The sequence below is a fragment of the Oncorhynchus masou genome, chromosome 29 (assembly GCF_036934945.1).
Source record: "Oncorhynchus masou masou isolate Uvic2021 chromosome 29, UVic_Omas_1.1, whole genome shotgun sequence".
NCBI lineage: Eukaryota > Metazoa > Chordata > Actinopteri > Salmoniformes > Salmonidae > Oncorhynchus > Oncorhynchus masou.
Window position 1 is genome coordinate 69,612,382 of NC_088240.1, and position 62,457 is coordinate 69,674,838.

General features: G+C 42.9%; 2 protein-coding genes and 1 non-coding gene across 3 annotated transcripts; 2 read left to right on the plus strand and 1 right to left on the minus strand.

The window, feature by feature from the left end:
- The first annotated feature begins 8,643 nt into the window (after nt 1-8,643).
- Nucleotides 8,644-40,864, plus strand: LOC135520414 (Wilms tumor protein 1-interacting protein-like). Its single transcript, XM_064945969.1, is given in 9 exon segments — nt 8,644-10,003; nt 10,005-10,761; nt 18,842-18,943; nt 27,875-27,942; nt 30,224-30,286; nt 31,038-31,168; nt 34,454-34,505; nt 38,468-38,536; nt 39,570-40,864. Coding segments are annotated over 9 exon segments (2,040 nt in total). The 5' UTR covers nt 8,644-9,349; the 3' UTR covers nt 39,714-40,864.
- An 860-nt stretch (nt 40,865-41,724) lies between these two features.
- Nucleotides 41,725-41,797, minus strand: trnar-acg (transfer RNA arginine (anticodon ACG)). The gene has a single exon. It is a non-coding gene; the product is annotated as a tRNA-Arg (tRNA).
- Nucleotides 41,798-41,878: 81 nt separating this feature from the next.
- On the plus strand, nt 41,879-57,671 carry LOC135520415 (phosphatidylinositol-3-phosphatase SAC1-B). Its single transcript, XM_064945970.1, has 18 exons — nt 41,879-42,089; nt 42,659-42,756; nt 43,666-43,740; nt 43,899-44,026; nt 44,739-44,888; nt 47,919-47,978; nt 48,095-48,128; nt 48,794-48,895; nt 51,155-51,327; nt 51,488-51,636; nt 51,817-51,915; nt 52,055-52,193; nt 53,164-53,233; nt 53,409-53,481; nt 53,963-54,056; nt 54,174-54,266; nt 54,401-54,458; nt 54,722-57,671. The coding sequence occupies exons 1-18, from the start codon at nt 41,971-41,973 to the stop codon at nt 54,856-54,858; spliced, it is 1,851 nt and encodes a 616-aa protein (XP_064802042.1). The 5' UTR covers nt 41,879-41,970; the 3' UTR covers nt 54,859-57,671.
- Nucleotides 57,672-62,457: the final 4,786 nt, after the last annotated feature.

The window sequence follows — 62,457 nt, forward strand, 5'->3', positions numbered from 1 at the left end:
AGCAGGTGTATCTCACTGATCATCCCTAAAGCCAACACCTCATTTGGCTGACCTTTCCTTCCAGTTCTCTGCTGCCTGTGACTGGAACGAATTGCAAAAATAGCTGAAGTTGGAGACTTTTATCTCCCTCGCCAACTTTAATCATCTGCCATCTGAGCAGCTAACCGATAGCTGCGTCTGTACATAGTCCATCGGTATATAGCCCACCCAATCTACCTACCTCATCTCCATACCTTTTTTATTTATTTTTCTTTTCTGCTCTTTTGCACACCAGTATCTCTACCTGCACATGACCATCTGATCATTTGTCACTCCAGTGTTAATCTGCAAAATTGTAATTATTCGCCTACCTCCTCATCCCTTTTGCACACAATGTACATAGACTCTTTTTTTTTATTTTTTTCTACTGTGTTATTGACTTGTTAATTGTTTACTCCATGTGTAACTCTGTGTTGTTGTCTGTTCACACTGCTTTGCTTTAGCTTGACCATGTCGCAGTTGTAAATGAGAACTTGTTCTCAACTAGCCTACCTGGTTAAATAAAGGTGAAATAAATCAAAAGGACAGGGTGAGTCAGCCAGACCAGAGAACAGACTGAAAGGTGTTGATTCCAGTCTGAAAACTGTCGTTTGAGAACAAAGGAATTTGACTGGTGTCTGGAATCACAGCTGGTATTCTGGTCTGACTGATGTCATCAGTGTATTGGCCAATGGATACAGGTTGCGGCTGGGTTCGATTGATGAGGTCATAGGAATGGGACAGAGGTACATGAAGTGAAGAGGACACAAGATATTTGAATCCAGTCTCCCCTTACCACAGCCAATTCATTGCCGGTCATTAACATCATCTATCAGTGAGCCACCTCATGGCTTGTAAATGGGACTCTCCTTCCCTGTCGTGTATACCCCAGTGACTGAGCACAGAGTCCTCTGTCTAACATCTACTGACTAGACCCATTACTGGTTCTAAGTGAGTCACTCAGATCATGTTGCTGGCAGGACGTTTTATTCAAGTAGAAATTTAAAAGGTCCAACACAACATGGACAGCTCGCTTCAGTAGGATTAGACATGCATTCTGAGCAATCAGGAAGTTGTCATTTGATTACCGGACTCTATGTGATGTGCCAGTCTCAATATCAGTCTGTCAGTACCCATCTCTTGTTCCATCCTGACCTTCTATGGTCCTTTTATATGAATTGTATAGCCTTATGTCTGCTTTGATGTTACTCCTTTTGTCTCCTACTGTGGCTTCTACTGTGTGAATGTTCAAGGTGACATTGAATGTATGTAATTGATAAACAGACCTTATAATGTATGGTCTGAAACTCTGGGTTAGCTCAGAGAAGGAGAAGCCTGTCTGTCATTCCATTATGATGTTGTTTTAGATTTGACATGGTTGGACAGTGTGATGTGTGATCAGGTGGAACATTTAAATGACAGGGAATAAGGGAGACAGATTAATTTAGGGGAAGGAGGGAAGATGGTTGCTTTTAAAGAATGGCAGAGGCTGAGCGGTGTACTATAGGAAGCCTTTCTGCCTCAGTGACCTGACCTTTGACCCAGACCCCCTGGACATTCCATGTGTATCTCTGACCATCAGGTGGACAGGAAATTACTCACAGGAGAGACAGAATAACAGGACGTTAGAAAAATGGCCAGGAATTAAGGGATGAGCTAAGGACCAACAGTGCTTTTAGAAAACAATTCCCCCACAATCCTTGAAGTAGTTGCAGCTGATTTGACAGAATTGGCTTGGTGAAAGCGTTTTTCAATCGATTTTAAGTTGGATACTTATTAGCTGATAATGACTGGCTGAGACACCCTAATGGTGCAGTTTCGAGCAGTAATAAGCAGGTGTTATCCTAATGTTGCAGTAATGTAGTCAGGTTGATGCGAGGAAGAGCTGTCTGAACACTGGTCTGAACAGAACAAGAGACTTTGTTAATGCAGAAGCTGGCTTGAGCTTTGGTTCTCTCAAACATTGTTTTTTTCCCAGGGGGGTTGAAAACTCTCATTGTTTAGATTTGAAAATCCAACAGTTGTATTGAAAGGGGGGGCTCGTGGGCTGTGTGTTGCTGCCCATGTGGGTGTTTGAGTGAGAAACACAAAGGCGAGCCAATCAGTAAAAAAGCACAGCCCCCTTCATTATCGACTCATCTTGCCTACAACATCATGGATCCTTCCCAGACTGAAGTGAAGAAGACTTTGAGTTAGGTGTCAGCCAGACTAGCAGTTATAAGCAGTTATGACCTCTTGTTGAAAATGACTCAAGCTGAACTGAGTACTTGATTTATTTTTTAGTTGACAGACACCATAGCTGTGAGAATGTACAAACATGTTTTATTCTCATGGTGTTACAAGTGAAATAACAGAACCCAACCTGGCTAGTACTCTCTTTACTGGTGATGTCACCAGAGAGAACAAAATGGAGAGGAAGGAAAGCGAGATAGGGAAGGAGAGAAATATACATTCTAGCTACTCTCATTCAGTCCTATCAGTGTTTCTCTTTTGGCACATGTAGTGTGTTTTGTTTCACACTGCTGAGGCATGACTCAAGGCTGTGTGCGATATGAGGGAGATAGTTGTGACTCGTTATCAGCCACCTGATTCCCTCCCCTTTCTCTCTCAGCGTTGTTATTGCTCCTTTGCCGTTACATTCTCTCTCTGGATCCACAAGTGTTCTAGCCGGGAATCCACACTGAATATCACACAAATGTAGTGAAATGGACACACTTGCTAGCCAACTTCAGTAGCTTTCTCATGGTGTTTTGAGCTTCTTGCACACTGCTTTCGTGGAGGAGAGAGACACTAAGCAGGTTTCCATTGACCCAGGTTTATTCGACAAAAGCGTTGCAAAAAAAAAACACCAAAAAAATCATTGCGCCATCTAATGGAAACGGCAGATATATAAATAGTTAAAGATCGAAAACAGTTTTATACATTCGACGGGTGGATTTATTTTGTCTAACTTTTTAAAAACAAATTACGATGAAAACGCTGTTTTTAGAATACATGATGATTGACGAATAATTCTAAAGGTACGGGGGGGGCACATGATGTCAGGTAGCCTAACTATAAACTCCACTCCACATTCAATTGTAAATGCCTAGTCTACTGCTTGCTAAACACATTTGCTTTGCCTGACAAGGATTGTCCTGACTTTCAAGACTGCCCGCTTTGCTTTTCTGGTTGGCCGGAAAGTTTCACCATCCAATTATTTCAGATCTGCAAGTTTCACAATGGCACGGGCCATTGCGATATGTGAGCACATGAGACATTAGAATATGGCAAATATAGTCAATTATTGCATTCTATCCATGCTGAATTTCGCGGGCTACCTAGACATTAATAGGTGTCAGGACATATGAGGTGTGACAATTTATTAATGCGCAATTTGCCTAAATGGGCAATGGAAACACTTCAACCACTACATTTTTATTCAACAGTATAGGTTTTTGCTAGGTCTTTTTTTATAGGTATGACGTCATTACGCCCAGCTGTTTTTATCGACACACAAGATAGTTAAATGGAAAAGCACCATAGCAGGCAATTGTCGCATCTATTTTCTATGCAAACTTTCTAAATGTCGACAAAAACAATCTCTAGATAATTTAATGGAGACAGAGCTAGTGTATCAGAGGAAGGCTTGTGATAGTCATTAGTGATTTAAAAAAAAAGTCAGGTATTACTTTATACTCACATAAATACATTTCATTGCCCAGTTATCATACAGTATATTGACACAGTTCAGACCGAAATTCCCCTGAACACATATTTAATTGTGCTAGCAACAGCCCCCGAGACATTTGACACTTTCATCAGTGCAGCTGTTTCCATGGCTACTGTAAGTCATTAAATAGGCAACAATATTCCACTGTGACTCAACTACCAGAGGAAGACCACAATCCCAGCAGCAGGCCCTCTCCAGAGACTTACAAAAGGCCTACATTAACATAGTCTTTAATGGGTTTGAAAGTGTCCCTGCCCCAATCTTGACTTGGTGGAAACTAAAGGGTGGAGTATGTGTGAGCAAGGGTGGAGTATGATGGATAGTCACACAAGCATTCTCCATTTCACTAGGCTGATTCCAGCCTGCTTAATTGTTTGAAGGGGATAAAACATACTAGCCTGGTACAACCAGACTGATCTGGCAAACTGTATATATAAGCTCACAAAATCAGTGTGGTTGTACGAGGCTAAAAAATATACAGGAGCTGGCTAATTTTCTCAGAGACTGAACTAAATCGGGTAATTTTGTCATCCAAGGAGGTTTGTTTGTTGTATTTAATTGTTTTGATGGTAAAGCTAAAGCATTGGTATGTATGGTAAAGGACCACATTAAGCCACAGTTATTCTGTTGTTTACCTCTCCATAGCAACACATCACTTGGAGCAGGTTGTCTCAAGTTCTTTTACATTACAATTTCATGTTTTTAACTGTACATTGGTATTTCATATTTTTAAACGTACATACATTATGAAATTAGGTATCAGTTCTATTGCTAAGTTCACCTTTTCCAAATGAAAACGTAACATCTCTGTTGTTGCTTGTGGTGTGCATTCATGAAAGCCAAGGGAAGCCAGGTTTCCTAAAAAACAAAAGAGTCTCTCTGGGTTTCATAATTTTCCTTAAATTCGCAAGAGGCTGAATGTACTGTATCTCACCGGAGAAAGCATCCGAAACAGTCCCCCTTTGTCTCTGTATGTGTAACTCATCTATCTGATGCTGTCTGGTCAAAAATAGTATGACATAAAATAGAGCCAATCAGAGTTGAGCTGAACTGAGTGAGCTCATCTGTGAATGGTCCTGGAGCACCAAAGAAAAGTGTCAAGTGAAGCCAGTTTGCATTTGGTTTCACACCAATCACATCACATTGAGAACAAAATGTAATTGACAGAAACAACTTAAATTGTTGTATCTCGTTGTGTTGTTGTCCTGATGGCTAGCTAGCTACTGTAGATAAAATGGTCCCTTTCCTAAATTAGCCATGGATGGCGATAACGATTTGGACTTGAGGTTTTAATTATTTCTCCATACTGGCCAATGATTATAACGGTAATTCTAATCCAACCAAAAATTCATACATTGTGCCCCTGGCCTGAGAGGATGGAAGTTGAATATGTAGCTAGATGTAGTAGGCTAATGTTAACTAGCTGGCCCTTTTGTTCTCCATGAAAGGAAGTTAGGCTAGTGACCAAGCATTTTAGCCAGGTAGTCTAGGACAACAAAAACTAAAACCGTGTACTGTATGATGGAGTCATAGACCATTTTGTCAACATGAAAGAGAGGAGGATGGCATTTTTCTACATGTAGGGTGAGTAGACATGTTTTTTCTACTTGCATAAATGCACGCACGCACGCACGCGCACACACACACACACACACACACACACACACACACACACACACACACACAGAAATCAGAACCATGGGCAGCCAAATCATATTTACCTCACACTGATTGAACTAAATAGTTTTTGGTATCTTTTAGATGTCACTGTATTAGACTAAGCATAGTTGATTTGATGTTAAAATGGTGCTGGAAAAATGGAGGCAGCTACTGTTTTCTTTGCGACTTGCGGTAACTCTCTGGTGTTCTAAATCAATAGTTGTTTAGTGGTCCGAAAATGTGGGAAACATTAACTTGCTTGACCATGCTGTAGGTCATGTAACTGTTTGTATATATGTATATACTTTGTGGACTTCACCGGACAGATGTTGCTGTGATGACTTAAATGTAAATGTAATGAAACAAATGTGTTGTTGAATTGATTTTGCCATTGTGTCTTCTTATTTTCTCGTCCTTAGGCGTATATTTCACGGTGTCAAGGCATATGAACTAACAGTTTATAGAGCAAACAACCTATTATGGCTTTCCCAGTGATTTTACCCACGCACCGCTAATGGTTGTTGCCAGAAACTGTTCCATTTGCTGGGAAGGGAGAGCTCTGCCTTAATAAATATCCATATTCTAATTGTTAGAGCTGATTAATCCGAGCAGTAAAACAACATAATTTTCTCTAACAACATTTCCATCACAATCTTAATGAGCTCCAAGTCGTGCCTGCCTGTTGTTGGTGGGTATTTGCGTGAGAACGTTATAAACAAGTGTACTAAGCTCCTTTTTGAGGATGGCTGTTTGTGGTGACCGTTTCCTAATTGGTGTACAGATGGTTACTGACTGTGCCTTATAAACATTCTCTGTTGATTACATCACAGCCAACCACCCCTCTCACAGTCTCCATGCTTCTACAGTGGGGAGAACAAGTATTTGATACACTGACGATTTTGCAGGTTTTCCTACTTACAAAGCATGTAGAGGTCTGTAATTTTTATCATAGGTACACATCAACTGTGAGAGACGGAATCTAAAACAAAATTTCAGAAAATCACATTGTATGATTTTTAAGTAATTAATTTGCATTTTATTGCATGCAATAAGTATTTGATCACCTACCAACCAGTAAGAATTCCGGCTCTCACAGACCTGTTAGTTTTTCTTTAAGAAGCTCTCCTGTTCTCCACTCATTACCTGTATTAACTGCACCTGTTTGAACTCGTTACCTGTATAAAAGACACCTGTCCACACACTCAGTCAAACAGACTCCAACCTCTCCACAATGGCCAAGACCAGACAGCTGGGATAAAATTGTAGACCTGCACAAGGCTGGGATGGGCTACAGGACAATAGGCAAGCAGCTTGGTGAGAAGGCAACAACTGTTGGCACAATTATTAGAAAATGGAAGAAGTTCAAGACGACGGTCAATCACCCTCGGTATGGGGCTCCATGCAAGATCTCACCTCGTGGGGCATCAATGATCATGAGGAAGGTGAAGGATCAGCCCAGAACTACACAGCAGGACCTGGTCAATGACCTGAAGAGAGCTGGGATCACAGTCTCAAAGAAAACCATTAGTAACACACTACACCGTCATGGATTAAAATCCTGCAACGCACGCAAGGTCCCCCTGCTCAAGCCAGCGCATGTCCAGGCCCGTCTGAAGTTTGCCAATGTCCATCTGGATGATCCAGAGGAGGAATGGGAGAAGGTCATGTGGTCTGATGAGACAAAAATAGAGCTTTTTGGTTTAAACTCCACTCGCCGTGTTTGGAGGAAGAAGAAGAATGAATAAAACCCCAAGAACACCAACCCAACTGTGAAGCATGGAGGTGGAAACATCATTCTTTGGGGATGCTTTTCTGCAAAGGGGACAGAACGACTGCACCGTATTGAGGGGAGAATGGATGGGGCCATGTATCGCAAGATCTTGGCCAACAACCTTCTTCCATCAGTAAGAGCATTGAAGATGGGTCGTGGCTGGGTCTTCCAGCATGACAACGACCCGAAACACACAGCCTAAGGAGTGGCTCCGTAAGAAGCATCTCAAGGTCCTGGAGTGGCCTAGCCAGTCTCCAGACCTGAACCCAATAGAAAATCTTTGGAGGGAGCTGAAAGTCTGTGTTGCCCAGTGACAGCCCCAAAATCTGAAGGATCTGGAGAAGGTCTGTATGGAGTAGTGGGCCAACATCCCTGCCGCAGTGTGTGCAAACCTGGTCAAGAACTACAGCAAACATATGATCTCTGTAATTGCAAACAAAGGTTTCTATACCAAATATTAAGTTCTGCTTTTCTGGTGTATCAAATACTTATTGCATGCAATAAAATGCAAATGAATTACTTTAAAATCATACAATGTGATTTTCTGGATTTTTGTTTTAGATTCCGTCTCTCACAGTTGAAGTGTACCTATGATAAATATGACAGACCTCTACATGCTTTGTAAGTAGGAAAACCTGCAAAATCGGCAGTGTATCAAATACTTGTTCTCCCCACTGTATGTATACAGCTCGGCTCCACAGACATTGGGATTCATACACAGTACTTAAACTCCCCACCAAGGACACAGAAAAATACAGATGTATCCCAACTTGTCCGTTTGAGAAAGACTCCCTCCCTCCTTTTCCACACACACTTAGTAATGTTTACATATTTTGCATTACTCATCTCATATATATATATATATATATATATATATATATATATATATACATATATATATATATATATATACTGTATTTTATTATATTCTCCTGTATTTTAGTCTATGCCGCTCTGACATTGCTCATCCAAATATTAATATTTTTTTAATTCCATTCCTTTACTGTTGGAGCTAGAAATGCAAGCATTTCGCAACACCGGCAATAACATCTGTTAAAAACATGCATGTGAACATGTCGAAGCAGCCGATATGCATCTGTCAGCACATCATATGAACTTGAGACATCTGAAGGTATAAATCCACATTACCCATATGTGGCCAATTCTTTTTATAGGGACTATAATACTAATTTAGATTGCAAATCACACGTTGTAGCCCTACATGATTCCTTAGCTATTACACTGTGTTGATTCATAATTAACTTGAATTCAGTTGGTCCTGTACCAACAACTTAGCCAAGGAGATTGTGGGTATAAAGTAAAATTATCAATAAACAATGTGTGATAAAAAAGAACATAGCCTAAAGGTAAATGTTTGTTATGCTATGTGTCTTGAGTTATCTGGGGGTCCGGATATCATGAAAAAAATCTACCCCAGAATGAAGTGAACACTGCGCCTTTAAAATCAAACAGCGCACCCTAATCCCACGGTCGACTCCACACTGTCCACATTCGAATCAAGAGGTTTGCTTTAGTTCAGTGTTTTGCCTACCCACTTGTAATAACCGTTTAATTATAGGCGAGCTAAATTGGCGTTGTGAGAGGACCACAGTGGAATTTGTTCAGCAACTTGCAGGAAAAGTTTGGAACACATGCACTCGCTACAAAGTTGCAAACAACGTTTTTTGAATGGAGGTTTCGGCTGTGAGAGCCATAGTGAAGTTCGGAACGGGGCGCAGGCTGGGGTGGTAGGCTATCTGATCAGACAGTATCCTGTTGCGAGCAGAGTCAGCTGGCTCACCGAGGAGAGGACGGAGCTTATTCTCGCTATTATTCGGATCTTTGTCCATTCTGGAGTAGACCTAGGTATAATTGCTTCCGCGGGATAGCTGACACACTACGGGAGAAACTGTACTATAACTTCGGGTTGGGATCTCCACGTCAGAATACCGCGTGACAGTGCTCTCTCTCCGCTGACTGGACTGGGCAGTAGACTGCGGTAATATTTTACTTTGGGAGTAACGAGAGTTTGGATTTCATATTTTCGTTTCAATTGTTTACTGTGTTTAACGTTGTTTTTATCGGCTAGCCTACTTTTAAATAAATTGGACAGAACGTTTTTTGTGAAAGTTGTGGCTCGAACCTTAAATCAGATAATAGTTTATACACATTTTGTAATTCACTTCAAGATGGATAAATACGACGATTTGGATCTTGAGGCAAGTAAGTTTTTAGAAGACCTCAATATGTATGAGGCATCTAGGGACGGGCTGTTCCGAATGAAGAAGGATGCACGGAACAACTCCGACTTTGAAGAAACCAGGAGAGTTTTTGCCTCCAAAATGACAAAAATCCACATACAGAAACAGCAAGAGGAAATTGCCAAAAACAATTTGGTAGTGAGAATGAACGGGGGTCAAAACAGAGCGGCAGAGAGCACGTTTTACACCAAAGACAGGCCGCCTATCAATAGCTACAGACCGGCAGGGGAAGCTGCAGCCAAGCCTCCCATACTCTCTGGCCCTTTGCCAGGCACCGCAAGTGGCGCGAGTCAGTACGCGCCCTATGACGCTCTGAAACACCATTCACCCAGTCAACAGTCATACGGCTACGGAAACAATTACGATAACAAGGAGCGTTTTGAGCCGCATTCTTACCACCACGCCTTGAGTCCCACCAGCCCTGGGAACGCACACACACATGCTTCTGGTCATCCTGCCAGTCCCTGGGGCACTTTGGCCTCCTACTCCTCCAGGGGTGGCCAGGCCTCCTCAGGATCCTCCAGCCCTGCTGGATCATCAGGCCTTACGTGCAGCCCATCTCAGCAGCCCCCACACCACTCACCATCCCCCCTTCTCCGACAGCCTACAGTCTCCGAGCCCCACTAGACTGCACCAGAGCAAGGCTGCCACCCTACTGGTGCAGCAGAGACCCCCCTTGTTGTCTGATGCTGGGGCTGCAGCAGACTGGATGCGGAGCTTGGGGCACCCAGACCTGTTAGCACCGCTCCCTCTGAGTGCCTTCACTGGCGGAGCTGACCTGTACCAGCAGCTGTCTCCCCAACTTGCCACTGTTACACCGCCAACAGGCCCTTACTCAGCAGCATCCTCTATGAGCCCAAGATCAACAGCCAACCATGGCAATCTAGGCCAGAACGGGCTCTCTCAGAGTCCTGTGGTTCTCACCCCCAGCCCCACCCATGCTCAAGTGGCTGTCCCAGCCCCACCTGCACCCCCATCTGAGGCAGCCCAGCCCAAAGCCACAGCTGGAGCTTACTTCCCTGCCTCTGCCTCTCCCTCTGGAATCAGTGTCTCTAGAAGCTTTGGCCAGGGTCAAGGTGTAGGCCAGGCGCAGGGCAGGCAAGTGGCCATGGGGGTGGATGTGCCCTCTGGCCTAGACAGCCAGCTGTCCTCTGGTGGTGAGGCATGCCAACCCCAGCCCCAGTCTGAAGCCCCCAGCACCCCCAGAGCTCTCAAACTGTCCAGCCAGACTCTCCATGTCCAGCCGGAGCAGGGGCCGTCTGCCGCCGAGATCAAATTAGAAGCCCTGACCAAGCGTCTGGAGAAGGAGATGGACGCCCAGCCCAAGGCAGACTACTTCGGTAAGCTTAGGTTGACATTTTGATCGACCAGGTGTCTCTCTTTAATCAAATTCACTATATCTATGTGTTGGTCACTAAGTGTGAAAATGGCCCACTGTTCCAAACTTTTCACCTCCTTCATTTAACCTTATCTTTGTGTATGCGTGTGTATGTTTTGGTTTGCTCATGACAGATCAAGTGGAATAGTTGTGAAGGAGTCGGGCAGGAGGAGAAGAGAGCAAGAGGTAGGGCAGGAGGAGAAGAGAGAACGAGGTAGGGCAGGAAGAGAAGAGAGAAAGAGGTAGGGCAGGAGGAGAAGAGAGAAAGAGGTAGGTCAGGAGGAGAAGAGAGAAAGAGGTAGGTCAGGAGGAGAAGAGAGAAAGAGGTTGGGTAGGAGGAGAAGGGAGGAAGGAGGAGGAATTCAATTGGTCAGCAGAAACAGATTTGTAAAATGCCCAAGAGCATGGCTTTCTGCTCCTTTTTTTAAGCTAGTGCCACGCAGCACCCAGTTTGCGTGCTCTCTGAAAATTGTTATTTGGAAAAAACGGGAGAAAATAAGTGCTTGGCTGTCTTTCCCCCAGCTATACTGCTGTACCGTACCAGACCTGTACTCTGTGTGCTACAGTTATAAACTGCTGACAAGGTGTTTATTACTCTGCTCTGAGAGCCCAGTTCCAGGCTAGTCCTGGTGGAAAATGGAAAATATGTGTACAGTATACTATGTCCTGAAGGTAAGGCCCAGAGTTTTTCCTCCTCATCCAGATGTGTTCGGCATGTTGAGGCAAGGCCAGTCATCAAAACGGGACGTCCAGCAGAGAGAGAGAGAGAGAGAGAGAGAGAGAGAGAGAGAGAGAGAGAGAGAGAGAGAGAGAGAGAGAGAGAGAGAGAGAGAGAGAGAGAGAGAGAGAGAGAGAGAGAGAGAGAGAGAGAGAGAGAGAGAGAGAGAGAGAGAGAGAGAGAGAGAGAGAGAGAGAGAGAGAGAGAGAGAGAGAGAGAGAGAGAGAGAGAGAGAGAGAGAGAGAGAGAGAGAGAGAGAGAGAGAGAGAGAGAGAGAGAGAGAGAGAGAGAGAGAGACCTAGCGTGCACTTGTCCATCGGTCAGGTACGATGAACGTCAGTCAGGATTGTAATTCAAACCCCGTCCCAGACCCCCAGAGGTCCGCTCATTCAGTATGTACGGGAAGATGTTCTGGGGCATGTCGCTGTCATGCTGAACACACCCACACAGATTTATAAGTGCACATGTTAACATGTTATAGAGATTCCTGTGGGGGGCCGCAGTGGAAGATGGTAGAACCTTTGTGCATGACAATACTGTAACGCTGACATGCTCACAGCACACACACCCAGCACACACTAATTTTCTGCGTTATGCTGTCGTGCCATAAAATAGCCTGCGTGACGGCCAGATGCAGTTCCTGGCCTGGTCTACATACTGAACTGAAAGAGAAGCTCCATCCCTGACCTGCTTTTTCCACTGAAAGGAGAGGAGTATTCTCTCAGCCTGAACCGTAGGTCTGGATGCTCAAAGAGCAAGCAATGCAGAAGCAGAAGCACAGTGGCTCGGAGAAACTCCCTAGAAAGCCAGGGTCATAGGAAGAAACCTAGAGAGGAACCAGGCTCCGAGGAGTGGCTGTGTCGGGTAAAGTTTATAAGAGTATATGGTCATTAAGGCCAGATTGTGTTGAGTTACTCCTCTGTAATAAGCAAACTATGGATAAATGAAGAACCATAATTCTACGGGAATGATGTTCTATTCCAGGGTTATCAGTTCAATATGTCATTTATTAAAGGATTGCCTAATTTGTATGATACAGTATATTATTGACCAGTGTGACTATAGAGTATTAAGTATGTAAGCCATATTTACACTGGGGGCATATACCTAGTGATGTAGTAGGTTCAAGTAAAAGGGAGATTAGTGTGGCCATCCTAAAGGCTCATATGGGCCACCTCCAAAATGAAACCCTATTGCCTATTTAGTGCACTACTTGTGACCAGGGCCCATATAGTAGTGCACTGTATAGGGTGCCATTTCAGACCCATGCCTAGTGAGTTCCAGCCAGCTAGGGCTGGGGTCTCTCATATCATATACTCTCTGCTCTGATTGGCAGAGCTGTAGCTGGATGTTCTGGGAAACTGAGTGTCGTGCCAAACGGCTGCACCAGGGGAACACAGAGGAATGTCTGGAGGACGGGACGGGGCTGAGGAATATAAAGAGTGGGTGGGGAGCACACTTAGTTTCATAAATGATTAGATTAGCAGAAGGTACTTCGGGTTAATTTATAGAACCTTTTGGTGCGTCTTTGGCTGTGAGAGAGAGAGGGAGGGGGGTAGAGCAGGGAAAGAGAGGTAGAGTGGAGAGCAGATTTATGGGTGGGAGGTCAGACAGGAAGGGTGAGTGGTGGGATAGGACAGAGGGTGGAGGGGATCACTGTTGCCACACACACACAGATAGTAGAGGTTGAGTGCTTTGTATTGTGTTGTGATTAAGGATGTCTTTCTCCTATCAGGCTGTAGTCTGTTGACTGGACAGTTTGCCTTAACTCTTCCCAGAGTTTCTTGGCTTCTGCTTTGGCACTCAATCTGTACCCCTGACAAGTCCTGCAGGAAGCCTTTGTGTGTGTGTGTGTGCATCTCTCTCTCTCTCCTCCCTCTTTATCTCTCTCTGTGTCTGGGCCTGGGGCCTTGCTTCAGTGTTTGATTGGTTGTATTAGTAAATGTGTGTTAGTGTAGTGAGATAATGTTTTTGTGATGTTAGGCTGTTGTTTTGGGTGGGACCAGTGTTGATGTGATTTCATAATGTCCTAGCCTTGGATTCTAATACTGCCATATGATACACACACAAACATGACAAGTCAACTACCATAATATCAACTTCCTGTCAGAGATTGTGGAGGTTTATGAAGAGGCTTGTTGTGAGCCATTGGGAAGCAGTAGAGGCAGACGTTTTGACAGCTGGGCTGGTGTTTGGGGGGTGAGGTGAGGTGAGGGGGGGGGTGAAGTTTTGGCTCTGTGTTTTGATTCCATTCCCCCCTCACCCATGCCCTCATAACCGTTAAAGAAAGCACTCCCCTATAAAATCACAGGGGTTTTGGAATATGGGACTGTAATCAGGGAGAAAAATGTTGCTTCTTTACCTAAGAATGTTTGTCCTAAACAGGAACCAGTTTGTTTGGTTGTTTATGTATCCCTCTTACTTTTCAGTGCATTTTATAGTTTCAATGGCATGTGCATTACAAACAACAGCTGTGACTTTCAACTCTGGTGGAAAATCATACAATTCTCAGTTTTGAAAAGTCAACCAAGTAAAACCAAAGTTGAGCTGAACAAACCCAACCCTGTTGAGTCCATACAGTAGAGCTGACTGTCTGTCAGTCAGTCTAATGATGGATTGAACCTAGAATTCCAGGGTTGAGGCCAGATTTTGGAGGAGAGGAGAGGAGGGGTAGAGGAAGAGGAGGAGGGAGGAACACATGATGAGAGGGGTAGGCCCTTAATCTCCAGACATTGTTATATAATGGGATAGGGTAGATGCGGCTGTGCTGTAGGCCACAGTGGTTTATTGTAAGTGTTAATTCAATAAGGGGAGGGTTAATTCAATAAGGTGTGTATATAGCGCATTCCTATATTGTTTTAAATTATTAGAGGTATTCCTATATTGTGTTACAGTATCAGAGCTATTCCTATATTGTGTTACAGTATCAGAGCTATTCCTATATTGTGTTACAGTATCAGAGGTATTCCTGTATTGTGTTACAGTATCAGAGGTATTCCTATATTGTTTTACAGTATCTGAGAGTCTTGATAGACAGGACAAATGGCTTAAAGCCAGTCATAGGTTATGCCAGACTAGAGGACTGTGTTGTAGTTAACAGGAGATGTTGATTGAATTAAGTATATATACTTAAAACAGCCTCGATTAGTTGGGGCATGGACTCTACAAGGTGTTGAAAGCGTTCCACAGGGATGCTGGCCCATGTTGACTCAAATGCTTCCTACAGTTGTGTCAAGTTGGCTTGATGTCCTTTCAGTGGTGGACTATTCTTGAGCATGGAAAACCCCAGCAGTGTTGTAGTTATTGACACAAACCGATGCGCCTGGCACCTACTACCATACCCCGTTCAAAGGCACTTCAATCTTCTGTCTTGCCCATTCTATCAGGTATCAAGGTAAGACACAAGTGCAGACTGTGTGAAGTAACAATGTTTATTGTAACAACAGGGGCAGACAAACGACAGGTCAAGGCAGGCAGAGGTCGAAAATCCAGAGTAGGAGCAAAGGTACAGTACGGCATGTAGGCTCAGGGATGGGAGGAGTGGTCAGGTGGGAGGGTACAGGGTCAGGACAGGCAAGGGTCAAAAACCAGGAGGACGAGAAAAAAGAGAGGCTGGGAAAAGACAGAAGCTGACAGGACGAATGCTGGTAAGCTTGACAAACAGGACGGACTGTCACAAGGAAAAGGACAGGTGAAACAGATCAGGCCGTGACACATTCACCCTCTGAATGGCACACATACACAATCCGTGTCTCAAAAATCCTTCTGTAACTTGTCTCCTCCCCTTCATCTACACTGATTGAAGTGGATTTAATAAGTGACATCAATAAGGGATCATAGTTTTTACCTGGATTCCCCTGGTCAGTCTATGTAATGGAAAGAGCAGGTGTTTCTAATGTGTTGTATACTCTGTGTACATTCAGTTTATTAGGTACACCCATCTAGTACCAAGTCGGACTCCCCTTTGCCTCCAGAACAGCCCGAATTCTTCGGGCATGGAAACATTGCTCAATTGATTTCAAGGGACCTACTCGTGTGCCAGGAAAACATTCCCCACACCATTACACCACCAGCCTGTACCGTTAACACCAGGCTGGATGGGGCCATGGAGTCATGCTGCTGACACCAAATCCTGACTGCCACCAGCATGACGCAACAGGAACCGGGATTCATGTTTTTCACTCCTCAATTGTCTAGAGTTGGTGATCGTGTGGAGTCACCGCTTATTCTTGTTTTTAGCTGATAGGAGAGGAAGCCCGTGTGGTCGTCTGCTGCATTAGCCCATCCATGACAAGGACCGACGAATTGTGCGTTGCGAGATGCCGTTCTGCACATCACTGTTGTACTGCGCCACTATTTGTGTCCCGCCTCTTTGCTTGCACAATTCTTGCCATCCTCCTTCGACCTTTCATCAACGAGCTGTTTTCTCCCACAGGACTGTCGCTGACTGTTTGTCGCACCATTCTCGGTAAACCCCAGACACTGTCCTGCGTGAAAAGCCCAGGAGACCGGCCGTTCTGAGATACTGGAACCGGTGCGCCTGGCTTCGATGATCATAACATGCTCAAAGTCGCTTAGGTCCCTCGTTTTGCCCATTCGATCAAACAGTAAATGAATGCCTGTCTGCCTGCTTTATATAGCAAGACACGGCCACGTGACTCACTGTCTGTAGGAGCAATCCATTTTTGTGAACATGGTGCTGTACATAATAAACTGTGTATAGCTCTATATTGTGTGTAAAGCTCAATATTGTGTGTATAGCTCTATACTGTGTGTATAGCTCTATATTGTGTGTATAGCTCTATACTGTGTGTATAGCTCTATATTGTGTGTATAGCTCTATACTGTGTGTATAGCTCTATATTGTGTGTAAAGCGCATCACCGGGGGCAAACTACCTGCCCTCCAGGACACCTACACCACCCAATGTTACCGGAAGGCCATAAAGATCATCAAGGACAACAACCACCCGAGCCACTGCCTGTTCACCCCGCTATCATCCAGAAGGCGAGGTCAGTACAGGTGCATCAAAGCTGGGACCGAGAGACTGAAAAACAGCTTCTATCTCAAGGCCATCAGACTGTTAAACAGCAACCACTAACATTGAGTGGCTGCTGCCAACACACTGACTCAACTCCAGCCACTTTAATAATGGGAATTGATGGGAAATTATGTAAAATATATCACTAGCTACTTTAAACAATGCTACCTAATATAATGTTTACATACCCTACATTATTCATCTCATATGTATACGTATATACTGTACTCTATATCATCTACTGCATCTTTATGTAATACATGTATCATTAGCCACTTTAACTATGCCACTTTGTTTACATACTCATCTCATATGTATATACTGTACTCGATACCATCTACTGTATCTTGCCTATGCTGCTCTGTACCATCACTCATTCATATATCTTTATGTACATATTCTTTATCCCCTTACACTTGTGTATAAGACAGTAGTTTTGGAATTGTTAGTTAGATTACTTGTTGGTTATTACTACATTTTCGGAACTAGAAGCGCAAGCATTTCGCATTAACATCTGCTAACCATGTGTATGTGACAAATAAAATTTGATTTGATTTGATATTGTGTGTAAAGCTCTATATTGTGTGTATAGCTCTATATTGTGTGTATAGTTCTATATTGTGTGTATAGCTCTATATTGTGTGTAAAGCTATATTTTGTGTGTATAGCTCTATATTGTGTGTATAGCTCTATATTGTGTTACAAGTATGAAGAGGTGAAACTTAATGTTGTCTCTTGTCTGTGGCTGACAGTGGATGTGTTGCAAATGGTCCCCTATTCCCAATGTAGGGAGTAGAGGAGCATTGGGGATTCTGCCAGTGTGTTAGGGGAGGCGTACAGACGTAGTGCCTGGTGATGTCTGTCTGCAGGAGAGCAGGCCAGAGACAGAAGCTTCTTTGTGAGTGGCCAGGCGAGGCGGTACTGTCCCTGGCGTGGTCTTCGTCCCCCTGGGGAATGTTGTGTGTGTGTAACACACTGTTGTTTCAGCACAGTGCCACGCCATGCTGCTGTGGGCTCATGTTGTTCTGTTACCACATCTCCCTCAGCACACTGCCAACCTCTCAGCTCAGTCAAGAAGGCCACAGAACACAAAACACCTCAGAGGACACATGACACAAGAGCTCTTTCTATTTTCACTGGACTCTCTTTCACTCTCTTTCTCGTTCTTTCTCTCACTCTTTCTCTCTTTCTTTCTCTCACTCTCTCACTCTATCAGTCTATGGAACTTTCCACCTCTGCTGCCTGTCAGCTGACTAGATTATACTGCATGATTAGTTATGTGTGTGTGTACGTTGCTATGCACTGCAGTATGCACATGCATGATTGAAGAGGGTGACAGAACAAACCACTGGCTGTGAAGACCCAACATGATACATTGATTAAGACTTGGCATGTTCTGGGTGACAACCCAATAACAGTTGGCCCATATGAACTACTGAACCTCACCCTCCACAGGTATACACACCAGCTTGGACAGCTCTCCAACTTGCATTACAGTCTCTTACTTTTCTATCCCTTTCTCATCTGGCCTCTTTCTCTCGCCCCTTTCTCTCTCTTTCCTTCTCTTGTCTGTCTGTCTGTCTCTACCACCAACCTCTCACTTCCTGTCCTGTCTGACTGGTGGTCTATAAAGGGGAGGGCGAAAGGTGTGTGTGTGTGTGTGTGTGCATGCTGTCTGTCTTGCAGCAGTGTGTGCAGGGAGCAGCATTTGGTATGAACAGGTCTTTTATCACTGTGTTCATGTGACAGACTCCTCTAACCCAGAGCCAAACCAAACAAGCAGATTGGAATATATTTCCCCTTTCAATGATACAGCATGGCTAACTCATTTCCTTTGACTGTTGTTAGGCCTTTTTCATTCCATTGTTTCTGTCTGGTTTTGTCAGGCTGCTTGTTATGGATCCAGCCTCTTTATTCATGTTATGGAATGTGTACAATTCTAACGTTCTATTCTAACAGGACAACTGCTTAAGACTGAGACAGTAGTGGTGCCAAAGTACATGATGGTGGCACAGTGTGTGTGTGTGTTCATGTCTCTGACCTGGCTGTTGTGTTGTGTTCCAGGGAGCTGTGTGTGTGTTCATGTCTCTGACCTGGCTGTTGTGTTGTGTTCCAGGGAGCTGTGTGGGAGCTAGTTCATGTCTCTGACCTGGCTGTTGTGTTGTGTTCCAGGGAGCTGTGTGGGAGCTAGTTCATGTCTCTGACCTGGCTGTTGTGTTGTGTTCCAGGGAGCTGTGTGGGAGCTAGTTCATGTCTCTGACCTGGCTGTTGTGTTGTGTTCCAGGGAGCTGTGTGAAGTGTAACAAGGCGGTGTACGGAGCCACTGCGGCCTGCCAGGCTATGGGAAGCCTCTATCATGATGTCTGCTTCACCTGCAGCGCCTGCAGTAAGTACTACTACAGTAAACCCTGTCCACCTCACCTACTCTCTCCTTAAATCTATCATGATGTCTGCTTCACCTGCAGCGCCTGCAGTAAGTACTACTACAGTAAACCCTGTCCACCTCACCTTCTCTCTCCTTACCTCTAACATGACATACTTCACCTGCAGCGCCTGCAGTAAGTACTACTACAGTAAACCCTGTCCACCTCACCTTCTCTCTCCTTACCTCTAACATGACATACTTCACCTGCAGCGCCTGCAGTAAGTACTACTACAGTAAACCCTGTCCACCTCACCTTCTCTCTCCTTACCTCTAACATGACATACTTCACCTGAAGTAAGTAACCTACCACTTTCCCCCCTATATTAATATATATGTATAAAATATATATTTAAAAAATATATAGATAATTAACATTTTATAATTGTAACGGCATTCTTTGTTTGTTGAATGAGAGTCGGACCGAAATGCAGCGTGGTGGTTACTCATGTTTTTTAATGAAGAAAAAACGGAACGAGACATGAAATAACTAATAAATACAAAACAACAAAACGGAACGTGAAACCTAATTACAGCCTATCTGGTGAAACTACACAGAGACAGGAACAATCACCCACGAAATACACAGTGAAACCCAGGCCACCTAAATACGGTTCCCTATCAGAGACAACAAGAATCACCTGACTCTGATTGAGAACCGCCTCAGGCAGCCAAACCTAAACTAAACACACCCCTAATCAACCACAATCCCAATGCCTACAAAAACCCCAATACGACAACACAATAACATAAACCCATGTCACACCCTGGCCTGACCAACTAATTAACTAAAACACAAAATACTAAGACCAAGGCGTGACAATAATTATTACAACTATTTTATATATTCTTTTAATGGATGGTAAATCGTATTCTGTGTTAACTTAAACGACTTAAATCAATTATAAAGTATGTAGGAAATATAATGGAGCTATATATTTTTTTATATGATCATCTTTTGAGAACTAAACATTTTAGAACTAACAATCACCAAAATAAAACTAGACAGGGAAAAGCCTAAAATTCTAAAAATGTCGTGGCATGGGGCCCCCATTGATTTTGTTATAACGTTATAGTTACTCAGATAGCATAAGAACTTAGCTACTACTACTACTACTACGACCACTACCACTACTATGACCACCACTACCACGGCCACGACCACTACTGCGACCACTACCACGGCCACTACCACGACCACTACTGCGACCACTACCACAACCACTGCTACTACCACTACTACGACCACTACAACTACTACGACCACTACCACTACTACGACCACTTCCACTACTACGACCACTACCACTACTACAACCACTACCATGGCCACTACTACGACCACTACCACTACTACAACCACTACCATGGCCACTACTACGACCACTACCACTACTACGACCACTACCACTGCCACTACTACGACCACTACTACGACTACGACCACTACCACTACTACTACCACTACTACGACCACTACCACTACTACAACCACTATCATGGCCACTACTACGACCACTACCACTACTACAACCACTACCATGGCCACTACTACGACCACTACCACTACTACAACCACTACCATGGCCACTACTACGACCACTACCACTACTACAACCACTACCATGGCCACTACTACGACCACTACCACTACTACGACCACTACAACTGCCACTACTACGACCACTACCACTGCCACTACTACGACCACTACTACAACCACTACCATGGCCACTACTACGACCACTACCACTACTACGACCACTGCCACTACTACGACTACGACCACTACCACTACTACTACCACTACTACGACCACTACCACTGCCACTACTACGACCACTACTATAACTACGACCACTACCACTACTACTACCACTACTACGACCACTACCACTACTACTACCACTACTACGACCACTACCACTGCCACTACTACGACCACTACTACGACCACTACCACTACTACTACCACTACTACGACCACTACCACTACTACGACCACTACTATGACCACTGCCACTACTACGACCACTACTACTTCCACAACTACTACTACGATCACAACCACTACTACGACAACTTCCACTACTACGACCACTACCGCTACTTCTAAGAATCCCTGAGTAACTGAATCACATCGATTGATTTGATGAATCAATGAGCCACTAAACTGCAGCTGTGGTGTTCTAGCTTCATGTCCCAAGGTCTATGTGTTCTGATGTGGCATTCTCTTCTCTTTGTGTGGGCTGAAGGAGAGACTGACACACCCTGAAACTAAACACCACAGTTCCTGGGTTATAATCATGGAGCTGATGGTGTGTATATGTGTGCAGTATGTGTGTGTGTGTGTGTGTGTGTGTGTGTGTGTGTGTGTGTGTGTGTGTGTGCCTGGGGCGGGGGATGAGTGTCGGAGAGATGATGTGACAGTTCCATTTAGTAGAACAGGAACTCAGCATACAATACAACTCATAGCAACATGATCTGACATGAGCTGCATGGGATCCTGTTCAACACACTGGATGGACTAGGTTAGGGATTCCCAAACTCAGTCTTGGGTCCCCCACATCTGGGTGCATGTTGTGGATTTTGCCCTAGAACTACACAGCTGAGTCAAACTACCAACTGATCATTACGTTTTGATTATTTGAATCAGCTGTGTAGTGCTAGGGCAAAAAAACGAAATGTGCACTCTGTGTCACCTAAACCCTTGACTAGGTGACTAGGTGACTAGTGTGTGTGTGTGTGTGTGTGTGTGTGTGTGTGTGTGACTGTGTAAGGCACTAAAAAGAAGAGCCACGGAATGGACAGAGTTAGGGAGGCTGGTAGTGTCTAAACTGGGGGGAGTTAGGTAGATACACACTGACTACATACCGCCCATACCCTTCTCCATCTGAGGGCACAGAGGCTGCGGCCGGCTCCACAGGGAGAGGGACCAGGCCGGGGAGGAATGTATGCGTAGGGGGCCTCCGGGTGGGAATCCGAGGAGAGGACACAGACTGGTGTTATGCCAGCTGGACCCAGGGAGGTAGGGGTGCACGGGGCAGGACAGGAGGACCATTCAGAACTACCTACCACCCACTTTCAAGTTCCACCTACGCCGGAACACACACACACACACACACACACACACACACACACACACACACACACACACACACACACACACACACACACACACACACACACACACACACACACACACAACGGTCTTGTTAAGCAGACTCTCCCTCCCCCTTAACCTCTCTACCACCTTCATGGTTCTTTTGTTGCATAACAGAATCTTTATTAATCTAAACTTAAAATACTTAAAGGGGAAGGTAGGGGGGAGGTATTGGGGAGACAGGGGGTGCATCCTTTGTTAGGTAGAAGGATAGTTCAAGCTGCATGTCTAAGACAGAAGACGCTAAAAGCAGCTATTTATTGACTCTTCTAGAACGGTCACAAGCATGCCTGTTTAAAGCACCAGCACACAGCAGCCCAAAACACCACTCAAGCCCCTTCAGAACTCCCCTTCACCCAGAGGAGATGTGGGCTTGTTTGTAAAAGAGGAGAAAGGCTTCCAGGTCTATTAAAGTTGGCTATAGAGTGGGCTTCCAGGTCTATTAAAGTTGGCTATAGAGTGGGCTTCCAGGTCTATTAAAGTGGGATATAGAGTGGGCTTCCAGGTCTATTAAAGTGGGATATAGAGTGGGCTTCCAGGTCTATTAAAGTGGGATATAGAGTGGGCTTCCAGGTCTATTAAAGTGGGATATAGAGTGGGCTTCCAGGTCTATTAAAGTGGGCTATAGAGTGGGTTTCCAGGTCTATTAAAGTGGGATATAGAGTGGGCTTCCAGGTCTATTAAAGTGGGATATAGAGTGGGCTTCCAGGTCTATTAAAGTGGGCTATAGAGTGGGTTTCCAGGTCTATTAAAGTTGGCTATAGAGTGGGCTTCCAGGTCTATTAAAGTGGGATATAGAGTGGGCTTCCAGGTCTATTAAAGTGGGATATAGAGTGGGCTTCCAGGTCTATTAAAGTGGGCTATAGAGTGGGTTTCCAGGTCTATTAAAGTGGGATATAGAGTGGGCTTCCAGGTCTATTAAAGTGGGATATAGAGTGGGCTTCCAGGTCTATTAAAGTGGGCTATAGAGTGGGTTTCCAGGTCTATTAAAGTTGGCTATAGAGTGGGCTTCCAGGTCTATTAAAGTGGGATATAGAGTGGGCTTCCAGGTCTATTAAAGTGGGCTATAGAGTGGGTTTCCAGGTCTATTAAAGTGGGATATAGAGTGGGCTTCCAGGTCTATTAAAGTGGGATATAGAGTGGGCTTCCAGGTCTATTAAAGTGGGATATAGAGTGGGCTTCCAGGTCTATTAAAGTGGGCTATAGAGTGGGTTTCCAGGTCTATTAAAGTGGGATATAGAGTGGGCTTCCAGGTCTATTAAAGTGGGATATAGAGTGGGCTTCCAGGTCTATTAAAGTGGGCTATAGAGTGGGTTTCCAGGTCTATTAAAGTTGGCTATAGAGTGGGCTTCCAGGTCTATTAAAGTGGGCTATAGAGTGGGCTTCCAGGTCTATTAAAGTGGGCTATAGAGTGGGCTTCCAGGTCTATTAAAGTGGGATATAGAGTGGGCTTCCAGGTCTATTAAAGTGGGCTATAGAGTGGGCTTCCAGGTCTATTAAAGTGGGATATAGAGTGGGCTTCCAGGTCTATTAAAGTGGGATATAGAGTGGGCTTCCAGGTCTATTAAAGTGGGCTATAGAGTGGGCTTCTAGGTCTATTAAAGTTGGCTATAGAGTGGGTTTCCAGGTCTATTAAAGTTGGCTATAGAGTGGGCTTCCAGGTCTATTAAAGTTGGCTATAGAGTGGGCTTCCAGGTCTATTAAAGTGGGCTATAGAGTGGGCGTCTAGGTCTATTAAAGTGGGCTATAGAGTGGGCTTCCAGGTCTATTAAAGTGGGCTATAGAGTGGGCTTCTAGGTCTATTAAAGTGGGCTATAGAGTGGGCTTCCAGGTCTATTAAAGTGGGCTATAGAGTGGGCTTCTAGGTCTATTAAAGTGGGCTATAGAGTGGGCTTCCAGGTCTATTAAAGTGGGCTATAGAGTGGGCTTCTAGGTCTATTAAAGTGGGCTATAGAGTGGGCTTCTAGGTCTATTAAAGTGGGCTATAGAGTGGGCTTCTAGGTCTATTAAAGTGGGCTATAGAGTGGGCTTCTAGGTCTATTAAAGTGGGCTATAGAGTGGGCTTCCAGGTCTATTAAAGTGGGCTATAGAGTGGGCGTCTAGGTCTATTAAAGTGGGCTATAGAGTGGGCTTCTAGGTAGTCTATGACAATAATCTGTTGGTCAAGACAAAGGGCTGTTAGAAGGAGCAACGAAACCAGAAGGTGAGCAGAGACAGCAAAGCTCCAGCAGGCCGCTAAAGACCAGAGTAGGTGAGAATGAGAGTGAAGGTTTGTAGGATATTACACATCTCAACCTCAGGAGCAGGAGTAGATCAGCAGACTGGACGGCTGGGAAGTGCACTGGACAGGAAATGACATGGCAGGAAGTGGTTTTGGTCGCCGTGACGTCTAAAATATTTTTGCCACCTTGAATTGTAATGTTTTACTTTCCTTTTAAGACCTTTATTTATTTTGCACTTTCATTCTCATTCAAATACTCATCATGCTCACAACTTTGGACCAGAGAGAATGGAACACCTTTAATACCAGCACGACTAGAGATATTTGCGTCTCAGTAAGTGTTGTCTTTGTCTCCCTCAATAAAGAGGCCCTGTTCTCACAAACGTAGAGTCAAAATCCGCCCTCACGACACACAGTTAGGCAGTCATCTCCCAGCTTTTCCCAGTGGAACCTGATTCGGCATGATTTGATCAAGCGGAGAGTAGCATAGTGCGTGTGTGGACTAGAGCATCTGGCTGAGGTGAGAATGGAGGGGATGTGGTTTTTTATGAGAACAGAAGTGTAATTGTTGTGTCCTGAGCCCCACCAATCCCAACCCAACTTACAACATCAGCCTCTCCAATGAATCCTCTGCCGTTATAGAACACAAACATGGATTGGAGGTGACGTTAGTGATCTGAAAACTGTTGCGGTTTGAATGCTGGCACTCTTAGATGGTGGATAGTTTGTGAAGCTGAAACACCCTACCCTGTCCCTACACTCTACATCTGATGAATGTGATTGAGGTAAGGGAGGAGTTCGCTGTGAGTAACAATTTCCTCCAAATAAACACTTCTAGGCCCTATTGGCCACATGATGTTGTGCTGGGAAATAAGTATTAGAAAGGATTCAACTAAATGAACCTTTATTCACATGCTTTTTGTGAACCATTTCATCTTTTCTAAGGAAGAGTGAGTTATGGGTATTATAAATGTACTAGTGCTTATAGTACAGTAATAGACAGGCTTATAAATTATTCATGAAAGGTGTTGGAGAAGTGGACATATAGATCTTAGAATCAACCTTGAGGTATTAAAGAACGTTTTCACTAGAAAACAGCCCAGGCCTGTGTGCGTTTTCTGTCTCTGGGGCATTTATTATTTATATTAGGGGGGACAGAGTCATCATTCTTCTGGAACTCTGTCATTACTGTCAGCACAGTCTTCTTCTGCCATTCATTCATCTTATCTTCTCACAAGGCTCCCTGCCTTTTCTCTCTCCCTCTCACTCTGTCTCTCTCCCTCTCACTCTGTCTCTCTCCCTGTCTCTCTTTCTCTAAAAAAAGCAGGAATGTGAAGAAGTGTTCATCCCCCCATTCCATCCATCGCTCTTTTCTTCGTTCCTGAGGGAAATGAAGGGGAAAATAGGGTTATTAAATTATGATTATTCAAGGGACAGTTTTGCACCTTTTCCTGATGCGGAGATGGTGGTCTTGTTGTTGTAACGATTGCCTTTCTGACCTTGATATTGTCAGTTTATCCCACTGAAGTACAGGCAGGATAGGTATGTCATATGGCACTTATTACAAAGGAATGTTACATTCCATTCAAATCAGTTCAATGTAATTCAATTAAAGGTGGTACATGATTAGACCGTTAGTTCCGGGTTTTGTCAGGAAGCTTGGCCAGTTTCATAATGCTACTGAATGCGCAGGTTCAAAGCCTTGATACAAGTATAGTACAGGATGTCTCATTGTTTGGCTCTATCCATGTCCGTAAGAGGATCAAACCCTTTCAGATGGCTGCTGTGGGCTGTCAGGAGCTCTACTGTGATTTAGTGTCTATTGTTGTTACCCCTGAGAGGGTCCCACATGGCGTTAGATGTTTTTAGGATAATGTGGGTTCTAGGTTTATCACGGATTTAGAGTTAAAGTACCAGGGAGGAGGAATCAGTGGAAAGTCTTATTTTTCATTATTTTCCCTGGGGGGAGGGGTCACTAGGGTCATGTTCTGTAGGGGAGAAGACCTTAACTCGGGGAAACAGGAAGGTACTACCTAAACTTCAGCGTTCTTATTGGACAAAACTACCTGAACTGTCAGGAAGAACACACATGTCCGTTTTCCATTGCAAAAGGTTTCGCTACAGTGTGGCCTAGGTGTTTGTCTGAACTCTTCTGCCTCCTCAATGCCATGATCAGGTCACCACTGGTATCATTGCAACCGGTGCTCTGCTCTTCTCTCCATTCCAGGCCTGTTGTGTTAAGACCCCCCATTTCCTCAGCCAGCCATTTTCTGACATTGAGACCTGTGAATTAAACATATTAGTTCTTAATCGGTTAGTGATTATTTTAGCAGTTAGTGATTGTTTTAGCACCATCTCTCTACTCGCCTTTCAACATTTTTGATTAGTCTAACGTGTGAAGCTAATGGCTCTGTGGCAGACAGGAGATTAAGGCTACCATTCACTAGTGTTAACTCCTCCCCCGTCCCTCCTTCACCTCCTCCCTGAAAATGTGTGGAATGTTTCCCTTTCCTGTGGGATGGAGGGAGGGGAGGGGAGAAGGGGGTATATTATGGGGGATTCAGACAGACAGACAGGAAGTGTTCTCGGTGTGTGGAGCGATCTTGGAGAGAACAGACAGAAAGCAGGAAAGAAGATGAGCTAGCACTGCCTCTGGGCCTGAGGCCTGGGTCTCAATTCAATTCAATGGGCTTTATTGGCATGGGAAACATGTGTTAACAATGCCAAAGCAAGTGAGGTAGATAATATACAAACGTGAAATAAACAATACAAATTAACAGTAAACATTACACATACAGAAGTTTCAAAACAATAAAGACATTACAAATGTCATATATACAGTGTTGTAACAATTTACAAATGGTTAAAGTACACAAGGGAAAATAAATAAGTCTCTCTCTCTTTCTCTCTCTCTCTCTTTGCCACGTGAAGCAAACCATTAGAGAACTCTGTTTTAATCAGTTACGCTCTGTTTAGTCATTGTATTCAATCACACCATTTTCCCCTCATGTGCTAGTGATTGTCTCAGCGAGGCCCCAGATGTGTTCCCTGTAGTTCCCAGTGCAGCAGAAAGCTGTCCAACCAGGTCCGTCTCTCTCTGAAGCAGATTAAATCAAGAGGCTGCTACAGTATTAGACTCAGTGTTTATTTGAGTTGGTGTCTGGGAATTAGCAAGACTTAATGGATTCTGTCTGACGTTCTGGAGCCTTTGAACTGAAATAAGTTACCACAGCGCTTAGGAGAGATGTATAGGGCTCATTAGCCTGGTCCCAGATCAGTTTGTGCGGTCGAATAGATCTGAGACCAGGCTAGGATTTCATATGGAGTTCACACATCTCTCCAAATACTCCCAGATTCCTCCCGTGTGATCTGCTGCAATTTGGAAAAAGTAATATTTGGTCTAATCATGGTCAGACAGTTTGATCTCATGTTTGGGCCCAGCCCAAATTGTTCAGTGTGGTTTCAGTTAAGTTTATACTTTAAAAGCCCATCTCTCTGTTCTTCGTCCCAGGCAGAAGGCTACGGGGGAAAGCATTTTACTACGTTGGTGGGAATGTGTTCTGTGAAGAGGACTTCCTGGTAAGTAGTCCGTCTGGATACTGTATCTAGAACCCTGCATAGTTTAGCAGTACAGTGGGGCAAAAAAAGTATTTAGTCAGCCACCAATTGTGCAAGTTCTCCCACTTAAAAAGATGAGAGAGGCCTGTAATTTTCATCATAGGTACACTTCAACTATGACAGACAAAATGAGAAAAACAAATCCAGAAAATCACATTGTAGGATTTCAAATTAATTTATTTGCAAATTATGGTGGAAAATAAGTATTTGGTCACCTACAAACAAGTAAGATTTCTGGCTCTCACAGACCTGTAACTTCTTCTTTAAGAGGCTCCTCTGTCCTCCACGCATTACCTGTATTAATGGCACCTGTTTGAACTTGTTATCAGTATAAAAGTCACCTGTCCACAACCTCAAACAGTCACACTCCAAACTCCACTATGGCCAAGACCAAAGAGCTGTCAAAGGACACCAGAAACAAAATTGTAGACCTGCACCAGGCTGGGAAGACTGAATCTGCAATAGGTAAGCAGCTTGATTTGAAGAAATCAACTGTGGGAGCAATTATTAGGAAATGGAAGACAGACAAGACCACTGATAATCTCCCTCGATCTGGGGCCCCACGCAAGATCTCACCCCGTGGGGTCAAAATGATCACAAGAACGGTGAGCAAAAATCCCAGAACCACACGGGGGGACCTAGTGAATGACCTGCAGAGAGCTGGGACCAAAGTAACAAAGCCTACCATCAGTAACACACTACGCCTCCAGGGACTCAAATCCTGCAGTGCCAAACATGTCCCCCAGCTTAAGCCAGTACATGTCCAGGCCCATCTGAAGTTTGCTAGAGAGCATTTGGATGATCCAGAAGAAGATTGGGAGAATGTCATATGGTCAGATGAAACCAAAATATAACTTTTTGGTAAAAACTCAACTCTTCATGTTTGGAAGACAAAGAATGCTGAGTTGCATCCAAAGAACACCATACCTACTGTGAAGCATGGGGGTGGAAACATCATTCTTTGTGGCTGTTTTTCTGCAAAGGGACCAGGACGACTGATCCGTTTAAAGGAAAGAATGAATGGGGCCATGTATCGTGAGTTTTTGAGTGAAAACCTCCTTCCATCAGCAAGGGCTTTGAAGATGAAACGTGGCTGGGTCTTTCAGCATGACAATGATCCCAAACACACCGCCCGGGCAACGAAGGAGTGGCTTTGTAAGAAGCATTTCAAGGTCCTGGAGTGGCCTAGCCAGTCTCCAGATCTCAACCCCATAGAACATCTTTGGAGGGAGTTGAAAGTCTGTGTTGCCCAGCAACATCCCCAAAACATCACTGCTCTAGAGGAGATCTGCATGGAGGAATGGGCCAAATTACCAGCAACAGTGTGTGAAAACCTTGTGAAGACTGACAGAAAACGTTTGACCTCTGTAATTGCCAAAAAAGGGTGTATAATAAAGTATTGAGATAAAGTTTTGTTATTGACCAAATACTTATTTTCCACCATAATTTGCAAATAAATTCATTAAAAATCCTACAATGTGATTTTCTGGATTTATTTTCTCATTTTGTCTGTCATAGTTGAAGTGTACCTATGATGAAAATGACAGGCCTCTCTCATCTTTTTCAGTGGGATAACTTGCACAATTGGTGGCTGACTAAATACTTTTTTGCCCCACTGTATGTGAATAGGTTATTATCTTTCTGACAGCAGATATGTGTCTTCCACCGTGTGCTACTGTGACTATATGTGACCGTGACCTGTGGACTCCAGATTATAGTTTAAATTTGATTTCTTCACCTCGTGGCCCAGGTTCAGGTTTCTAAGCGATTCTGGATCAGTTTACTCCTGTTGGGGCATTAGGGAGGGGAGTTGGGTAACTGGAGCTTGTACTTATCCATGTTTTAGAGGCATACGCCCCTGGGCATTGCACAGTGACCTTGTATAAAGAAGGACAAGCAGGAGGACCCATGTTTACCTCAGCTGCCCTGTCACAACAACACGCTCCATTACATTACAGTTTGTCTGTTACTAGTCGATTCATTCAGTTGTCCTACTGTCTCTGTGCTGCTAATGAGTCAAACTTATTTTGCCTGGTATTAGAGGACTATTTCTGGACATGGTTGTGTTTATCCCTAATTAAACATTAAGTTGATGTGGTAGAATTCCCCCGTGTATCATATGAGGTGGACTGGTCTCATATGAGAAGGAGACTAGGAGTCAGTCTGAGATGCCAGCAGTTTCCTATGAGATGATGTAGCAGCCCTAACCTCACTGTCCTCCCCTCTCCTCTGCCTGTTCCAGTATTCTGGATTCCAGCAGTCTGCAGACAAGTGTAACACATGCGGACATCTGATCATGGATATGGTGAGTGTTTCGTGTGTGTGTGTGTGTGTGTGTGTGTGTGTGTGTGTGTGTGTGTGTGTGTGTGTGTGTGTGTGTGTGTGTGTGTGTGTGTGTGTGTGTGTGCGTGCGTGTTGGGCAGCAGAAACATAGAGTCACTCCTCCTTCAGAGAACTTCCTGTGGTTACATCTGGAGAAAGCTTAGGAGGAAGTGGTGGTTTCAGGACACACACACACACACACACACACGCAAACACACACTCTAGGGTAAAACCAGGACACATAGAGAAAATATAAAGGCCAGTAGTCATCAGCAGGTATAGTAACACATGAAGGATTTACCATGACATGGCTTTACACATGTTAACCATACATAGCTGTAGCGGGGGGGGGGCAGATCTGTTTCTCTCTCCAACACACTGCTTCCCTCAGCTACTAACTGTAAGACAATCAACTCTATGCTCCATGGATGAGTGATCAGCGATCCACTACTTGTTCGATATGATAAAGCATTGAAATTCTCTCTCTCTCTCTCTCTCTCTCTCTCTCTCTCTCACTCCCCTTCTCTTGCTCTCTCTATCCCCTTCTCTCGCTGTGCCTTTCTCCATCGTCCCTTCTCTCTCTCTCTCTCTCTCTCTCTCCACCCCTTTCTCTCTCTCTCTCCCTCTGCCCTTCTCTCTTTCTGTCTTTCTCCCTCTCATCTCTTTCTCTCTCCCCTTCTATTTCTCTCTCGCTCCCCTCTCCCTTTCTATCTCTCCCCCCTCCACCTCTATAGATCCTGCAGGCCCTTGGGAAGTCCTACCACCCTGGCTGTTTCCGTTGTGTCATCTGTAACGACAGTCTGGACGGAGTGCCCTTCACTGTGGACACAGAGAACAAGATTTACTGTGTCAAAGACTACCACAGGTATGTGGGTACAACCGTTACGAACAATGCAACACATAAACATATTTGTTTAACTGGCGCTAACAATACGGCCAGAAGTCATGTTGCTATAACAGAAGTCAGTGGCAGTTCCAGCAGGATCAGGTTTTTGCCACGTGGAGAGGAAGGGGGCGAGGGGAGATGTTAGGTAGGAAGAGCTGAGTCGCCTGTGGAAAGCAAAGGGAGTAGCAGCATGGGGTCACCTCAGCCAAGCACAACAAACACACTGAATCAGGAATCTGGTCACAATGGAATCCACAGCAGCCGGCCAGGCCTGACCAGGGCAACCACCCAGTATACTGACAGAACCATGTGGAAACTAAGAGCCATGGGCCTTATGTTAGAGCAATCAGAGCTCACTGTACTGAAGCCACCAGATGTCTTTTCCCGCCTATTCATGGTGAATTGTCACTAGCATTCATTCTTTAGCATACTGTTGCTTTGATTAAAGGGATAGTTCACCCAAATTACAAAATGACACATTGGTTTCCTCAACCTATAGGCAGTCTATGGACAAGGAATGACATCAATCAATGCTTTTGTTTAGTTTCCCTGGCACTGCTTCCACATGCTAACATTTTAGCATTCATGGCGCCAATCCCATTGAAGTCATGAAACCGATATTTGCATTTTTCATGCATCATGTCCAAATCATCCGAAAGTCCAAATCATCATTTGGCTCCCGAGTGGCGCATCGGTCTAAGGTACTGCATCTCAGGGTTAGAGGCATCACTACAGACCGTGGTACGATTCCCGACTGATCACAACCGGCCGTGATTGGAATTCCCGTAGGGTGGCGCACAATTGGCCCAGCGTCGTCCGGGTTTGGAAGGGGTAGGCCGTCATTGTGAAGAAGAATTTGTTCTTAACTGACTTGCCCAATTAAATAAAGGTTCAATAAAAATGTCAACTAAAAAAGTGGTTGTGAAGCTCAACATTTACATTTATATTTTAGCGACTTACAAGAGAAATTAGGTTTAAGTGCCTTGCTCAAGGTCACACCACCAGATTTTTCACCTAGTCGGCTCGGGGATTCGAACCAGCATCCTCAACAAAGTCACTTATAGATGCTGTGAACATGATGCCCAAAAAAATGCTAATGCTAATTGGTCACATGACTTGAATGGTATTTGTGCCACAAATGCTAAAATGGTAGCATGTGGAAACAGTGCCAATGAAACTAAACCAAAGCATGGATTGCTGTTATACCTTGTCCATAGACTGCTTACAGGATAAGGAAACTATGTGTAATTTTATAATTTGGGTAAACTATCCTTTAAACGCAAATCAAAGACCGTGGTATTACACTGGGCTATTAACACAATACTCTTATAAATACTGCACAGAGTCCAGGAAAAACAGGAATTTAATACGGATACCCTATTACGCATATATCTAGGACAAGAAATGTTTGTGGTTTCTCAATCAGACCTAGTCATGCCCACTACACTGAGAGGGCCTTTGTTTTACAGACTCAGACATTCAGGTGCCAGCCAGCTGCACACGGTGTGCGCGTCTGTTTGTGTGGGGAAAGAATGAATGTATTTTTCTGGATTGGTTGAATCACGTGTGAGGCTGAGCCAGCACATCTGCAGACCTGGAGACTCACCACCTTTCCTTAGCAGTCTCAATGCTCTCATACACACACACACACACACACTGAAGGGGAGAGACGGGGCAAAGGAGGAGAGACAAATCAAATCAAATTTTATTTGTCACATACACATGGTTAGCAGATGTTAATGCAAGTGTAGCGAAATGCTTGTGCTTCTAGTTCCGACAATGCAGTAATAACCAACAAGTAATCTAACTAACAATTCCAAAACTAATTTCTTATACACAGTGTAAGGGGATAAAGAATATGTACATAAAGATATATGAATGAGTGATGGTACAGAGCAGCATAGGCAAGATACAGTAGTACAGTATATACATATGAGATGAGTATGTAAATAAAGTGGCATAGTTAAAGTGGCTAGTGATACATGTATTACATAAGGATGCAGTAAATGATATAGAGTACAGTATATACGTATACATATGAGATGAATAAGGTAGGGTATGTAAACATTATATTAGGTAGCATTGTTTAAAATGGCTAGTGATATATTTTACATAATTTCCCATCAATTCCCATTATTAAAGTGGCTGGAGTTGAGTCAGTGTGTTGGCAGAAGCCACTCAATGTTAGTGGTTGCTGTTTAACAGTCTGATGGCCTTGAGATAGAAGCTGTTTTTCAGTCTCTCGGTCCCAGCTTTGATGCACCTGTACTGACCTCGCCTTCTGGATGATAGCGGGGTGAACAGGCAGTGGCTCGGGTGGGTGTTGTCCTTGATGATCTTTATGGCCTTCCTGTAACATCGGGTGGTGTAGGTGTCCTGGAGGGCAGGTAGTTTGCCCCCGGTGATGCGTTGTGCAGACCTCACTACCCTCTGGAGAGCCTTACGGTTGTGGGCAGAGCAGTTGCCGTACCAGGCGGTGATACAGCCCGCCAGGATGCTCTCGATTGTGCATCTGTAGAAGTTTGTGAGTGCTTTTGGTGACAAAGGAGCAAAGGAGGAGAGACGGGGCAAAGGAGGAGAGACGGGGCAAAGGAGGAGAGACGGGGCAAAGGAGGAGAGACGGGGCAAAGGAGGAGAGACGGGGCAAAGGAGGAGGGAAGGGGCAAAGGAGGAGAGACGGGGCAAAGGAGGAGAGATGGGGCAAAGGAGGAGGGAAGGGGCAAAGGAGGAGAGACGGGGCAAAGGAGGAGAGACGGGGCAAAGGAGGAGAGACGGGGCAAAGGAGGAGGGAAGGGGCAAAGGAGGAGAGAAGGGGCAAAGGAGGAGAGACGGGGCAAAGGAGGAGAGACGGGGCAAAGGAGGAGGGAAGGGGCAAAGGAGGAGAAACGGGGCAAAGGAGGAGAGACGGGGCAAAGGAGGAGGGAAGGGGCAAAGGAGGAGGGAAGGGGCAAAGGAGGAGGGAAGGGGCAAAGGAGGAGAGAAGGGGCAAAAGAGGGGAGAAGGGGCAAAGGAGGAGGGAAGGGGCAAAGGAGGAGGGAAGGGGCAAAGGAGGAGGGAGGGGGCAAAGGGGAGACTGGTGAAAGAGAGGAAGAAGGGTTAGAAGTGTTAATCAGAAAAAAGAGTAACAGATACAAGTGCTGTATCTATATCAAGCCTGGTGGTCTTTCTGTAGGGAACCAATATAAACCAGACATATATTTTCAGTCTGAAACTGTTATTATTTTTATCAATTGATTTATCTTCGTTGTTCCTTCGTTTTCTCAGGGTCTTGGCCCCCAAATGTGCAGCATGTAACCAGCCCATTCTGCCTTCAGAGGTAAGCTCTCTTTGTACACAACATCTTCAAGTAATAGCCTAAGGACTTACATGTATACAGCCATAAAATAGGTGTTTTTCTGATCATCTGCATGTCATGTATGATAAAAATACCAAATTGATCGGTTGACTACTAGTGTAATGAACAGGGCCTGGAATGGTTCCTGTCTGCAAAGTGATTTCAACAGGAAGAACTCCTGTCCGCAGTGATGATGAATGATAATCAAAATGTTCAGGCATATATTATGGTTTACGATGCAAACACTTCCAGTCCCATCCCATGTCGATATAGACAGTCACATTGCAACCCCTGACCTGATTCCCTCAGGGTAAAGATTGATAACCAACCCCAGTGTTGAACCTGAGACATGAGCCAGATGTGAGGAGAGAGTTTCTCTGGCATAGCAAACGATCAAGTATCCTACTGAGGCAGTAGGAAACGATCAAGTATCCTGTGGCAGAAGCAAACGATCAAGTATCCTACTGAGGCAGAAGCAAACGATCAAGTATCCTACTGAGGCAGAAGCAAACGATCAAGTATTCTACTGAGGCAGAAGCAAACGATCAAGTATTCTACTGAGGCAGTAGAAAACGATTAAGGATCCTACTGGGGCAATAGCTAGGTCAGGTTCTAGTGCCGGAGAAGGAGGAAGGGGTGTGCTGTGTTTTAACATGTTGCACATGAGCAGGTATCCCTTTAAGCAGTTGTTTGGATGTAGAGGGACTTGAAAGGGATCTCAGGCATGATGATCAGCTTTCCCTCTTTAAACATTTGGAACTCGTCTCTGAAGTCTCGCTCTGTAATGAACACGATGGGAGACAGAGAGCTGGTTTCAAGCGCAGGGCGCAGCAGGTGTTTATTTGTAAAAGACCACAGGAGGAGGCAGTTAGCTGGGTCCAGGGGCAGGCAGAAGGTCATACACAGGGGGTCCAAAAAGGCAACAGTACAGGCAGGGAATAGGATAGTAACGTCGTCCATGAGATCAGGCAATAGGTCCGATAGGCTAAGTACAGGCAGGGAATAGGCAAAAGGCGTCGTTAGTGAGGCAGGCAAAAACTATCATACACGGGAGGGGAAAATTAAGGGGAAACCCAGTGCTCCGAATAGAAGTGTGTCACAAAACAAACAATACCTCACAATGATGGGGTGCAAAGAACTTAACTAAATAGTGTGTGATAATGACATACAGGTGTGTGAACAAGTGATCAGAATTCAGGTGATTGGGATCTGGAGAGTGAGCTGCGTTCAGGGGATCTATGTGTTTGAGAGTGTGAGCTGGAAAGTGGGCTGGAAAGTGAGCGGCATTCAGGGGATCTACGTGTTTGAGAGTGTGAGTTGGAAGCAGACGTTGCAGGCTCTCTCCTGAGCCAAGCAAGCTGCAGTCAGGATTCAGGAAGACATCCATTTTCACAGCTTTTTACTCAGTCTTAAGGTCTGGGCTGAACCATTAAACCAACCTGATAACAGACCTGGGAACATCTCTTGTTGTAATGGCTGCCATAGTTACACGCAGGTCAGCAAACATCCCCCCAAACATTTTATTTATTTATTTAGTGGTTGATTGAGCTGGCGCAAATGGAACCAATGGAATAGTCCCTAAAGAGCAAATCCAGAGGATCTGGCACTCCATTCAAGCTCAATCAAACTATCAATGTATCTGAAAGAGCGCTATTTGAACCAGAGGCCCTACTAGGACACCATCCACTGAGGTGTAGATTCAGGGCTGGGCTTCTATTGGAGACCTCTGTGTGTAGGCCTACGTGGGGTGGTTTTGGGAGGGGTGTTGTTTGCATTTTTTGGTGTGTGGTTCAAATGCAGGCACTGCACCCTAATGCCTCACTCTGTGCATGACTGTTACACTAAACGTTATCCCTCCCTCTTAAAAAAATGTCCAAAATTAGAGTTGACTCTACAGGAATGTGGCCCCTCCTCACTGAGGCTATAAGGGTAGAATTCAGAGCTGGGGGGGCAGTTTGTGTTGGTGCGTGCATGTACTTTGTCATGAAAAAGGCCAGATAAATTCATGCCTACTAGCAAGTGGTTTGTAGGACCACTACAGTACAAGGGGGAGAGTTTAGAATAGGTGTTATTTAATGTGTATAACTGGTTTTAAATGAGTTGATAGATAGTTGAAAGTCTTCCATGTACCCTCCTGCTGAGTGTGTCTGGCTGATGTAGAATATAAGAAGTCAGTTGGCTGAATAGTTAATTCTATCATAATGTCATTTCTGACCAGCCTTACTTCATTTTCACATAACAATGGTATATAACCACATGACCATGATGAATAGATTGTGTGATGACAGTAATAATTAGTGAAAGTCTAATATATACGGAACATTCCAGCTGTAGTACCTGCCCTCTGAAGCTGTCGCAGGCTGAACCCAGACTGTCTGTCAGAAGCTGACTGTTGGTTTAGCCTTGGTCTTTGACACTTGGCTGTTTTCTCAGGTGAAGGTTAACAGTACTGTTCAGAATGCTGGTATTGGCCAAAGGACAAGTTTCTACACAACTACCATCTTGCCAATCTTGGCCTATTTGTAGGCCTATTTCAAATGCTGTAGTTTGTAAAGGTTGGAGGAAAAAGGACATATATGGATGTCAGGACAAAGCCTAATTAGCTTGCCTGCTGGTTGATATATCATCAGTAATTAGCTTACTGTACCTGTTAGCAATCACGGCTAACTATTGCCGAAAAATAATCAGGTTAAATGAAAAGGCAATGGACAGAGTCATATAACGCAAAGGGATATTTTTATCCATGGATGCTCAGCATTAAAAAAACAAATGTACTGTAGGCTATCTAAGGATCTCAGCATCTCAATACTGTAGGTCGTTATCAATGAAACGTCACAATAAGGTGCAGAGCGTTTGATTTGTCTGTTGGGGGGCAAGGAGGGTAGCCTCATGATATCTCTCAATATTGGCCACCATTAATTGGATATTTGAGTGATCTAAAATATAAGTGAATTATACCTTACAGGAATGAGAGGTAGCAGAAGGGCTCATTTGCCTATGTTCTGTTAGCTGATAATGTTTACTTTGCAAGCTACCAGTTAGCTAACACGAACCCTTTTCAACAGCTAGCTACATGCCAAATGGATAGGCTATCCTCACGAATCTGAAAATACATGATCAATTGATATTTCTTTATCATGAGAAACATGCAGTTACTTACTGTATAACTCTGATGATAGAGCTAAATGTGGAATAATCTGAAATGTGTAGTTCTCACTATACTCTTCAAGGTGATGATATTAATACCAAATTGTTATAACATTTATTTAACAATCCATTAAACACACCATGTACAGTAGTTGTCAATGCTTTTAGTGGAGCTGGGTGACTCCTTGCCCCCCAGCAGGCGAATCAAAATGTTCTCAACTAGCCTACCTGGTTAAATAAAGGTGAAATAAAAAACGCTCTGAACCTTATTGTGACGTTTTACTGATAACGACCTATGGAATCCCATTTGAATAGGATCTCTTTGGTTACAGGACTCTGATTGGCTGATGCATTTCCCACTGTCACCTGCACCTGCAGAAGATGAGAAGTGCTCTGAATTGAATGCACTCTGTTACTGCCAACAACAAAACATCTTTGCTGATAACTACTGAGGAAAAATGTACATACTATGACTGTGATAAGTGGTTGTCACAGACATAGAATCATTTAATTGGATCTCTATGGTCTCAACTATCTTAAGATGCACTACCTGTCAATCGCTCTGGATCAGAGAGGCTGCTAAATGTCTACATTTTTTAAATAGAATTTTAAAAGTCCACTGTTCACTGAACCTGTCACATGTTTTCCCCACACCTGACATTGGCCGCAGGAAAAATTGGAGAGTTGTCCTGGCCATGCATGCCATGTTTAACTGCTTTAAATGAACCAATCCAGCCTATACTGATAGCTACTCGGGTTCAGTGGACACTGAAAAGGCTGTCTGTTCCTCTCCACAGGGCTCTGATGAAACCATCCGAGTGGTATCCATGGATAAAGACTACCACGTGGAGTGCTATCACTGTGAAGTGGGTAAACATTAAGATACAAATTCCCTTTTCTATTTCCTTGATGTTTTCCCTATTTCCTTGTAGAGACTGGATGTTCTGTGTTGTTGGTGACAAGACTAAATGTTAAAGTTGTCATCTTAGTAAGTATATCCACTATAAAATGCCTCATTATTTCTCCACATGAATATGCTTAAATACCAGGGATTAGATCCTATACCATATGTCAGCCTTCTCATCATATCAAGAACTCCATATTTCAGTCATCATTTAGTCTTTTAAAATAAACGTTAGAGAGATTTGGTTATGGCCTCTGAGATTAGTCGTCATAAAGTAAACCGAAATTTAAAGGAAAAACACAGTGTCAGGAGAATAGTCTCACTTCGTTTGGTCACATATTCTGGAAAGCTATTTACTGCACACAGATCATAGACAAGGTGGTCCCAGTACTTAATTACAGTCTTGGTCCTAATTGCGAGCTAGAAAGAGGAGCTCAAGCACATGTTAATTTGCTTCGCTCGTCAACACTGTCTGATTCTCCTCAAGTGCCTTTTCTCCTGACTCCCGCCTCAACAGCATTTGATTGACATATGGCGTTCTGAGAGCACTTGAAAACAAACAGCAGTGAGCCGTGTGGAGACGAGAGCTTTTGAGGATCTGTCTCTCTGAATTGCTCCACTGTGGAAGCCAGTTAAACAATTGCCCTTCTCAACTGCCCTTCTCATAGTCTGTCAAGCCTGCTGGGCAATTCAAGGGGATTTAAGAATCTTATCAAGTTATTTCACCTTTGACAAGGTTTTGTTCTCAAATATGTTTACATTGGGGGATAGAATGGCCCACAATTCACCTTGCTGTCATAGATAGCTATACCTCTGGGATATAGACAAATGTGTATTTTAAACCAGCGTTTTGAATGCAAATTTTGCCGTTCAGATCCCATAGAATCGGGTAGATGGAATCACAATCACCTTTTGGGGTAATGTTCAAGTGTTATTAGATTTATTTTATAGTCTTTTCCCTTTTATATTCCTCATCCCTCTGTGTTGGTCTGTAGGACTGTCAGATGGAGCTGAACGACGAGGAGGGGCACCGCTGCTACCCGCTGGACGGCCACCTCCTCTGCCACGCCTGCCACCTGAAGCACATCGAGCCGGGCTGCGCCTCGCCCACCGCTGCCTCCTACCAGCACCAGTTCTAGTTTTAGGATCTAGTGCATGGTGCCACCAGGTGGCCCTCTGAACTAACTGCCAATAACCAACCACAACCAATCGGCCCAAAAAAATCTGTCTATAATGGTTTGGATGATAATGTGTGCCTTTACTGTACATCGCTGATGTAAGTTAGGTCTGTTAGGGTTAATTGTGCTATTTGTTGATTGATTGATTGATTGATTGATTGCATGTGTGGGCGTGTGCTTGTAAATGACCTGTTATTATTTTTTATGTAAAAATCAATTTCTCTATTGAAGACATTGTTTATTAGTTGTAAAGTGTTGAACTTTCATCTGACACGAATGTTAATAATCTGGAAATAACCAACTTTTTATTTTAAATATATATATATATATATATATTTAAATACCAATGGCAAAGCACAGTTATATTTTAATGACTTATATTTAATGTGCTTATGTGTAAATATCTTGATCTTAATTTTCCCCTTTGTGTCCCACCAATTTCAGTTGCTCAGTTTGAATCAATGTATTTGTAGATACTGATACAGTAGAAATAGTTTGCGTGGCTTAATAGAGAAATTGCCCAGTTTTGTTGTATGTCTCCGTGTGTGGGTTATGAAGGTGTGTCCATTACATTTTATACTAGAAATACATGAATTGCTCATTTTAGCTAATATGCAGGCAGTGTCTAGAAAGTCAAAGTTAGCAATTTAATACACAAACTGTACATGGTCCTTTATTATTCCATTTCAATGGGAATCATGTTGTATTAGTATTACATTTCTATTGTTAAATGAAACCCTGGATGTTCTGTTCCCAACACTGATAATGGGCTAATATTCCCACTGTCCTCTGTCACACACCACCCCTAGCATATACTTTCTATTGCATTATTAACCCAAATATGGCATTTATGTTATGTCCGGGTCAACAATGTTTCCAAAATAGATAACTAGTTTATTCTATTCCAATAAACCCCCGAATGCCCTGAACCCATTTTGTTTTGCAGTGATAAAAAAGTGACTCTAAATGATAGTTTTAGTAGGCTTAGTCTATCATATTTCAGGATTTATTATACAGTATTTATGCTTGTTTAAAACAATTCCCATGATCATTAATCATTTGTATTCCGGTGGCTTACTATATTTAAAAATGATTTGAGAGATGTCCATAAGGAAAAATATATATATATATATATATATATATATATATATATATATATATATATATATATAAATAAATAAATAAATGCATTATAATAGCCTGTCAAATTGTCTGTCTCTTCTTCATGAACAAGTAGCCTATATACAACAAAAGCTTTTGCACACCTGTAGTGGGGTATATCTTTACACGGGTATTTAGGATAATCCAAATAAATGTAGGCCTAAAGGGGCAATCAGCAGTTGCAACGAAAACAAAGCCCTCTCCACCACTGTTTCAGTAAAAAAATAATGATGGATTGGGCTGGAGAAATGTAATTCCTATCCATAGACAAAGCTATGGATGCAAAATTCGTTTTTTCCATGTTTTGAGGTTATACAGTGTTTATTCACATTTACTTTTTTTAAAACATTGCGTAAAACAAGCTTATATATTTTGGTTCTGATGGGGTACGACAGTTAAAATACATTTATGAGGCATTTATAAATTATATCCTTCAATAATCAAGGGGTACAGAGCATTAATGTATGGATATAACAGCTGCTGATTGTCATTTTAAGGCTATTGGGACACAAAAACATATGAATACAAAAGTTTGATCAACTGTAATATGAGCAGTAACGTCAGACCAGACAGCGCTGTTTTTTTCAACCAACTCGCGGCAGTGCAGAATCAAATATGCAGTAGCCCATTGGCGAGGACCGAAAGGTCCGAATTAGAGGATCCGAGTCAGCCAAGAGTCGAACTCAATCAAACAACTCATGATAGCATTGAAACAAAGAATAAAGTCTTCCTTCATCATGACAGCAAAACAACCAATAGCTTAATCTTCGTAGAATAAAAAGACCAGAGAAGATCCGGAAAGAAAAAAGGACGAGCTAGCCAGGAGTCGAACCTAGAATCTTCTGATCCGTAGTCAGACGCGTTATCCATTGCGCCACTAGCCCGCTGAAAATGCTATGGGAACCGTTGCCTTATAAAGTTATCATGATCTGAAATAAGGATTCGTAGAGTAATAGTGCGATTACTAAACTGTAACTTTGATCAAATAATGTGTTTGTATGTACTACATAATAAGTAGCTGTCTGTACTTTATCATAGTTTGCAACTACGACGCTAAATGTCTGACCCTGGACGCGTATACCGGTCCAGCCATAATATACAATGTGCGCATTCATTGGCACGTCACTATGTCAGACCTACTCTAAAGATGGCGACCGCCTACGAGAAATTCAACCTGTAAGTCTTGAAAATATATATAGTTTTCAGTCTTTTATTTTCAGAAGCTAGCTAGTACAACTTTTCTGAAAAAAATTGCCATATTCTGATGAGAGAAAATTGCCGTAGGTGTACGTCTAGAGCTAGCTAGCAGATTATAAGCTATTTAGCGAACGTTCAACTGCAATTACAGGCTGCAGTCATTCGTATGTGGGATTTGTTTCAATTTACAGTATTGTAGATAGTTTACAGTTATGTCACTGATGTGTAGTTGTGTTGTCCGTAACAGTACTTATTTAGCCATCTGCCTTTCGATTTAATTGAGTGGTAGAATTCAATCGATCTTGTTGATGAAGCAGCTAGCTAGCTAAAACATAGAGTTAGCTTAGCTGTTAACGTTAGTTAGCCCATTGAGGCAGCTAGTATGTGTGAGCTAGCTTGTGGTGACGTTAGCCACTATGTTGAGCTTTGCCAAATCAAGCCAATGGTTTGTTTCCCTTTGTATAAGGCGGGATTCACCATACCAGATGTTCGTCTACCAAGGTCACTAATTTTGTATCTCTCTCCGCTGTGTCCAATCTCCCCCATAGGCACACTACCCCAGAGAAGTTTTACATTGAGGCATGTGATGACGGCTCCAATGATGTATTGTCCATTGACAGGGTGTCCACAGAAATGATCCTCACCGGTATGTTGAGTAGGCTGTGTTTTAATTTATTTTGATTTTTTAAATTTTTTTTCCTTTATTTAACCAGGCAAGTCAGTTAAGAACACATTCTTATTTTCAATGACGGCCTGGGAGCAGTGGGTTAACTGCCTGTTCAGTGGCAGAACGACAGATTTGTACCTTGTCAGCTCGGGGGTTTGAACTCGCAACCTTCCGGTTACTAGTCCAATGCTCTAGCCACTAGGCTACCCTGCCGTTTGTGCACGTTCATCATGACATGATGACCAAAGTCCACATTAAATTTTATTTAACTAGGCATGTCAGGTAAGAACAAATTCTTATTTACAATGGCGGCCTACCAAAAGGCCTCCTGTGGGGATGAGATTAAAATGACATTTAATACAAATATAAGCCAAAACACACATCACGACGAGAGAGTCAACACTATGTAAAGAGAGACCTAAGATGACACACAGCATGGTAGCAACACGGTAGCAGCACAAAGCAGGGTACAAACATTGTTGGGAACAGACAACCGCACGAAGGGCAAGAAGGTAGAGAAAACAATATACCATGCAAAGCAGCCACAACTGTCAGTAAGTGTCCATGATTGAGTCTTTGAATGAAGAGATTAAGATAACTGTCCAGTTTGAGTGTTTGTTGCAGCTTGTTCCAGTCGCTAGCTGCTGCGAACTGAAAAGATGAGCAAATGGTGGTTTGTGATCATAAAGGCAATGAAAAAATGATGTGGCTCAGTTGGTAGATCACTATACTTGCAACAGCAGAGTTGTAGGTTTGATCCCCATGGGAGACCAGTACAAAAAAAAAATATATGCACTCATAAGTAGCTCTGGATAAGCATGTCTGCTAAATGACTAAAATGTTGTTGTTTTTTAATTAAAAAATGATTATTTGTCTTTGTCTCTCTAGTGAGGAAGGACATTCCTCCCCATGCGGTCACCAGGCCAATATGTGGGATCATGGGAACTATCCGTCTGGTGGCAGGTAGGTTCAATCTTGCACTCTTTCAACGTGAGTCAGTTCAGACTCTCCAGTAAAATTATCCACTGAGAAGACTTTACCTGTGCATTACACACAAATGTTCTCAACAGGGTGAGTGTTTACTTTAGCGACACCTGTTCTCCTCTGCCTACCCTCCACAGGCACGTACCTCATCGTTATCACAAAGAAGAAGAAGGTGGGTGACCTGTTGGGCCATGCCGTGTGGAAGGCTATGGACTTTGACGTTATCTCTTACAAGAAGACTGTGCTGCACCTGACAGACAACCAGGTAGGAAGGTGTGAGTTGGGGCCCCAGTGCCAGCCCACAAGCACCCAAGCTCAACATGACTGGATGTTTCAGGCCAAGAAGAGAGTGTTTCACAATGATTCCTTGTTAATGACAGTGGGTTGTTTTGATGTGGATGTTGACCAATCAAAAAGCCTAGCCTGATACTCTGGGTTATTTGCTAGCGGCAGAAGTCACTTTCCTTCACTACTGTATGTGACCAATAGGAAAGCAGCATATTGGACAGAGAATGCTAGGCGTCTGCGCTTACATAGATGCCCTGTGTTGAATTGGCTATGGAGCCGGTCAACGACAGCCAGTGTGTCTGTAGACAGTCGAGTGTATGTGAAGGGCAAAGCTGTCTATCAGTCAGAGAACGAGACCCCTTCTCACAGACAGAACAAGTACTGCTTTCAGACTCTATCATCATCATGTAGCTGTTACAAGAACACTCTGTTCTGTCCCAAGTCTAGACAAGTGTTTCTCTATTAGTGGGCATCTCTATGTTGGATTCAAGTTGAATTACTGTTGGAGGAAATGTTATTTATAGTATTTCAGTTTAGATTCCTTGTATATATTATTTTAGAAATATCGTGGTCATCTGATACTTTCTGCTTTCCTTCTTCAACCTGCCTCCTGACCTCTCACCTTTGACCTCTTTGCTTTCCTTGTTCAACCTGCCTCCTGACCCATCTTTAACCTCTGACCCCATCAGATGCAGGACAACAAAGCCTTCCTGTCCATGATCAACAGTGTTCTGCTCACAGACGGCTTCTACTTTGCTACAGACTACGACCTGACCCACACTCTGCAGAGACTTGCAAACACCAGTCCTGAGTTCCAGGAGATGAGTCTGCTGGAAAGGGTGAGAGAATGAGGGGATGGATATACAGTGGGGCAAAAAGTATTTAGTCAACCACCAATTGTGCAAGTTCTCCCACTTAAAACGATGAGAGGCTTGTAATTTTCATCATAGGTACACTTCAACTATGACAGACAAAATGAAGAAAACAAAAATTATGGTGGAAAAAAAAATTATGGTGGAAAATAAGTATTTGGTCACCCACAACCAGCAAGATTTCTGGCTCGCACAGACCTGTAACTTCTTCTTTAAGAGGCTCCTCTGTCCTCCACTCGTTACCTGTATTAATGGCACCTGTTTGAACTTGTTATCAGTATAAAAGACACCTGTCCACAACCTCAAACAGTCACACTCCAAACTCCACTATGGCCAAGACCAAAGAGCTGTCAAAGGACACCAGAAACACAATTGTAGACCTGCACCAGGCTGGGAAGACTGAATCTGCAATAGGTAAGCAGCTTGGTTTGAAGAAATCAACTGTGGGAGCAATTATTAGGACATGGAAGACATACAAGACCACTGATAATCTCCCTCGATCTGGGGCTCCACGCAAGATCTCACCCCGTGGGGTCAACATGATCACAAGAACGGTGAGCCAAAACCACATGGGGGGACCTAGTGAATGACCTGCAGAGAGCTGGAACCAAAGTAACAAAGCCTATCATCAGCAAGGGCATTGAAGATGAAACGTGGCTGGGTCTTTCAGCATGACAATGATCCCAAACACACCGCCGGGCAACGGAGTGGCTTCGTAAGAAGCATTTCAAGGTCCTGGAGTGGCCTAGCCAGTCTCCAGATCTCAACCCCATAGAAAATCTTTGGAGGGAGTTGAAAGTCTGTGTTGCCCAGCAACAGCCCCAAAACATCACTGCTCTAGAGGAGATCTACATGGAGGAATGGGCCAAAATACCAGCAACAGTGTGTGAAAACCTTGTGAAGACTGACAGAAAACGTTTGACCTCTGAAATTGCCAACAAAAGGTATATAATAAAGTATTATGAAACTTTTGTTATTGACAAAATACTTATTTTCCACCATAATTTGCAAATAAATTCATAAAAAATCCTACAATGTGATTTTCTGGATTTTTTTTCTCATTTGTCTGTCATAGTTGAAGTATACCTATGATGAAAATTACATGCCTCTCGTCGTTTTAAGTGGGAGAACTTGCACAATTGGTGGCTAACTAAATACTTTTTTGCCCCACTGTGTGTGTGTGTGTGTGTGTGTATATATATATTACACTCAGTTGAAGTTGGAAGTTTACATACACCTTACCCAAATACATTTTAAACTCAGTTTTTCACAACTCCTGGCATTTAATCCAAGTAAAAATTCTGTTTTAGGTCAGTTACGATCACCACTTTATTTTAAGAATGTGAAATGTCAGAATAATAGAGTGATTTATTTCAGATTTTATTTCTTTCATCACATCCCCAGTGGGTCAGAAGTTTACATACACTCAATTAGTATTTGATAGAATTGCCTTTAAATTGTTTAACTTGGGTCAAACGTTGCGAGTAGCTTTCCACAAGCTTCCCACAATCAGTTGGGTGAATTTCATCCCATTCCTCCTGACAGAGCTGGTGTAACTGAGTCAGGTTTGTAGGCCTCCTTGTTCACACACACTTTTTCAGTTGTGCCCACAAATTTTATATGGGATTGAGGTCAGGGCTTTGTGATGGCCACTCTAATACCTTGACTTTGTTGTCCTTAAGCCATTTTGTCACAACTTTGCAAGTATGCTTGGGGTCATTGTCCATTTGGAAGACCCATTTCTGACCAAGCTTTAACTTCGACTGATGTCTTGATGTTGCTTCCAATATCCACATAATTTTCCTACCTCATGATGCCATCTATTTTGTGAAGTGCACCAGTCCCTCCTGCAGCAATGCACCCCCACAACATGATGCTGCCACCCCAGTGCTTCGCGGTTGGGATGGTGTTCTTCGGCTTGCAAGCCTCCCCCTATCTTCCTCCAAACATAACGATGGTCGTAATGGCCAAACAGTTATAATTTGTTTCATTCAACCAGAGGACATTTCTGCAAAAAGTACAATCTTTGTCCCCATGTGCAGTTGCAAACCGTAGTCTGTCTTTATTATAGTGGTTTTGGAGCAGTGGCTTCTTCCTTGCTGAGCGGTGATTCAGGTTATGTCTATAGGACTCGTATTACTGTGGATATAGGTACTTTTGTACCCGTTTCCTCCAGCATCTTGACAAGGTCCTTTGCTGTTGTTCTGGGATTGATTTGCACTTTTCGCACCAAATTACGTTCATCTCTAGTGTACAGAACGCGTCTCCTTCCTGAGCAGTATGACGGCTGCGTGGTCCCATGGTGTTTATACTTGCGTACTATTGTTTGTACAGATGAACGTGGTACCTTCAGGCGTTTGGATATTGCTCCCAAGGGTGAACCAGACTTGTCGAGGTCTACAATTTTCTTTCTGAGGTCTTGGCTGATTTCTTTTGATTTTCCCATGATGTCAAACAAAGGCACTGAGTTTGAAGGTAGGCCTTGAAATACATCCACAGGTACACCTCCAACTGGCTCAAATGATGTCAATTAGCCTATCAGAAGCTTCTAAAGCAATGACATCACTTTCTGGAATTCTCCAAGCTGTTTAAAGGCACAGTCAACTCAGTGTATGTAAACTTCTGACCCACTGGAATTGTGATACAGTGAAATAATCTGTCTGTAAACAATTATTGGAAAAAATACTTGTTTCCTGCACAAAGTAGATGTCTTACCTGACTTGCCAAAACTTTAGTTTCTTAACAAGAAATTCATGGAGTGGTTGAAAAAAACGAGTTTTAATGACTCCAACCTAAGTTTATGTAAACTTCTGACTTCAACTGTATGAGGGAGGAAAATAATGTAAAAACATGTATCCATTTGGAGATAGTCATGAAAACACGAGTAATGTGTTTGTACGTGTGTCCTGTCCAGATGCAGGCATTTCCTATGCAGGGCATGTGGAAACAAGTTGAATGGTATGATAAAGATGTGTTGTTTTCTTGCCCTCATTTTAGGCGGATCAGCGGTTTGTGTGGAATGGTCACCTGTTGAGAGAATTCATGCCACAGCCAGAGGTAAGGACAGAGCTGACACATGTTAAAACCACTTGTGGTAAATATAAAATGAATATGTTCCAGTACAGATCTTATGATCTTTCTAAACTGCATTGTCTCTGTTCTTCTCTTGACAGCTGCACAGGTTTGCTTTCCCAGTTGTCCACGGCTGTATCCTTTCAGTTTTTTTTTATTTGTTACAAACTCCAGATGAAGACTTTTCCCTCCTTTTCAATTCTCATAAACAGGAAGACCTCATTACCACTTCCTGTAAGACAACAGATATTACCCATGTGAGATATGTCATTCACGGGGCGGTTGTTTAGAGTGAATGAACTGTTAAAAAGCATTGCAGTTTAAACCCTGTAATCTGTCATTGGTTGGAAATCTACCCTCTGTGATGGGAGCACACTAGATCTCATGGTCATTTTTACGTTCATTTTTTCCATGAGGTTTGGCGGTCTGAGTGACCGGATGTAAAGCCCATTTCTCTGGATTAGTCTTGTCATTCTTTTCCCTGAGAAAAACTTAAACTGTTTGACAGACCATGAATATCAATAGAAGTTAACTTGCGGTTTTCTCCTTTAGCCACAAGGGGGAGCTAGAGATTCATACGTCGCATTATATAATTGGGAAATTAGGGATATTGTATTCACAGACAATGAATGGAAAGTGGATCCATTGACATATTGTGATGGAGCCCACATTTCTAAGCATCACAGCAGGCCCAATTCCAAAACATTTTCTGAAAAGGAGGCAGAGAAAGGTTGAATTCAGGAGGTAAAGTTAGGCTTTAAAGGTTAAGACCGTGTTACCCCTAACTATGTGTTGTCCAGTCATCATTATGAAGTCCTGCTGCATCAATGGGAAGATCTTTGACTGGAACATCATCTCCAGGCGGAGCTGCTTCAGGGCTGGAGTACGTTACTACGTCAGAGGTGACTGACTCCACATCCACCAGCACGTCTAACTGGAGCTTTCTGACTAGAGCAGGGCTGACGGACAATCTTTTCCACAGTGGACCGGTGTGGGTGCAGGGGGTTTTGTTCCAGCCAAACAGTAATACATACAGTACAAAGTTTGGACACGTTTACTCTTTCAAGGGGTTTTCCTTATTGTAGAATAATAGTGAAGACATCAAAACTATGAAATAACACACATGGAGTCATGTAACCAAAAAAGTGTTAAATAAATTCAAAATATATTTTAGATTCTTCAAAGTAGCCACCCTTTGCCTTGATGACAGCTTTGCACGCTCTTGGAATTTTCTCAACCAGCTTCAAGAGGAATGCTTTTCCAACAGTCTTGAAGGAGTTCCCACATGCTGAGCACTTGTTGGGTGCTTTTCCTTCACTCTGCGGTCCAACTCATCTCAATTGGGTTGAGGTCGGGTGATTGTGGAGGCCAGGTCATCTGATGCAGCACTCCATCACTCTCCTTCTTGGTCGAATAGCCCTTACACAGCCTGGAGGTGTGTGTTGGGTCATTGTCCTGTTGAAAAACAAATTATAGTCCCACTAAGCGCAAACCAGATGGGATGGCGTATCGCTGTAGAATGCTGTGGTAGCCATGCTGGTTAAGTGTGCCTTGAATTCTAATTAAATCACAGACCATGTCACCAGCAAAGCACCATCCATGCTTCATGGTGGGAACCACGCATACGGAGATCATCCATTCACCTACTCTGCGTCTCACAAAGACAGCGGTTGGAACCAAAAATCTCAAATTTGGACTCATCAGACCAAAGGACAGATTTCCACCGGTCTAATGTCCATTGCTTGTGTTTCTTGGCTCAAGCATGTCTCCTTCTTATTGACGTCTTTTAGTAGTGGTTTCTTTGTAGCAATTCGACCATGAAGGCCTGATTCACCCGGTGTCCTCTGAACAGTTTATGTTGAGATGTGTCTGTTACTTGAACTCTGAAGTATTTATTTGGGCTGCAATTTCTGAGGCTGTTAACTCTAATGAATTCATCCTCTGCAGCAGAGGTAACTCTGGGTCTTCCTTACCTTCCTTATTTTCCTTACCTGTGGCGGTCCTCTTGAGAGCCAGTTTCATCATAGCAATTTTCCGTATTGACTGCCCTTCATGTCTTAAAGTAATGATGGACTGTTGTTTCTCTTTGCTTAACTGAGCTGTTCTTGCCATAATATGGACTTGGTCTTTTACCAAAGGGCTATCTTCTGTATACCACCCCTACTTTGTCACAACACAACCGATTGGCTCTTTTAAGAAGGAAAGAAATTCCGCAAATTAACTTTCAACAAGGCACACCTGTTATTTGAAATGCTTTCCAGGTGATGAATCTGGTTGAGAGAATGACATGGTTGTGCAAAGCTGTCAAAGTACATTTTTGTTGTTTGCAGGGATGTTCTGAACGTTTTACTATGGTTCCCTGAAAGTTTTCTTGTTAGGTTTTATTAACGTTCTGAGCAAATATTTCAATAGGGCTTTTAACACTGCTAGCTTAGTTTGGGTTAACTGTTTTGTGCACAGATGCGACACATGGAAATTCATATGCTTAGGCATTAATCATTCAAACTTTTTTATATTTTTTATTGTGGCATGGCGTCAGTGAGATTCAAACCTATGCTCTTCTGTTCTCGATCCATGGAATTAGTCCACTGCGCCACCAGGATGGAGCTAGCATGCCATATATTTTTCTAACAAATACAAAATTGTTCATTTGAGTTTAGAATTAGAATTATTCCCAGTGTCAAACCACTTGGAGAACATTCCTAGAACATTACACACATTGAAAGTCAATGTAACCATGTTTGAACTTTTAGTAAATGTTCTGTTCAGGTAATGAAATACCAAGTAAATAACATTATATATATATATATATATATATATATATATATATATCTTAAATGTGCTGAGAATGTTCCAAAACAATGAACTATCCTGCACCATTCCCAGATAGTGGGAAGATCTTTTGCTAAATAACCATAGGACATCCACACTCTCGCTAAGCTCTAAGAAACAAATGGTTCTCAGAATGTTATATGCTAACTGGGTCTTCAATCAATATTTTGATTAGTGGAATCAGGTTTTTTACAGCTGGGTTGGAACAAAACCCTGCACACACTCCAGCCCTTTGCAGATAATATTGGCCTGTCCACTTCATTATATTTTTACTGTCAAACACTCCTCACTCAGACGGATCATTACATAATGTCTATTTGGTCCATCAGGCATTGACTCAGAGGGTCATGCAGCTAACTTTGTGGAGACAGAGCAGATTGTCCAGTACAGCGGGGGCAAGGCCTCATTCGTACAGACCCGAGGCTCCATCCCCTTCTACTGGTCCCAAAGACCCAACCTCAAGTACAAACCAAAACCTCAGATCAGTAAAACCATCAACCATGTAAGCTACCTGTTAAAATATTCATATCATTTTTCATATTCAATGTTTAAATGTAAAAACATGTTAATGTACAGTACAAGTCATTTAATTACAGTAGAGGTGTGATATTGAGTATTACTATACTGAAGTCTTTCCTACCTTTATTGTCCTGCTTTCACAGCTGGATGGCTTCCAAAGGCATTTTGACTCGCAGATCATCATTTATGGAAAGCAAGTGATTTTAAATCTGATCGACCAGAAAGGCTCAGAGAAACAATTGGAACAGGCCTTTGACAAAATGGTGTCCAGCTTGGGCAACGGCATGGTCAAGTAAGGACTATAGCTTTTCCCCATCATTCATTCTGATCCCACTATGCCCGTCTTCTTCGAACGTCATTCATGTATATATTTTTTTTAGGGGTGAACATTCTGTCTAAAGCCATGGAACTCCAAATAATCCCTTAAAGAAAATGATTGAATTGGATTTTACATACCTTTCTGCACCTCTAGGTACATAGCGTTTGACTTCCACAAGGAATGCAGTCGGATGAGGTGGCATCGCCTGCAGATCTTAGTCGATATGGTGACAGAGATGCAGGACGAGTATGGGTAAGTATTTAGTCTGCATGGCCGGTGAGATGAGTTTGTGTCCTTTGTGTTCATCTCTGTCTGTGGTTTGCTGATTTGTTTTGGGACAAATGTTATTGTAAAATCAAATAGGAATCAAATTGTTTGATTGGTTGGTCAGGTACTTCCTGGTTGATGTGGATGGGAACGTTCTGGTGCAACAGGAAGGGATGTTCCGCAGTAACTGTATGGACTGTCTGGACCGTACCAACGTCATCCAGAGTCTGCTGGCACGACGCTCACTGCAGTCACAGCTGGAGGTGGGAACCGCCAACCAGACATGTCCAATATATAGACACTCCCACTAGTTCTAGACACTTCTACCACATCCATCTTAACCACAGGTGTCAAACTCATTCCACGGAGGGCCAAGTGGCAGCGGGTTCTCTAATCACTTGTACTTGATTGATGAATTTAGGTCACTGATTAGTAATGAATTCCCTTCACCTGGTTGTCTAGGTCTTAATTGAAAGGAAGAACCAAAAACCAGCAGACACTAGGCTGTCCATGGAATGAGTTTCACATTCCTGATCTATACACTTTCACCACATCTAGACTCACTCTCTCTGTGTCTTTGACATAATGAGTAATGTCATGTTCCTCCGTGTTCTACCTCAGGAGTTTTAGTTTTACTGTTCAATAAAGGTGTAGACCTCGCCTCCCCTTTTACATTCTGTAAAAACAATGGTAAAAATCTTAATGGAAACTACATTTTATGAGGAGCCTGTCCATTTTAACCTAATATAGACCTTTTGACTTGACAAAGTCATATGTTTCACAACTTACATTACCTTGACTCACTTCACCCATATTTGCAAATGAGCAACAAACAGACATAACAGAGATGGGGAAAACCCAAACTCTATGTTGAAGGCCTCTGACTAAAGCTGCTGTCTCTGTGGACTTTGACTGTGGGCTGTTTAGTTATCTGACCCTGTGTGGGCTGTGAAAAGGTCAGGTCTCATCTCACCCAGGTACAATAAATACTTGAGGTACCATTGTGTTTTTTATTAAGCTGTTTTAGCACTGTGGGTTAAACTGTCATTGAAACATCTATTAATAGTGTAGTAAGGCTGCTAGTTGACCCACAGGGTGACGAAGGTGAAGTTTCATCAAGGTCTTTCGGGTAAACAACAGTGCCCAATGTGACGGCGACCATCTTGGTTCCGCCTTGCCCCCCTGTAGTCAGGCCACTGCAGTATCTCACCACACATCTTTGTTTATCTGCAGCGACTGGGAGTTCTCCACATGGGCCAGAGGATTGAAGATCAGACCGACTTCGAGAAGATCTACAAAAATGGTGATCCTCAGAAATCTACACACTTTCCTACCCCTCTGCCAGCACGAGCACAGCATTGTCTTCCTTATGAAATTATTCCAACACTTTGGTTTAACATGATTGAAATCCTCCCCTTTTTCCACTGACTAAATCTGTTTTTTTCTCTTTCTCCCTCTCTCTCCCTTGCTCGCTGCAGCGTGGGCAGACAATGCCAATGCGTGTGCCAAGCAGTATGCTGGCACAGGGGCCTTGAAGACAGACTTCACAAGGTGAGAGAGAAGGGCTCACGTGCTTCTTGCTATTCTGGTGATTAGCAAACTAAGGCACAGGACTAGCTCTCTTCATAGAAACTCACTCCATTCCATCAGGAAGTCAATGAGTTCACCTGGCTGTAGGAGGATATTATGGATTCCAATAGAACTTGTCCATTATACAATGACGGAGAGCTAGTTGTCTTTCTGCTGGCACAGTACCATCCCACTGTCAGTAACACCCTACACCCTTGAAGTTGGCCATGCATTATTGTCTATGAACTACATCAAAACATCGTACTGGTTTTGCTGATGAGTATTGAATGGACTGGTGCCCTAAGAACAGGGATGTTCTGCTTGTGATTTTTGTGATAACCAGGAAGACAACTCAAGTGTGCTCAATGAAAGGGTGGAGGATGATGATGATGATGATGATTATTTGTAGTTTGTGTGAGAGATGATTATGACAGGGATGACTGAAGCGTTGCTCATGTCTCAGAACAGGGAAGAGGACACAATGGGGGCTGGTGATGGACGGCTGGAACTCCATGATCAGATACTACAAGAACAACTTCTCAGACGGCTTCAGACAGGTGTGTCTAGTGTGCGTGTGCGCCAGTTATTAGTCATGTTTTTGTAAATCCTTGACGTGTGTGTGTGTGTGTGTGTGTGTGGTAACTGATAATTGAGACATCTCTCCTGATCATCAGGACTCTATTGATCTGTTCCTGGGTAACTATGCCATTGATGAGGCAGACATGACCACACCCCTTCACGAGACCAAAGACTGGAAGTTCCTCACGGTGAGATCTGATTGGCTAGGCTTGATCAGTGCTATGTATACTGATTGGCTACAATATGTGTTGGTTTCCGTCACAAGCGGTAGATTGAGATTCCGTTATCTTATTTAACTCCTGTTTCCCCTCTCCCCCTCTAGTTGCCCATTATCATGGTTGTGGCATTCTCCATGTGTATCATCTGCCTCCTCATGGCTGGTAAGACAGCAGTGGACTCCCTTGTCAATTCTGCATTGAATCCTAATAGGATTTTTGTTTGAAAATTCTAGTTACACCTGCACTGATCCCAAGTTAAGATTTGGTCCATAAACACATTTTGCAGTACTTCATTTTACAATACTGTTTCTACTTGTACTAAACTGGTATTAACTCAGCAAGTATGTGCTATCAATGGGAACTTTTTCGGTACTTAGTTATTACCCGTAATGACCCTCAGTGTCGTCGTCCCCCCTCCCCCCCAGGTGACACGTGGACGGAGACCCTGGCGTATGTGCTGTTCTGGGGCACAGCCAGCTTCGTGACGGCTGGCGTCATCCTCTTCAACGGTCGGGAGTTTGTAGACTCGCCCAAGCTGGTCCAGAAGGAGAAGATGGACTGAATGTGTGCGTGTGGAAAGCAGCTACGCCCCACAGACTTCTCCTCTTCATCCCACTCTTCTTCATCATCGTTCCCTCAGCATCAGCGGGCCTGGAGCCTGTACTGATTACTGAGCCAACGGCATGAGGAAGAGGAGGGTGAGGGTGGGGTGAGAGAAAGGCCAGGTGTATGATGTAGGGCTGTGAAGCATACAGGGACTCGCTCTGCACTGGCCTGCTGCTGTCCACACCACTAGCACATTGTTTGTGCTGGGGAAGATCCCTAACCTTGTCCATAGACTGACTGTATAAGCTGAAAACTGTCTGATTTTATGATACAATACCCCACTACGGTAACACAGTTACCCCTCTGCACGGAATGCATATGAACAGACACTGGCACTGCTGTTGTTGCCATAGCAACCTTGACACGGGAACTACTTTTTCAAAAATCTTGCCTTTTTTGTCGTTGTTTTTGTTCTAGCTACATCATGTCATATTTTCTGTGTTGGTTGCCATATTGTTTGTGTCATTGCCCCTGAAGGGTCGATCTGAACGTGGTGTCTTAGTGTGATAGCCACTGGCACCCAATATGTCAGCTGTCTGACGGCCCAGCCCAAGCCATGATCCCAAAACTAGCTCACTAATAGTCATGGAGAGAACGTGCTAGCTGGCAAGTGATTGGGGAGAGAATTTTCTAGCTGGCCAACAGTCAGCTAGAGAATGTGCTAGCTGGCCAATGGTTGTTGAGAGAATGTTCTAGCTGGCCAATAGTTGGGGAGAGAATGGGCTGAACTGTTTCAATAGGGAACTTTAGTTATGGTGTCCCACCACCATTAATGCCATTGTAACTGGCCATACTATTCTCAATCACTGCACTTCTGAGTGCACAGACAGACCCTCAAAGGGTTTCACATGAGGATTCCTCTGAGATGTGACGAGAGGAATGTTTGTCTGTCTGGCTGTCTAGTCTTCCCAGGGATGGAATGCTTCATGAAACAGCTGGAAAGACAAATCCTCATTAGTTTCTGACAACTAAAAGGTGTGAGAGAGCATCAAACTATATACTATAGTGAGTAGCATCTGTCTTTGACCAGTAGACTGCGAGGCCCAGACCTAGGCTAATGATGAAGCATGGATTTAAAGGTCCAAATGCAGCCATTTTTATTTCAATATCAAATCATTTCTGGGTAACCGCTAAGTACCTTACTGTTATTGTTTTCAATTAAAATGGTTGAAAAGAAAATAATTGGCTGGGAATGGTTTTAGGGGAGGGGTAAACTGAACTAGCTGTTATTGGCAGAGAGGTTTGGAAATCTTTCTTATTCATTTATTAACTAATTTTTACCGTCGGGTGATGTCACCAGGCAGGTCAAAACTCCATCCCACCAAAACAGGCTGAAATTTCAGGCGGTCTTTTCTAACACTAGAAGAGCATTATTATTTCACAGTGTTATTCCAACCTGGTAATATATATTAATCATGGGAAAATATAGTTTTTGACTGAACTGGGCATTTAAACGAACCAAAGTCTCATGGGGCATTGGGGATTTTAAATGCCACTTGTCCCCCATGACAATTTCTTTGTTTTAGTGTGTCTCTGGATGCGAATGTGAACTGTTGCTCTCTCTTACACAATCTTTCTCTATATTATTTATCCTTTGATTATTGGCTGTTCTGTAGCACTAGCCCCAAGTCAAATTATGCTGCCTTACCACAGGTAAGAGAAGGGGTGTTTAGTAGCAGGATTGGGGCCAATTCCATATCAATTCAATTCAGGAAGTAAAATCCAATTCACAATTGTATTCATATTGAAAAGCATTGAGAACATGTTTAATTGGAATAGGAATTTCAGTTGACTTCCTGAATTGAAATGAAATTGAGCCCAACCCTGGTGTATAGTGTACATAATCATTACAGGATCACACTTACCTTACCTGCTGCCAGAGTGGCACCTGCTGATCTGAGAATGTTAAAGTATGTCATATTAAATTGATTATATTGCCGCTTATGTGTCTTCCCACTTCAACTGTAGTGGTACAAAACGACAATGAGAGAGTACGTAGGTCCTATAACTTTAAATGTAGTGGTCCAATAATACATTGGGGTATGGTTACTATGATGAAGCATAAGTTGGTTATTATGCTTCTCAAAGCTACATATTGAAATGGCTCATTTGCTGTAGCTATAACCCTCGGTATACATAGGATGCCATGCAAATGAACAACAGTACATTCCGCTGTGCATTATCAGCCATAAGCCTATCGAATACAAGAATCAGCCAGCATAGTGTCTCTTGCTGATCTGTGTTTTTAAACAGATGATTTAGGTGCCATGTTAACCTAGATACAATTCCATATAATGACAAAGCATTGTATGCTTGTAAGAATGATGTGCTATTTAAGCTGAGTCATGTTTGAGCGGTTTTAGACATATTTTTGGTTTGACTGCTTTACCAATGAAAATGGGTTGCTACTGTTGGCTTAATGCAGTAATAAGAAAACAAGCTGGACCAGTTTTAATTGTTTTCTAGGCCTATATTATTGTCACTTGTTTTGTTTATCAGATGATTTATTTTGGGGGTGTTATTTTCCAGGATTTTAATTTGTTATTGTGTTTTTTTGTCACTTAAAACATTGTGTCCAAGAATGTGTAATAAATGTGTCAGTCATTCTGTTCCATTTCCTAATATTGTTCTATTGAAATGGTTATTTTACACAAAATGTAGCATATTTATTGTCCATAGTGTTTTCTGGTTTAGTTAAGTTTTAAGTGACAATATGGAAAATACTATTGGTACTGTAATAAAAATCATTTTCCTTTAGGGGGTAGTTTATGAATGTGTGTAGCAGTCTATTTGAGCAAGTGTATTCTTTATTAGATAATGGTTAATCATTGTCTGATTTCTTTTCAGAAAACAACAGAACTGCCCTTAACTATTTTCTTGGAAGTTTTTCCCTAGGTGACATAGTGCCACAAAGTGGTACCCACCCTTACTAGTGCTGGTACACAACAAAAAGTAGTTTAATTTTTGAACAAAATGTTCATACTTTAGTTTGAGGATGTGCATATACAGCCTGCTCTTGGTGTTATTCCCTCCATCTATGATGCACTGAGGCACAGTATGTCAGTATGTTGATTTTATTAGGATTAGCTGACCCCATGACGAAAGCTAGTCTACCTGGGGTCTGACACTTAATAAAAAAAGACATTAGACATTAAGAAACATTGACAAGTAGACATTAGAGACATTTAAAATACCCGAAAGGTAACATTTAACAGTCAATTTTCATATTGAGTGATCAATCTCAATAGAATGTTCTCTTGAATTTTAACGTGCTTTTCCCTTGAAATGTCAACCAACTATCACAAATCTTCTTTTTTTTTAAATGGTGTCCGCCACACAATTTAGTTTTCATTGCATTTCAAAGGCAGTAGACTATACTTTTTCGTGTGACTGTTACAAATGTTGAATAAGTCATTTGTATATTTCACAATATGTGATACTGTGTTGCAGAGTCAATAGTGTTTCGGCGTTGCCGTCATTGTAGTATAATTAAACGTAGACAGCGAAAATGATTTTGCCATTAGCAGGACCGCAGATATTGAGAAGAGTGAGATGCAAGACATCGCTCTCACACAGTCACAGTATCTGCATGTGCACAGGTTCCCTTCGCAGCGTGGAGGGTTAAGCCTTGCGTTTCAACACTCTCTTTGAGTTGTTGCGGAAATTGACCCACTATGCCGTTTATTTTTCTGCATCTATGTCACATTGCTGAGACTAACTTTAATGTATAATGTTTTATCTGCTGAGGAGTAGGATAGCAGATGTAACAGATATACCAGCCACCTCACCCTTCTCTTTATCCAAGCTGTGATAAACAGACACAGATGCTCTCTCCGTAACGTTAACAGAACGCCTGTGTAACGTTACTGGAATTCTAGCTAGCTCACAGTGTCATTTGCTCCCGCCTGCCGAGCACCTGCCCTTGCCGTAACGTTAAACTGCTAGATCGCAGAGTGCGGCAGGCGGGGGCGAAGGACACTCCCGTTGTATTAGCTAGCTAGCTGCTGGTGTCGCCCCCGCTGTGTACCTGTGTTAAAACAGCCATCTGGAGCGTCTGAGCAGTTGGCTTCTGAGCCCTCACCCGCTGATTCTCCTTTGGTCTGACACACTACAATATGTATTTTAGCCCAAACAACTACCTCTTTCCCTACTGTATTTAATTTATTTATTTATTTTTGCTCCTTTGCACCCCATTATTTTTATTTCTACTTTGCACATTCTTCCATTGCAAATCTACCATTCCAGTGTTTTACTTGCTATATTGTATTTACTTTGCCACCATGGCCTTTTTTTGCCTTTACCTCCCTTATCTCACCTCATTTGCTCACATCGTATATAGACTTGTTTATACTGTATTATTGACTGTATGTTTGTTTTACTCCATGTGTAACTCTGTGTCTTTGTATGTGTCGAACTGCTTTGCTTTATCTTGGCCAGGTCGCAATTGTAAATGAGAACTTGTTCTCAACTTGCCTACCTGGTTAAATGAAGGTGAAAAAAAAATAAAAAATCCATAGCTTGTGCCAGTACATTTCCATAGCTTGTGTCAATACATTTCCATAGATTGTGTCAGTACATTTCCATAGCTTGTGTCAATACATTTCCATAGCTTGTGTCAGTACATTTCCATAGCTTGTGTCAGTACATTTCCATAGCTTGTGCCAGGACATTTCCATAGCTTGTGTCAGTACATTTCCATAGCTTGTGCCAGGACATTTCCATAGCTTGTGTCAGTACATTTCCATAGCTTGTGTCAGTACATTTCCATAGCTTGTGTCAATACATTTCCATAGCTTGTGCCAGGACATTTCCATAGCTTGTGCCAGGACATTTCCATAGCTTGTGCCAGGACATTTCCATAGCTTGTGCCAGGACATTTCCATAGCTTGTGCCAGGACATTTCCATAGCTTGTGTCAGTACATTTCCATAGCTTGTGTCAGTACATTTCCATAGCTTGTGCCAGGACATTTCCATAGCTTGTGTCAGGACATTTCCATAGCTTGTGTCAGTACATTTCTGATATTGCTGATAGTCACATTGTTGACACATCATCACAAAATAGTACTGAATGCTTTTATTTCCATACAGATATTGAAACAGACTACAGATATTACAAATTTAACTACTCAATCTCATATACACAAAATTAATTTCTACTGAAAAGGTGGACCTTGGTGGTCCTGCTTATTGGAAGTATGGAACTATTACTGGCTATTGAGATTTGGGAGAGAACACTTTCCTGTTTATATTACCCTTTGGATTGTTCCACAAAAAGAGTGACTTTTGGGTAGTGTTATTTCGTCAAAAAAACATTTCACCTAATATTATCATTCTGTCATAAGGAGCACACATTCACATTCCCTATTCAAGAGGTAAATTAATTTTAAAAATGGCAATTAAAGTAACAGGGTTGACAATTTTATCTTAAATCAGCCATAACCCCCTGAAAGCTCAACAAAAAAAACTTGAAACATTTCTAGCCCATCTATGCTCGAAGTGTTATGCTCAACGCTAACAGTTTTCTACCACAAAACAAGAGGAAAAAAACCATAGAACCAGCTTATAATCATTTTTTATTGAACCTTTATTTAACTACACAAGACAGTTAAGAACAAATTTTTATTTACAATGACGGCCTACACTGGCCAAACCCGGATGACACTGGTCCAACTGTGCACCGCCCTATGGGACTCCCAATCACAGCCAGTTGTGATACAGCCTGGATTTGAACCAGTGTGTCTGTAGTGACACCTCTAGCACTGAGATGCAAACTTTTTTAACAAATCAAAAACTTAAAAATTGGGCGTGTAAAATTATTCAGCCCCCTTAAGTTAATACTTTGTAGCGCCACCTTTTGCTGCGATTACAGCTGTAAGTCACTTGGGGTATGTCTCTATTAGTTTTGCACATCGAGAGACTGACATTTTTTCCCATTCCTCCTTGCAAAACAGCTCGAGCTCAGTGAGGTTGGATGGAGAGCATTTGTGAACAGCAGTTTTCAGTTCTTTCCACAGATTCTCGATTGGATTCAGGTCTGGACTTTGACTTGGCCATTCTAACACCTGGATATGTTTATTTTTGAACCATTCCATTGTAGATTTTGCTTTATGTTTTGGATCATTGTCTTGTTGGAAGACAAATCTCCGTCCCAGTCTCAGGTCTTTTGCAGACTCCATCAGGTTTTCTTCCAGAATGGTCCTGTATTTGGCTCCATCCATCTTCCCATCAATTTTAACCATCTTCCCTGTCCCTGCTGAAGAAAAGCAGGCCCAAACCATGATGCTGCCACCACCATGTTTGACAGTGGAGATGGTGTGTTCAGGGTGATGAGCTGTGTTGCTTTTACACCAAACATAACGTTTTGCATTGTTGCCAAAAGTTCAATTTTGGTTTCATCTGACCAGAGCACCTTCTTCCACATGTTTGGTGTGTCTCCCAGGTGGCTTGTGGCAAACTTTAAACAACACTTTTTATGGATATCTTTAAGAAATGGCTTTCTTCTTGCCACTCTTCCATAAAGGCCAGATTTGTGCAATACACGACTGATTGTTGTCCTATGGACAGAGTCTCCCACCTCAGCTGTAGATCTCTGCAGTTCATCCAGAGTGATCATAGGCCTCTTGGCTGCATCTCTGATCAGTCTTCTCCTTGTATGAGCTGAAAGTTTAGAGGGACGGCCAGGTCTTGGTAGATTTGCAGTGGTCTGATACTCCTTCCATTTCAATATTATCGCTTGCATAGTGCTCCTTGGGATGTTTAAAGCTTGGGAAATCTTTTTGTATCCAAATCCGGCTTTAAACTTCTTCACAACAGTATCTTGGACCTGCCTGGTGTGTTCCTTGTTCTTCATGATGCTCTCTGCGCTTTTAACGGACCTCTGAGACTATCACAGTGAAGGTGCATTTATACGGAGACTTGATTACACACAGGTGGATTGTATTTATCATCATTAGTCATTTAGGTCAACATTGTATCATTCAGAGATCCTCACTGAACTTCTGGAGAGAGTTTGCTGCACTGAAAGTAAAGGGGCTGAATAATTTTGCACGCCCAATTTTTAAGTTTTTGATTTGTTAAAAAAGTTTGAAATATCCAATAAATGTCATTCCACTTCATGATTGTGTCCCACTTGTTGTTGATTCTTCACAAAAAATACACTTTTATATCTTTATGTTTGAAGCCTGAAATGTGGCAGAAGGTCGCAAAGTTCAAGGGGGCTGAATACTTTCGCAAGGCACTGTATATGTCAGAAAAACACGTCAAAATATAGTGTTTTGGCTCCTTAGCGAATCTTTATTCATATAGAAAATAGGATACATTACATTTTCTATGTGGTTTGTATTAAAGGGCACTTCATTTAACATAGCAGGCTTTAAAATGTCTACTTAAAATATCAAAGAAATGCAAAAGGCACTCTATTTGAAGAACGACCCCGTTATATTCAGCCCTAAACCTCAGCTCACTAGGCTGAAGACAAAACTACATTCCAGTCTTTGACAGAGAAAAAAAAGTGCTTAACTTCAGACAAACACACTATTTAATGCAGGTGGTTCT

Coding starts and splice junctions, on each gene's coding strand:
- LOC135520415 (XM_064945970.1), top strand. CDS start 41,971: ATGTCTGACCCTGGACGCGTATACCGGTCCAGCCATAATATACAATGT. Junction 43,741..43,898: donor AACTATCCGTCTGGTGGCAG/GTAGGTTCAATC, acceptor TACCCTCCACAG/GCACGTACCTCATCGTTATC. Junction 54,057..54,173: donor TCTCAGACGGCTTCAGACAG/GTGTGTCTAGTG, acceptor CCTGATCATCAG/GACTCTATTGATCTGTTCCT.